Consider the following 72,089-nt stretch of genomic DNA (forward strand, 5'->3'; position numbering starts at 1 on the left):
GGTTGGAAACCTCTTCTTATGGTACATAGAGGTGATAACTTATGGTGAACAATGTCAGATTCATGATCTCTGAAGAAGAAGATATAGCTTTGGGATCAGAGACCAGGCTTGATCACTCAAGAGCTTTTGTGTAGCAGTTTTATTAAAGTATGAAATGGGACAGAGAAAGCTTCTGACATAGACATCAGAAGGGGGATGGAGAATGCCCTCCCTTGCTAGTCTTAGCAAGAGAGCTATATACTTTCTCAGTTGGTTATTACAGTAAGTCAAAAGAATGTCTCAAGTTTGTAAAGGTCTTACCAGACCCATGCCCAGAATTTACATTTCAAGATGACAGGATTAATCAGAAGGTTCTCAAGAAGGAGAAACATGTCCTCAAGCAGGATATATTGTTGTTATATTACTTTCAGTTCAGTTCAGTCGTGTCTGACTCTTTGCGACCCCATGAATTGCGGCACGCCAAGCCTCCCTGTCTGTCACCAATTCCCAGAGTTAACTCAAACTCATGTCCATCGAGTCAGTGATGCCATCCAGCCATCTCATCCTCTGTCATCCCCTTCTCCTCCTGCCCCCAATCCCTCCCAGCATCAGAGTCTTTTCCAATGAGTCAACTTTTCACATGAGGTGGTCAGAGTATTGGAGTTTCAGCTTTAGCATCATTCCTTCCAAAGAACACCCAGGACTGATCTCCTTTAGAATGGACTCGTTGGATCTCCTTGCAGTCCAAGGGACTCTCAAGAGTCTTCTGCAACACCACAGTTCAAAAACATCAATTCTTCGGCACTCAGCTTTCTTCACAGTCCAACTCTCACATCCATACATGACCACTGGAAAAACCATAGCCTTGACTAGACGGACCTTTGTTGGCAAAGTAATGTCTCTGATCAGTACAGAGTTTAAGCTGAGTTGTTTTGTTGCGTAATCATCAGCTCTGGGCTTAAAGAACAAAGGTTGTCCTTTTCTCCTCCTTGAGAATTCCCGACTGCTCTCTATCCTCCTCGAGAGCCCCAGACCCCTTTCTCCTCCTCGGGTACCCCGGACTTATCAACCTACCTAGGAATTTACTCTCTCAGATCTTTGGCCGAAGAGAAGTTTGTTTATTAAATTCCCAGAGGAAGCTTAACCTTTCCCCGAGTTCTCAGCCTGTCCTTCAACATGTATCATGTATTCTTTCACCCGCCAGTGGTGCTGCAGCTCTATCAGACACAAAGGCAAGGTTTGTATCCACAATACTCGTCATCTCCCTGCTGTGAGCTGGTTGGTCTTGAGTGTGAGGAGCATGAGGTGGGCTGCCTTACTGGGCTGCCTTGCACCCTCTTCTCGTTGTGGGCTTGGATCTATTGGCTACTCAATTCTTAGTCCACATAGATCAGAGCTGATGGCCCAAGCATCTAACCCCTGATCCGGTGCTGCTTTCATCACAGTTACCATATTTGGAAGATATAATCAGAAAATGGGAAAGTACTGGCTGCTCTTTAATTTTATCTGGCACCTCAGAACCTGTATGGAACTGTCTCAGTCCCTGTCTGCCTCTTGAGATCCCTCAGCCATTTCTGCTGTTCTCCTTGTGCTGCCATACATGTCAGGGTGTGTGGAATAGGCTGGTGGATTGAATCTTCTGTGCCTGTTACTTAGGAAAACTGTAAGGAGAGCAGTCCAACAAAGGGAAAATGTGGTCATCTTTCAGGCCCTTAGCTTGGCGTCTCTGGGTGGACCAAATAGTCCCATCTCAAGGTCTTAGGATATGAAACCCCCACATCACATAGTTTTCCGCTCTTGTACTGGTCTGTCCAGTCTGGGACTGTAGACTCTTCCTGACTTTGCTTTCTCCTTAGTTTGTATAATGTTTCCTTTTAAGTTGGATTTTGAAGTATGTGGCTCTAGGGTCTGAAGTCATGTCCAGTTTCTTTGCTGTGGTAATCTGCCTGTGTTTAAGGGGCAGCTCCTCATGGACTCTCTGTGGTGTGGGTTTACTGGGTAAGAGAAAATTTTAAGGAAGAATACTTTCCCTTATTGGTTGTAATATTTTCGTGCTGCATACAGAATTACCACTTGAAGCTACTTAGTATAGTGGTCAGCATGTTCTGTGATATGAGAAAGTATCTGAAGACCTTGACCTGTACATCTTTTTCTGGCTTTGAGTGATGTCAGAAAAGCCTGCATGAAGGGCACTGTGATAGTGTTGTTCACGTGTACTATCACCATGCCCTCTGAGCCTCAACAAGAGGTGTAGGAACTTCTCCTGACAAGGGTATTGTCCAGGTTCACACCCTCATATTTGTGAGGCTGTTGACTAAACTGTTGCTGATGCTGCATGCTTGTCACCTGGGTGCTATTGATCATTCTGCCTCCACACTTAAGTTTGTAGCAACTGAATGACAGAGCTTATGTCATGGAGTGATAACTTCAGTGATGAACCATCATTTGTTTTTTTTCAAGGCATAGCTACTTTCCTTTTTTAATATTTTTATGCATTATAAAAGATTGTCTTTTATTTTTGTCATTAAGTTTCTATTTTATGTTACTCTTTGTATTTTATTTGCAACATGTGGGATGGTTGGTTAAGAAAGCTCCCCCACCCCTTTGGTGGAATTGGTGATCAGTACTTTTTAGAGTATTTTATGTATTCTTGATGTTAAACTATTATTGAATATATGATTGGCAATATTTTTGTATTATAGTGTACATGTTTTTTTCACTGCTGAGGATGGTTTACTGCACAATATTTGATGATTAGGATGTGTACAATTTACCTCTTTTTATTTTGTTGGCGTGAGCTTTTGGTGTTGTATCTGATAAATCATTGGTGAATCCACTGTCAAGAATCATTTTTAGGTTATCTATACGAAATTATGGATGCTAGGCAAACTTATTGTGATAATCGTTTCACAGTATACTATCCGTTAATTTTTCTCTGTAGCTTAAACTTACACAATGATATTTGTCATTGTAAGAGTTGCTTATACAACCCCCTGTATGTCACTGTTTAAAGATTTGGGTTTAGAAAGGGAAATAATTAAAACACGTTGGATAAAAGAAACAATAACGCAGTTTATAATCATTTAAAGTGTCTTGCTCTTAAAAGGCTGTGGTTAATGACCCAAATGATCACATCCCTTAAGTCCTCCATCTCAGACACCCAGGTACTGATCCTGAGTTTATTGAACTCAGCACTATGCTGTTTGCTGTTTTGTAGGGTGTGAGTAGGGAATAGCCCATTTCTCCCCAGGCAGAGTTTTGTATTTGTAATATAGAGACTAGTCCCATTCTTGTTTGTTAAAACTGCCCAAGTTCCCAGATCCCTGAATTGCTTCAGCCTCACTAGCAGGATCTGAGCACAACATGCTGTGAAAAACAGCTTTTTATTGAGAATAAACGCTTTTAGTCTTAAGAGGAAGTATCTTGGCTTCCGACATAACTTGAAGCTTTTACCTGAGCAGTGTTACAGAAGGTAACTTAGTGCTCTCAAGGTAACAGGCCCCGCCCCCCTCCGCGGCCCGCCCCTCCCACGAACTCTGCGCACAGCGGGTGCTCGCCCCGCCCCTGGTCGGGAGCCGCGGCTCTAATACCAAAAGCCCTTTCACCCAGAGCCGGAAGTTGGAGAGCGCGGAGCCGAGATCCCCGAGTGGCGCCTTAGCTTCCTTCTAGAGTAAGTTTCCAGAGCTCGCCAACCCTCCAATCCCCACCTCCGCCCCCCTCACTCGTCCTCATGGTGTGGGAATTGCCAGCGACCTGAAAACCCTGGCACCCAGTACTCGGCCCCGAATAAACGCTGCCGCTGCCGTTGCGGCCCAGTTATATTTTCGTTTAGGGTTTTAAGTGTTGCTGAGGCGGTTTCGGCCCTCGGTCCGCGTAGACACCGCCTCAGGCGACATTTTCTTGCTTAAAACCCCTTTTTACCTCTGGCCTCGCCAAGTAAAGCCCTCTCTCGCGAGTTGGAGTCGCGCCCGCCGCGTCGTCTTCTCGACCGCTAGAGGCAGAGCCCAGAGAGGCCGCGCGCCCTCTCCCCGGTCCCGGGATTCCGGAGAGTCCGTCTCGCTCCTGAGCCCCGTCCCTCCCAGCCCGTCTGTCCTCGCGTCTCCTGAGGCCGGTCCTTCTGCCCCGCAGCAGCCCCCTTTCCTGTCAGCCCGTCCCCTCACCCCGCGTAGGGTAGGTGACCTGGGCCAGCCATGTGACAGCCAGTGCTGTTCCATGCCCAATTCATCTCGGTCGGAAAAGGTGATCTTCCGGTCCGGGGGCGTCTCGTTCTGTGGCCCACTCAGTAAATTCAGGAGGCAGGAGGATCCGGAGAAGCAGAGTCAGAAGGACTGAGAGAAATGACTGCAACTGAGGAGAAAAGCATCAGGGAGAACCAATAGGAAAACTGAGAATGGCTGCTGCTGCTGCTGCTCCTGCTCCTGCTCCTGCTCCTGCTCCTGCTCCTGCTCCTGCTAAGTCGCTTTAGTCCTGTCGGACCCTGTGCGACCCGGTAGACGGCAGCCCACCAGGCTCCCCCATCCCTGGGATTCTCCAGGCAAGAACACTGGGAGTGGGTTGCCATTTCCTTCTCCAATGCATGAAAGTGAAAAGGGAAAGTGAAGTCGCTCAGTCGTGTCCGACTCTTAGCGACCCCATGGACTGTGGGCTACCAGGCTCCTCTGTCCATGGGATTTTCCAGGCAAGAGTACTGAAGTGGGTTGCCATTGCGTTCTCCGTGAGAATGGCTGAGGGATTTGCAAAGGGATAGTCAAGTCAAAGAGGTTAAGCCTTGAAAATAGCCAAGTGAGTAAAATAGAGAAGTATTAATAAATTAGAAAGCCAGATCTCCAGGGATTGGAAAACAGCGTAGGGAGAACTGCCCTGTATCAGTGATGGGAGCAGGGAGGCGAAGGGCGATGAGGGACATCAGACGTGGAGAGTCCCTAACTGGGTTTTGGCCGGGTTTGAGTCCAGGCCTCTTGGGTTAGTCCCGAGTTGTGTTTTCACCCGGTTGGAGTCCCGCCTCAAGGGTTCGAGTCTCAATCTGAAGTGGCCGGTTTCATGGTGCTGGCAGAGAAAGAGGTAAGGAGCAGAGGAAGAAAGGGGCTGGAAGGAAGCATAGCCACATGGCCTGCCAGAGAGTGGGGAGGAAGGGAGAGTCACAGCGAGAGAAGAGGAGTAATCTGGAGCGCAGAGAGGGAGCCGAAATGGGGGAAGAAAGAGGCAGACATAGGTATGGATTTTTGAAAGACTCAGGAAGGTTGGGGAGAGAGAGCATTTCGAGGGCGAACGAATTGCAGCAGCCTGGAACAGGACACGTGTGAGGGAGGAAATAGGACAGGAACAACAGGAGAGCAGAGGGGGAGAAAAAGAGACACCAAGACCCAGATGAAATAGGGAGATTGGTGAACACAGGGATAAGCTCGATCCAGGTGTTTGGATACAGATGATTTTTTTAGTTATACAGAGGAGGCTGAGAATTTCAAAACTCCTGTCTATAAGGCTTGTGTCTTTTCTTATTACTTGTGGCAGAAGATGACTTTCATTTGCAAACCCTGTTGAGCCTGGGGCAGTGGCTTGATTCACTGAGTTGTGAGTGACCCCCTTCCCTTGTCCTCTCATGAGATAGAGGTCAAGGAAGAAGAGACCTGGGGCAAGAAATGACTGACTCTAGAGTGTCACTCTGTGGTAGCTTTTTTTTCTTTAATTAATTTTTTGTCTGTGTTGTCTTCGGTTCTGTGCCCTGGGCTCAGGAGTTGTGGCTCCCAGGTTCCAAAGCACAGGCTCAGTAGTTGTGCACAGGCTTAGTTGCTTGTACTTGTGGGATCTTCCTGAACCAGGAGTAGAACCCATGTCCCCTGCATTGTCAGGCAGATTCTTATCCACTGTATCATTATTGGGTAGCGTTTTTAAGGGGACACTTTTTTTTTTAAACGGATTCACATTTTCTCCTTTATGTATGGTGCTTTTTGTAGCTTGGAATAGGTCTTAATTCATTGAGTTTCTGTAATCATTTTTAACTTCAGAAATAAGCTTTTTTAGTTTCCAGTATTCTACTCGTATCATCCTTTTCTAAATATGATTATTCTCCACATTTTTTTAAACTTTGACACCAGATTTTTAGATTAAAAATAATTCACAGTTTTTTGTTTCAACTATTTTTCAGATTCATTCCTTGCCTGAGTGCTTTCTTCCCTTCATCTCATACATTTGAAATTTTCTTTGGTAAGTAGTAAATCATCTTAGACTATTTTGTGGCATACTTAGCAAAAATGTCACCTCGTTTATCAGTTCTAATGAGGTAGATGAACCTGGAGCCTATTATACAGAGTGAAATAAGTCAGAAAGAGAAAGAGAAATACTGTATATTAATGCATATATATGGAATTTAGAAAGATGGTACCAGTGACCCTACATGCAGGGCAACAAAGGGAGACACAGATGTAAAGAACAGACTTTTGGACTCAGTGGGAGAAGGTGAGGGTGGGATGATTTGAGAGAGTAGCATTGAAACATGTAAATTACCATATGTAAAATAGAATGATCAGTGCAAGTTCAATGCACGAAGCAGGGCACCCAAAGCCAGTGCTCTGGAACAACCCAGAGAGATCTGGTAAGGAGGGAGGTGGAAGAGGGTTCAGAATGGGGGGGCTGCTGCTGCTGCTATGTCGTGTCAGTCGTGTCCAACTCTGTGGGACCCCATAGACGGCAGCCCAACAGGCTCCTCTGACCCTGGGATTCTCCAGGCAAGAACACTGGAGTGCGTTGCCGTTTCGTTTTCCAATGCATGAACGTGAAAAGGGAAAGTGAAGTCGCTCAGTCGTGTCCGACTCTTAGATTCTTAGCGACCCCATGGACAGCAGCCTACCAGGCTCCACCATCCATGGGATTTTCTAGGCAAGAGTACTGGAGTGGGTGCCATTATAGTCAGTAGCAGTCTGTAAATGAAGGAAAGGAATGTTTTAAAACTCAAAATGGCACCAGGCCCCTCGTCCATAGAATGCATTTTGGGATAATCTTGGCACCAGATGATTCATCCCAGGCCATAAAATGATTAACTTGAATCTTGTAGAAGGGCAGATTACCATAAAAATAGTTTTGTGTACATAGATTAGGGGAATAGTATCTGAGTACAACATACTGGTTTGTGAAGTAGGTTCTGAGCCATTAGGCAGAACCAACTTGAAGACAGTCTGGGGTAAATGCATAGTCCATTAACATAGCTTAAGACAAACATTTCCATAAGAAAAATGCATTGGTTAACTCAAGGTTTGAGAATAGTTAACTTCAGGTGAAACCAGGTGTCATTATGGCAACACAGTATTTTAAGAGAAACCTCCTTTTAAGTTTGTATAGAGAAGGAAAAAAATACCGCTAGTTTGTTTCCTCCTGCCACTTAAGAGAGATAAAAATGTCTGACACTTGCAGCCTGTTTCCTACATTTGGAGACCCCTGGCCTTCCTGCCTGTTATCGTCTCATTGCCCCCTTTTCTTTTAGAAGAATTATGTTGCCTAGGGAAAAGGGGCATCGTTCTCATTCCATAACTGCTTTCGAGCTGACAAGGGGCATTGTCCCTAAATTGGTGAGGCAGCATATTCTCCTAACCCTCATACCAAAGATGTTTGATCCAGGGGCCCCAAATAGTAGTTGGAAGAAGCTGCAGCAGTAGCACGAGTTTGAGCAACTATTGCAGGAAGGGGGACCCCTGCCAGGGCCCGAAACTGGGCTCTTGTCTAACACTCGGAAATGAATTGTCCGAGGAGACACGTGTGCTGATAAAGCAAGAGATTTTATTGGGAAAGGGCACCCGTGTGGAGACCAGTAGGGTAAGGGAACCCAGGAGAACGGCTGTACCATGTGGCTTGCAGTCTGGGGTTTTATGGTGATGAGATTAGTTTCCGGGTGGTCTTTAGCCAATCATTCTAATTCAGAGTCTTTCCTGGTGGCGCACACATCCCTCAGCCAAGATGAATGCTAGCGAGAGGGATTCTGGGAAGTGGACAGACACTCCATGTCTCCTTTTGACCTTTCCCGAACTCTTCAGGTTGGTGGTGGCTCATTAGTTCCATATTCCTTATCAGGATCTCCTGTCATAAAACAACTCATGCAAATGGTTACTATGGTGCCTGGCCAGGGTGGGCGGTTTCAATCAGTGTGCTTCCCCTAACACAACCATTTGTCACTTAAAAGCTTTCATGCAACTAGAAACAAATCCAGTTACACAGTTACAGATGCAGGGAGCAAACAGCAAAAACAAAACAATCAGAATTATTGTAAGTCAGATAGTTTTCCACCATGGGGCACTAGTTACCATCTCCCAAAATGAGGCAATTGAGGCTTCAGGAATATCCATAGCCCCAGTCATCTTGTTCATGTGTTCAGTAAAATGAGTAACATTAGTGCTCCTATCAGGTATATATGTACAGCATTGGGTATGAATAATGGCACAAGTTCCTCCTTTTGCAGCTGTCAGAATATCTAAAGCCAATCTGTTTTGTAAAACCACCTTTCTAATTAGTGCTTATTCAGCATTAAGAGCTGAAATAGCTTTTTGAGAATCTTGTAATGCCTGTTGAGTAAAGTTAGTCAAAGCATCCACTCGTAGCATAACATCTGTAGTTCCCAAAGAGGGAACAAAGACTTCAGCCAAATAATCATACCAGTGAAATACAGACCTTGCCCACCGAGTTTTAAGGTGGTGTAAATTAGCAGGCTTTTCTGGAAGCTCTGAAAATATAAAGCTGTGAGTAAAGGCTAGACCCAGGATGCATCACCCTATCCAACCAAGGGGAAGCCATGCCCATAGGTAAGAGCCACATATCCAATAGGTCCCGTTTGGAGCAAGCCAGCTGACTGAGATATCCAGTCCCAATTAGTGCCTGGCCAGACAAAGGGAGGACCTGAATCAGGGTTGGAAAACATGGGAATGATTACGTTGCATATTTCCTGAGGCAAAAATCCCAATTGTTTCCAATCATTGTAATTGTTGGCTAACTTTTGGGGATGGCTCTTTTTGTTCCCAGCATATAGGGGCAGTAGATACTAGATGTCCTTTTTCAGGAGTTAGCCATATAACCTCATCCCATATTTGATAAACATCAGGTAAAAAAAACCATTAGATCCAGACCCATTTGTGTTATGTGTAGCACAATAGTCATTAAACCGAGACAATGTATAATCAAAATTAAAAGTCATGTTATGTCCATAGTTAAAGTACAAAGTGTTGCACCAGTCCATTTTAGGGCTGGTAGATGTCATCTGATGAAGAAGAGGCATCACATATGATTGTTGTCAAAGGTATTTGCAGACTTGGAGAAAGTCTTTTTCTTGAAGTGGAGATGTTCACCACAGGAAGCCTTTCACCGATGAAGAGGGGAGTGCTCCACAGACCCAGCAGTTAGACAAGTTGTGGAATGCAGCGTAAGGGTGAGCCCAGGACAGGAAGGCATTGTCTTGAGGATTAAACGGCACACTCAGGATTTTTGGAGTCAGCTGAAGTAGGCTCATATAGATTATCAGGCCCATCTGAAAAGTACGAAGTCAGAGCATAGAAAGTAAAGACATAAAATGAAGTCACTTAGTTCTGGTCAGGGTGCCACCTCTTAACTCAAGTGTGATGTACCCACGAATCAATTCCTGGCACTTTGACAGCTGTGGGAGAAGAAAGAATAACCTGGTAAGGGCCTTCCCAGAGGGGCTTGAGGGATGGGCCCCCAGATCCCAATGTTGTTATGAGGACCTCGGTTCCTGGCTCAAATAGAGGCTTGCTTGACTCAGAGGCTGGGTCAGGAGTTGTCTCCCAGAGTTCTGTTAATGCCTGTTGAAGAGCTGAGAGCTGAGTTACATAACTAGTTAATTCCAAGGCTTCAGGGTCTGTAACGATAACTGTGTGTAAGAAAGGCCTTCTATAATTACATTCAAAGGGGGACAGTCCCTCCTTTTGGGGGGCAGTTTGAGCCCTCATTAAAGCTATGGGTAGGACTTTAATCCAATTGTCCTGCATCTTTTGAGTTAATTTGCACAGATATGTTTTGATAATGTCATTAGGTTTTTCAACCTTTCCTGAAGATTGGGGTCTCCCAATCTTTATAAGTGTAAGTGATATTCTATTTCTAGAGCTTTAGATACTCCCTGAGTTACAACAGCTTTAAATGTGGAGGCATTGTCACTCTGAAGGCTCCGTGGCAGCCCAAACCTGGGGATAATTTCATGGATTAAAATCTTTATAACCTTCTTAGCCTGCATACTACAACAGGGAAAAGCTTCAATCCATCCAGTAAAAGTATCTACCCAAACTTGTAAGCAAGAATATCAATTAGCTTTTGGCATATCAGTAAAATCAATTTCCCAGCCCTCTCCAGGATACTTTCCACTTCGTTGTAATCCACCTATTGCTAGGTTCTCAGTCTTTGGGTTATTTTTCTGACAAACCTCACACCTTTTGATAATGTTCTTTAAAGTTTTCATTACGTTTTTACCTTCAAACAAACAAGAAGCCATTTGGTAAGTACTCTCTGCACCCAAATGAAAACTCTGGTGTAAATCCTTAAGAATTTTCCATAGAGCATTTTCAGGAATTATTAATCGTCCATCTTCCGACTGTAACCATCCATTATCTGTAATGTTAGTTCCTCTTTTCTCATGTCTTTCTAATTCTTCCTCAGTATATTGTGGTATTTCCTGTTCCACAGGACCTGTCCAGATCAAAGGCGTCTGCAGTGAAGGGGTTTCATAAAGTGCTGATTTTCTGGCTTGACAGTCAGCCAGCTGATTACCTTCAGCTGCTTTATCCCTGCTGTGCCCTTTGCAATGCATAACAGCTTCTTCTTTAGGACAATATATAGCAGTTAAAAGTCTCTCGATGTCTCTGAAATGCTTAATAGGTTCTCCTGTTGCTGTTTTAAACTGTCTTTCTTTCCATATTGCATCATGAGCATGTAAAGTCAAATAAGCATACTTAGAATCAGTGTAGATATTTATTCGCTGCCCTTTACTTAACTCTAGAACTCGGGTCAGAGCCACAAGCTCCGCTAACTGAGTACTGGTTGCCTGGGTGAGAGATTTTCTTTCTGAAACCTGTTCAGCAGTCACCATGGCGTAACCTGCTTTATGCTTTCCATCCCGAACAAAAAAACTGCCATCTGTAAATATTTCCATGTCAGGATTGTCTAATGGGTTATCCATTAGATCCTCCCAAGCTGCGTAGTTTAAAGTTGGGAATTGGGAACAATCGTGATCAGGTGTTTCATTTTCCTTCTCAGGAAGGAAAGTGGCAGGATTTAAATTTCCACAAACTTTCAGCTTAGTTACTGGTCCTTCTAACAACAATGACTGATATTTAAGAAGTCTACTGTCTGCCATCCAAATATTAACCTTAGAATTTAAGATTCCACTCACTTTATGAGAAGTCAGTACAGTAAGGTTTTGTCCATTAATTATTTTTAAAGCTTCAGGTGCTAATAAAGCCGCTGCCCCAATTACGCTTAGGCAGTGGGCCCACCCACATGAAATTACATCTAATTTTCTGCTTAGATAAGCGGTAGATTGCTCGTGAAGCCCTCAGGCTTGTGTCAAAATTCCCAAGGCCATACCTTTTCTTTCAGTGACAAATTAAATCCTGACCCTGTAGCAAGCCCAAAGCAGGAGCTTGCAGGAGGGCAGTCTGAAGAAACTTAAAAGCCTTTTGAGTATCTGGAGACCAAACCAGTTTGTCTGTTGGGGCCTGCTGAGTTTCAGCTATAAGTTTATGTAAAGGCTGGGCAAGTTCCCCATAACCCAGAATCCAAATATGACAGTAGCCTGTGATTCCCAGAAATCTTCTCAATTGTCTTAAAGTCATAGGTAGGGGATGATTTAGTATGGATTTAATTTTCTTAGGGCCTATGGTCCTAGTCCCTTCTGATATAATTAGGCCCAGATATCTAACAGATTGTTGACAAATCTGAGCCTTTTCTCTTGATGCCTTATAACTGCAGCCTGCCAGAAAGTTTAAGAAATCTTCTGAGGCTCCTGAACAAGCTTCCTCTGTCTCAGCACAGAGCAAAATATCATCTACATATTGTAACACCACCGCTTCAGAGCTATTAAAGTTTTGTAGATCCCATGACAAACTTTGTCCAAATAAGTGAGGACTGTCACGAAATCCCTGGGGCAAAACTGTCCAGGTTAACTGAGAAGCTGGGTGCATAGGGTCTTCAAAGGCAAATAGAAATTTGCTTTCTTCCGCCAAAGGCACAGAATAGAAAGCATCTTTTAAATCAATTACTGAGAAATATTTGGCTCGTTCAGGAATTTCAGACAATAGAGTATAAGGATTAGGCACCACAGGGTGTAAAGGAACTACAGCCTCGTTTATTATTTGTAAATCTTGAACTAGTCTCCATTTACCATTTGATTTCTTTATATCAAAAATAGGAGTGTTGCATGGACTGTTACATGGAACTAATAGTCCCTGCTCCTTTAAATTTTCGATGATGGGTTTTAACCCTTCCTTAACCTCAGTTTTCAGTGGATACTGCTTCTTATGTGGAAATAAGTGGGTCTTTGAGCTTGACAACTATAGGAATAGCATTTTGTGCTTGACCCACAGATTTTCCATCAGCCCGTACTCTAGGATTTATATTTTGTTCAACTAAAGGGAGAGAAAGGGAGGGCTCCATATTTATGAAAACAGAGGTGTCAACCTTGTTCAGTATATTCCTCCCCAAAAGGGGTGAGGGAGACTCTGGCACAATCAGAAACTCGTGTGAAAATAGCACAGAATCTCAGTTACAACGTAAAGAATAACTGAAATAATACCCTTTGGCTTGTCCAGACAGTCCCATTATGGAAGCGGATTGGGAAGGAAGTGGGCCAGGGGCTTCAGTAAGCACGGAGTAAGTTGCCCAGTATCTAAAAGGAAATCGACGAATTGGCCCCCAACAGTTATTAATACCCGGGGTTCCTCAGCTGTAAACAGGAGCTTGTGTGGGGACCCCTGGGCACCTTCAGTCCTGATTGTCTTGAGTGTCTGACCCCAGGTGTCATTATGACAACACAGTATTTTAAGTGAAACCTCCTTTTAAATTTGTACAGAGAAGGAAAAAAATATCGGTAGTTTGTTTCCTCCTGCTGCTTAAGAGAGTTAAAAATGTCTGACACTTGCAACCTATTTCCTCCCTTTGGAGACCCAGTTTGTTTCCTCCTGCTGCTTAAAGGAGATAAAAATGCCTGACACTTGCAGCCTATTTCCTCCATTTGGAGACCCCCTGGCCTTCCTGCCTGTTACCCTCTCAACATCGTGTAATAAAATAGACATATTTTCAACTGTGGTTTTACCAAGGACATGAATTGTGTGTATGTGTTTATGTGTGCACACACAAATGGATATTTCTGGTCTCAGCTCTTTACCAGAGAATAACAGAGGTATGACATTAGATCTTGTGAAATTAAAAGCATTTCTTTGAGAAAAGGGAAAATAAAAGAACATTTAACATGATAAAACCAACAAAATAAAATGCTTCATTCTTTCCTTTCAAAAAAAGAAAAAAAAACCTACTTTAACTGGTTAGTCCAATGGTCTGTTTTCTCCATTTTCTATGATCAGTGAAAAAAAGTGAGCTGTGTGTTGATATGAAGATGTTTCCCTCAGGTACCTTTTTAACTTTTCTGTGCAACTGAGGAAGGATGGGCTGGATTGACCTGGAACCTCCAACAGAGCCTCTCTATTCATAATGAAACAGATTGCTCAGATCATGTTTCTAAGCTGACTGCTTACACTGTTTTTTGTACCAGTGGATATATATTTGAAATTCTGTGTTTTTAAAATATTTTACTGCAGTCTTATAATAAAGAATTACCTGCTTGGTATCACTTTGACCCAATCTTGAAAGAAAAGTTTCTTTTGCTCAGATACATGACAGATGTTTCTGGTGTTAAATGGGATGGGCAATAAGGACAAACTTGGCCCTCTTGCCCTTCAGCCTCCCATTTCATTATTCAGTTATACCCGGTTCTCTTCACTCAGCTCAGACCTTCTCATAAACGGCTTCTCTCTGGGCCTGAGGGAGCCCACTTGTAACATGGAAATGAGAGACTAGACTGAAATTCTGAGTGTGAGCAACACTGACCCCTGAAATGATTAGCCAAATTGGCTGTGTGTCTGTGTGTGGCAGTTCTGGTTTGGAGGGAGTTTCTGGTGGTAATTCGAATTTTAAATAGATCCCAGTCCTCCCTGAATGAAAAATGAAAAGGAAAACTGTAGGATGGGGCAGGATCACAGGCTCAGAATTAGATGACTTCTATGAATAAGGCTAAATCTGAAGGGAGATTTTTTTTTGTTGTTTTACGTCCTGATGTTCAGACCTCCACTGGGCTTTCATTTGTTCTTGGACAAAAGCTTGACTCATCGCTGTGGCTCCACAGCCCTCTGTCAAGCTCAGGGCCCTGTCAGTGTCTCCAGCCTCATCCCCGGAGCTGACCCTTTGCTCATGGTTCAACCTGTCCTGGTCTCATTTACCTTTTTTCTATTTCCAAATACCAAAACCATTTCTGTCTGGTGTTGTAGTTCCTTTTCTCATCTTCAGGTCACCCTGGCTCAGGCCCTTTGTCACTCTTCAAGTCTAGGCTCATAGAGGTCTCCCCATCCCCTCCTAACAGTCTCTCTCATGTTACCCAGGTTTATTGCCTCTGTATCAGTTGCCATCAGCAGAAATTAATGCCCTTCTTCACGGGTTATTTTGAGTCCTTCCTGGTTCCCCTCTTTTTAGGGCTCATAGTGTTCCTCTTCTTCCCAGCGTGGCTGCAGTACCTGATACTGGAAATGTCTTTAGATGACTGGACATGGGTTGAGCTGAATACCGCAGATACCTGTGGGTGCAGGAGGATGGGAGCCTTGGGCTTGAGGGGCTGGTTCTAGCAGGTGCCCCCAGCATCCACTCCACTCCCTGGCTTTTGTTGGCTCTTTTAACAGGCAGGCACCATAGAATAATAGGGAACATCTCAGGTCATTTTTTGCATCAACTTTGGTATCATTGTGTACTTGGGGTTGCCAGTGAAGAAAGCTTCATGTGCATTTGCGAAGATGCCAAGAGAATCTGGATTGTTTCCTTGGAAGATGCTGAGGTCTCAGTGGGCCATGTGCATCATTGGAATGATCCGTCGTTTTCATAGTCTTTGGAGATTTTGATGTTTGACCTGGATCACTCACTGTAAATGAAAATATGGTGTCTTGTGTCTGTGGATCCTTGGGTGTCCTCTTTTGTATTTTGCCTCATGCATGAGTTATCAGGGCTTGGAATGCTTTGTGTTTGTATAAGAGGGTCCGAGGCTCATTGTGGGCTCTGTGGACACTCTGTTGGACACCATGAAAGTTTGTAAGTTTGTTTGAGTCCTGCCGGGAAAATAGGAGTACTAAGGTTAAGATCACAGAATGCTTGTTATAAGGTGGTCCTGCTCGATAGGGATCTCTGGGCCCAACCTGAAAAGAGTCATAAAGTCCTATGACGTAGGGGAGGATGGCTCCAAAAAATCAGAGGGCAGCGATGCCACAGTGATCTGCAGCCTGGAGGCTTATCCTCTAGAAGATGTAGCTGCAACTGTCTTGCTGCCAGGCTGTGTTCTCTGTTATCCACTCCTGTCCCTCCCCAAATAAGCACACATACAGGCACAGTACAGAAAACACGGAATCTTAACTGCACTGTTGGTGGTAATGTAAATGGTACTGCTATGTTGGAAAATGGAAGTTCCTTAACAAGTTAATATAGAACAGGCCTACAGTCTATCAAACCCATTTCTGACAGATATCCAAAGGAAAAGCAATCAGTTTTTCAGGGATATGTCCACAGTCCCATGAGTGTGACTGGATTTGCAGTAGCCAAGGCGTAGACACAGCCCAGATGTCTCTTGACAAAAGTATAGGTAACAGAAGTGTGGTATAGAAATATTTATTATATACTGTATATTCATGAACTATTTTTTCTCTATATATAAATATAAAAATCAAGGATCCTGCATTTATGCCAGAATGAATGAACCTAGAGAACATTATGCCAAGTTAAATAAGCCTGACAAAGGAGGACAGACAGTATGTGGAAACTAGAATTGTCAAACTCATAAAGCCATCGAGTAATAAGGCTGTTTCCAGGAGCTGAGTGGAAGAGGAAATTGGGCACTGGTAGTCAAAGAGTAGAGGTTTTCAGTTGTAAAATAAGTAAGTTCTGGGGATCTGAGGTACTTCATGCTGCCCTGTAGTGTTTCTGTATCCTTAAGATTCGCCCAGAGGGATATAATACAGTGTACTCATAGGTGGATGTATAACTTACTCGAGTATATTAATTATTCAGTGTATGAGTCTATCACATGATCACTTTGTACACAGTACATTTATACCATTTTTGTTAGTTACACCTTAGTAAGGCTGGTAAAGGAAAAGAGAATTGGGGGTGCTTTTCTGCTCTGAATGGTGCTCAGTCCAGGCTTCACTTGTCATTGATGATCCATTTTGCGTACACATGTCCCAGAGTCCAGCTCCAGCAGCCAGGGAATCAGCCTGAAGAGATGAGTGGTGTCGGCGGAGAATGATGCAGCCTCTGACTCAAGGTAGGGGACTGCATGTTTATTTCAAGCTTCAGGTTCTCTTTTATACTTTGACAAAAGCATTAGGCCAGAAGTTTGGCATTTTCAGTTTCCCCTCACCCAGATTTATTGTCTCCATAAAACATTGTTGCCCTTCAAACAGAGTTTCTACTTCAGCAATTCTCTCAGAATCCTGTTTAACTTGTGATTACATTGTAACTCATGCTTATGTCTGGGCTGCATACCACATTCCTCAGTTTATTTCTTACCTTTCTAAATCCTGTTTGCCCCTAGCACCCTAAGTTCACTATCTCCTGAAATGGCTTCTAGCTATTAATATCTCTGAAATTCCTAATCTCTATAAGCTATAGTAAAATATGCTAGCACTACAACATTCCTTAAATTTTTAGCTTCTAACTATTCTTAATTATTCCTAAACCCTAAATTCAGCAAACTTCCTTTGCCATAAACATTTCCCTCACGAATAGGTCTCAGATGACAATCCTTCCCATGGCCTCAAGCTGCAGCCTACGTGCTCATCCTGGAACACTCTTTGTAAAGATCCTTGAACAAATGTCAACTTTATGGATTCTTCTCTGGGCACAACTGCACAAGGCTTTGTGCCTTCTCATGCTCCTCTCAAGGACAATAAGCACCTTAACATTCTTTTCAGTCAACTCAACTGAGGAAAGGAAAAAACAAGTCAGAATCACAAGACCTAACTCCTTCATCCCGGGTCTGTGCCTGTGGGACAAGGAGAGGGGGTTGGGGCCGTGCCTCCCATTTTGTCAGTAATGCCTAACGCGGCTCCCGAAACACATGTTTTGTACCTTCTGACCAGAGATTTCCCTTCAGGTAGTTTGTGTTGATCCACAGCTCGAGAGTGTTTAAGATGCCCCAGTTGATTCCAGTATGGATCCCTCACTGAGCATCAGGACTCTGAGTCCTCCCAGTCCTGAGGGCTCAGATCTGGGCTGAGGAGGGGATGCTCTGTTCTGAGTGGGGATGGATCAGGGCCTGCTGTGTGACCTGAAGGAGATTGCCTGGTCAGCGGAGGTGCCTCCTGCTGCTGTGTACGTGAGGCCTCACCAGGAGGGGAGTGTGATCTGAGGGAAAGTGTGGGAAAGTCCCATGTTGGTCTCTCTGCGGGAGTTGACTGTCCTGAGTCCCTCCTGAGACAGTGGCCACAGGGGGCTGTCTGTTCCTCGTGGTGAGGGCTTTGCTGTGTGTGTGGTTGGGGCTCAGGAAGGGGATGTGTTGACTCTAAGCATTAAACAGTATGTTTTCAACTTTAATGATAGACCTCTGAAGACTTGTGTTGCCTGAGGAAGCCCTGAAGTTAAGAAAGAGGAAAGAAAAGGAGTGAGGCATGGCTGTTTCTCAGGTAAGGTCATATTTAGTCTGTCCTTCCTGAAATGCCCTTCTCTGGACTCACTAATCGTGTCTGACTTTGGAGTGTCCTGTGTGACTCCTGTACACGCACACTCACCTGGGGCCTTCCCTCAGGCCCTGTCGTCTCCACTTAGATCCCATCTCCCCATGACCTGGTGACCTGGCCCTTGTGAGGAGGCTCCCCTGGGCACCATCCTGGGCAGGACTTCTCTCCCACAGGTTGGAAACAGGGTCTCAGTACTCTTGGGCAGCAGGGATTGCTTAGGGCCTATCTGGATGCTCTGTCTGCTGTCAACCAGGGTAAGGAAACTGCATGTGGAAGTCACGTGTTAGTATGCACAATAGCTGGTCAAATCTGGGAATCAGATCAGTTGAGCCTGTCCTTTCCCTTTTGTGTATCTTGACATCCTTGTGAATATACTTTACATATACACAAAGAAGTATGTCTGAGTACTATGTTCTGTTCAGTGGGTTTATTTATCTGTTTTTATACCAGTACCACATCACCTTGATTACCTTGTAATAGTTGTTGAAATAGAAAGACCTCCATCTTCCTTCTTCAAGAGTTTTGCTGTTTGCTCTTTGAATAGTTCTCTGACATTCACCATGTTTTATTCTGCTTCTACAAAGATTGTCATGGCAGTTTTAATGAGTTAATTGGTTGATTGATCCTTTGGTGGTTATTAAAGAACCTTTTTTGATATAGCATGTTTCTTTTGTATTCTTTATGATTTTTACTGATGAAACTTTGTCATGTTGGAAAGAAGATAAGTTTACTTCTTTTTCAATTTGGGTACCTTTGATTTCTTTTTCTCATCTAATTGCTCTAAGGGTTTTAGTGCTTTGTTGAACTGTAGTGCAGAGTGTGCATCCTTGCCTTCTTCTTGACCTCAGAGGAAAAGCTTTTGTTCTTTCCCCATTGTTGTTCTCTTTTCATAATGGCATTTATTATGTTGATGTTGGTATAATGTATTGTTTGTAGTTTGTTGAGTGTTCCATCTTGAAAGGTTGTCAAATTTTTGTTGAATGGTTTTTCCTGCATCGAGATGATCCTGTTTTTTTTCCCCTTTAATCTGTTAATGTAGTGTGTCATATTAATTGATTTTTGTATATGGACTTCTCCTTGCCTTACATGAATAAAATCCGTTTGGTTATGGTGTCAAATCTTTTTATTTATTTATTTAAATTATTTTAATTGATGGATAATTGCTTTACAGAAGTTGTTGTTTTCTGCCAAATACCAACATGAATCAGCCATAGGTATACCTATGTCCCCTCTCTCCCATCTTCCTCCCTATCCCACCCCTGTAGGTTGTTAAAGAGCCACTATTTGAGTTCCCTGAGTCAGTCAGCAAATCACATTGGCTCTCTACTTTATATATGGTAATGTAAGTTTCCGTGTTACTCTCTCCATACATCTCAACCTCTCCTTCCTCCCCTCTCACTCCGTCTGTTCTCTGTGTCTGTTTCTCCAGATCTTTTAAATATGTGTTGAAGTTGGTTTGTAAGTATTTTAATTTTGCATCAGTATTCGTCAGGGGTATTGGTTTCTAGTTTTCCTTTCTTGTGTCTTTGGAAAATCATCAAACTATTAGAATCGTGCTTGCTGCATAGAATTAGCAGGATTAGTGGTAATTCTTTTGTAAATGTTTGGTAGAATTTGGTCCTGTATTTTTCTTAGAGGTTTCTGACTACTTTTCAAATCTCTCTAGTTATAATGGGCTTCCCTAGTGACTGAAATCATAAAGAATCTGCCTGCAGTGTGGGAGACCCAGGTTTTATCCCTGGGTCGGAAGATTGCCTGGAGAAAGGAGAGGCTCTCTAGTCCAGTATTCTTGTCTGGAGAAATTCCATGGACAGAGGAGCCTTGTGGGCTACAGTCCATGAGGTCACAAAGAGTCAGACATGACTGAGTGGCTAACACTTTCACTTTCAATGCTTCTCACTTTTTTTATTTCTTAATAAGTAAAATAGTTTGTATGTTTCTGAGAATTTGTCAATATCTCCTATATTCTGTTATTATAGGCATTATTGGTCATAGTACTTTAGAAACTTTCTTTGACCTCAGTTATAATCACTCCTGTTTCATATCTGTTTTTAGTTATTTGAATCTTTTTTTCTCATTCCCTTAGTCTAGGTGGGGGTTTTCCTATACAGTTTTTTCAAAACATCAACTCTTGGTTCGTTGATTTTTATATTTTTCTACTTTCTATTGTATCTCTGGTTTCTTATTACCTTTTTCCTTCTGCTAAACGAGTTTAGTTTGTTTTCTGTTTTCTGCTTCCTAGAGGTCTAAAAATAGATTTCAGATTTAAGATCTTTTCTCTTTTTTACTGTAAGCATTTAACAGTTCAGACTTTCCTTTTAGTACAGTGTTCTCTGTGTGTTATAAATTTTGTAATATTGTCTTTTCATTTTCATCCATGTATTTAAAAATTTCCATGTGGTTTTTTTCTTAGACCCATTTGTGGTGTAAGAGTGAGCTGTTTAATGTCCACATTTGAGAAATTGTCTTTTTTGTGTGTGTGTTTACTTTGGCCACCTCATGCAAAGAGTTGACTCATTGGAAAAGACTCTGATGCTGGGAGGGATTGGGGGCAGGAGGAGAAGGGAACGACAGAGAATGAGATGGCTGGATGGCATCACTGACTTGATGGACGTGAGTCTGAGTGAATTCCAGGAGTTGATGATGGACAGGGTGGCCTGGTGTGCTGTGATTCATGGGGTTGCAAAGAGTTGGACACGATTGAGCAACTGATCTGATCTGATTTCGTTGTTGTTAGGGAAGATACTTTTCTGGTATCAGTCTCTTAAGATAGTTAATTTTGGCCTAATATGTAGTCTCTCATAGAGAATGTTTTATGTGTCCTTGAGATACATGTGTTTTATGCTTTTGTTGGGCCATGTGGTCTGTACATGCGTGTTCAATGTTTGCTTCATTTTTCTGAGATATCTAATGTTAGATGTATATATATTTTTACTTGTTACAGCTTTTTGGTAAATTGACCATTTATCATTATACAATATTTATCTCGTTGCAGTTTTTTTTTTTTCTTCAGTTTATTTTGTCTGATATAACAGTCTCCCCTGCTCTCTTTAGGATGTTCTGTCTTTTTCCATCCTTTCACTTTTCACCTTTCCATGTCCTCACAAACGTGAGTACTACCTGTTTCACCTCTCTGACAAACTCTGTGGCTCTTGCCCTGGGATTTTCCTCTTGTTACTTCCTGTGGCCCCTGCTCATGTGCATCGTATGGTGGTGAAAGACAGGCCCCCAGGACAGCTCCTTTCATGCCACTGTAATTTCAGAAGGAATGTATTGAATGTTTCCTTCCTATCATCATGAGATAGTCTTGAGATAGTCTTGCTTAATAACTATATTTTTTTCCATATTCTTTTTTGCCATGATTTTTAATTCTCCAAGAAGTTTTTTTACTTTGCTATTGTGATACTTTTTTTTGTCATAATCTAATGACTCTTCGAATTTCAAATCACTGTTTTATTAATGGAAAAAAAAGCAAAGAAAGTCTTTGGCTTCTGTTAATGCCTTGTTATGTAAATTTAAAAGGATAAAATTGTATTTGTATCTTTGTATATGGTAATTTTATTATGAATTGAATTCAAGTATTCTTTTTTTTTTTTTAATGTTTTTACAAGTTTTCTTTTGGTAGCATAGTGTAGAATCCTGTTGACAAACTCAGCTGAGTACAAAGGATACATTTTTATCATCTGAAAGATGTTGAAATACATGTAAATAAAAGGATGATATAAAATTTTCCAAAAAATCTGTCAAAAGACCGATTCTTTCGTGTCAGTTAATTTTTTATAGATAAGCATGCATGCATGTGCAAGTCTGTGGTTTAGATAGAAGACATCATGATTTTTTTTTTCAAATGATACTTTTTTTTAAATTTAACTTTACAATATTTTATTGGTTTTGCCATATATCAAAATAAATCTGCCACAGGTATACATGTGTTCCCCATCCTGAACCCTCCTCCCTCCTCCCTCCCCATACCATCCCTCTGGGTCGTCCCAGTGCACCAGCCCCAAGCATCCAGTATCATGCATCAGACCTGGACTGGCATAATATTATACGTGTTTCCATGCCATTCTCCCAAATCATCCCACCCTCTCCCTCTCCCACAAAGTCCAAAAGACTGTTCTATACATCGGTGTCTCTTTTGCTGTCTCATATACAGGGTTATTGTTACCATTTTTCTAAATTCCATATATATGCATTAGTGTACTGTATTGGTGTTTTTCTTTATGGCTTACTTCACTCTGTATAATAGGCTCCAGTTTCATCCATCTCATTAGAACGGATTCAAATGTATTCTTTTCAATGGCTGAGTAATACTCCATTGTGTATATGTACCAAAGCTTTCTTATCCATTCATCTGCTGATGGACATCTAGGTTGCTTCCATGTCCTGGCTATTATAAACAGTGCTGCAGTGAACATTGGGTTACACGTGTCTCTTTCAATTCTGGATTCCTCAGTGTGTATGCCTGCCGGGGACCAGCCCCGGCTGATCCAGGGTATTCGAAGGAGAGACGGCGTAGGTGAAGATCAGGAAACAACTGCTTAATTAAATGTTAATTAAAGATATAAAGAGTAATAGAATGAGGATAGCTCAGTAAAATTCAGTGAAGAAAAGAGGCTGAAATAAGGATAGCTCAGTGAGGAAATTCAGTGGAGAAAAGAGGCTGAATAATTCAGCCAGAAGGTAAGAGAAAGAACGACATGGTGAGACCAAGTTTCGGTGAACAAGGCCCGCACTTTATTTTTCAAAGTAGTTTTTATACCTTAAGTTATGCATAGAGGATAAGGGGGGAAGGGGTAGAGTCAGGCAGCAAGCCAGGCTTTCTTCCTGCAAACTTATCATATGCAAAAGCTTAGGTGATTTGCATCATCTTCTGGCCCGGAGGCCTCTTAACATTTTAAGACCCTTTCTTCAGAAAACTTATTTTTCTCTAAAGGTGATTGGTCAGGAGCCACCCTCCAAAAGCATTAGATAAAGTTGCATTTCTACAGAGCAAAGGTGTGGTGGGCTACAACAAGAAAAAGAATTAACTCAAGGGTCCCAGGTTACAAACATTAAAGCTACTACTTACACCAATTATATTAATCAATACACTGCCAGGGACACAGCAGGTAAGGGATATGGAAACTTAGCAGCAAACATTGGCCCAACAAGTGAAAATCCCTTCACCAATACAATTTCTAATCAATCTTTTAACTACTCAAAAGAATCTGTGTTTAGACAGTTTAGAACATCTCCTGCCTCTCACAGTTGGGAGGCTCTGAACAATCACATGTGGCCGGAAAAACCTATTCAGGCAGGCTAGAGGATTTCCAAAGGAGTTTGTAAGTTAAACACTGTCACACCCAGGAATTATTAACTGGAGCTGTAAGCTAACTTTTTTCAGAGAGGTAGTGGGGGACAGCCCCCCGTAAAGTCAGAGGTGTAGGTGAAAGCACAAAGCAGAAAGTAGGCAGACTCTGGTTTTGGGTGTAAATGCTCGAGAATTTCCAGGGAGACTCCTGAGGCTTGATCCCGCCTTTGCGTATGTCAAGCCTCCTTCCTCATGACCTTTGCCACGGGCAGAGCTCGCTCCCCACATATGCCCAGCAGTGGGATTGCTGGGTCATAAGGCAGTTCTATTTCCAGTTTTTTAAGGAATCTCCACACTGTTCTCCATAGTGGCTGTACTGGTTTGCATTCCCACCAACAGTGTAAGAGGGTTCCCTTTTCTCCACACCCTTTTCAGCATTTATTACTTGTAGACTTTTGGATCACAGCCATTCTGACTGGTGTGAAATGGTACCTCATAGTGGTTTTGATTTGCATTTCTCTGATAATGAGTGATGTTGAACATCTTTTCATGTGTTTGTTAGCCATCTGTATGTCTTCTTTGGAGAAATGTCTGTTTAGTTCTTTGGCCCATTTTTTGATTGGGTCATTTATTTTTCTGGAATTGAGCTGTAGGAGTTGCTTGTATATTTTTGAGATTAGTTGTTTGTCAGTTGCTTCATTTGCTATTATTTTCTCCCACTCTGAAGGCTGTCTTTTCACCTTGCTTATAGTTTCCTTTGATGTGCAGAAGCTTTTAAGTTTAATTAGGTCCCATTTGTTTATTTTTGGTTTTATTTCCAATATTCTGGGAGGTGGGTCATAGAGGATCCTGCTGTGATGTATGTCAGAGAGTGTTTTGCCTATGTTCTCCTCTAGGAGTTTTATAGTTTCTGGTCTTATGTTTAGATCTTTAATCCATTTTGAGTTTATTTTTGTGTATGGTGTTAGAAAGTGTTCTAGTTTCATTCTTTTACAAGTGGTTGACCAGTTTTCCCAGCACCACTTGTTAAAGAGATTGTCTTTAATCCATTGTATATTCTTGCCTCCTTTGTCAAAGATAAGGTGTCCATATGTGCGTGGATTTATCTCTGGGCTTTCTATTTTGTTCCATTGATCGATATTTCTGTCTTTGTGCCAGTACCACACTGTCTTGATGACTGTGGCTTTGTAGTAGAGCCTGAAGTCAGGCAGGTTGATTCCTCCAGTTCCATTCTTCTTTCTCAAGATTGCTTTGGCTATTCGAGGTTTTTTGTATTTCCATACAAATTGTGAAATTATTTGTTCTAGCTCTGTGAAGAATACCGTTGGTAGCTTGATAGGGATTGCATTGAATCTATAAATTGCTTTGGGTAGTATACTCATTTTCACTATATTGATTCTTCCAATCCATGAACATGGTATATTTCTCCATCTATTAGTGTCCTCTTTGATTTCTTTCACCAGTGTTTTATAGTTTTCTATATATAGGTCTTTAGTTTCCTTAGGTAGATACATTCCTAAATATTTTATTCTTTTTGTTGCAATGGTGAATGGGATTGTTTCCTTAATTTCTCTTTCTATTTTCTCATTATTAGTGTATAGGAAGTCAAGGGATTTCTGTGTGTTGATTTTATATCCTGCAACTTTACTATATTCATTGATTAGTTCTAGTAATTTTCTGATGGAATCTTTAGGGTTTTCTATGTAGAGGATCATGTCATCTGCAAACAGTGAGAGTTTTACTTCTTTTCCAATTTGGTTTCCTTTTATTTCTTTTTCTGCTCTGATTCCTGTGGCCAAAACTTCCAAAACTATGTTGAATAGTAATGGTGAAAGTGGACACCCTTGTCTTGTTCCTAACTTTAGAGGAAATGCTTTCAATTTTTCACCATTGAGGGTAATGTTTGCTGTGGGTTTGTCATGTATAGCTTTTATTATGTTGAGGTATGTTCCTTCTATTCCTGCTTTCTGGAGAGTTTTTATCATAAAAGGATGTTGAATTTTGTCAAAGGCTTTCTCTGCATCTATTGAGATAATCATATGGTTTTTGTTTTTCAATTTGTTAATGTGTTGTATTACATTGATTGATTTGCGGATATTGAAGAATCCTTGCATCCCTGGGATAAAGCCCACTTGGTCATGGTGTATGATCTTTTTAATGTGTTGTTGGATTCTGATTGCTAGAATTTTGTTAAGGATTTTTGCATCTATGTTCATCAGTGACATTGGCCTGTAGTTTTCTTTTTTTGTGGCATCTTTGTCAGGTTTTGGTATTAGGGTGATGGTGGCCTCATAGAATGAGTTTGGAAGTTTACCTTCCTCTGCAATTTTCTGGAAGAGTTTGAGTAGGATAGGTGTTATCTCTTCTCTAAATTTTTGGTAGAATTCAGCTGTGAAGCCATCTGGACCTGGGCTTTTGTTTGCTGGAAGATTTCTGATTCCAGTTTCAATTTCCGAGCTTGTGATGGGTCTGTTAAGATTTTCTATTTCTTCCTGGTCGAGTTTTGGAAAGTTGTACTTTTCTAAGAATTTGTCCATTTCTTCCACGTTGTCTATTTTATTGGCATATAATTGCTGGTAGTAGTCTCTTGTGATCGTTTGTATTTCTGTATTGTTTGTTGTGGTCTCTCCATTTTCATTTCTAAGTTTATTGATTTGATTTTTCTCCCTTTGTTTCTTGATGAGTCTGGCTAATGGTTTGTCAATTTTATTTATCCTCTCAAAGAGCCAGCTTTTGGCTTTGTTGATTTTTGCTATGGTATCTTTTGTTTATTTTGCATTTATTTCTGCCCTAATTTTTAACATTTCTTTCCTTCTACTAACCCTGGGGTTCTTCATTTCTTCCTTTTCTAGTTGCTTTAAGTGTAGAGTTAAAAGAATTAAAACGAATTAAAAGAAATGAGGACAATCTCAGATACCTCCAGGACAATATTAAATGCTACAGCATTCGAATCATAGGAGTCCCGGAAGAAGAAGACAAAAGAAAGACCATGAGAAAATACTTGAGGAGATAATAGTTGAAAACTTCCCTAAAATGGGGAAGGAAATAATCACTCAAGTCCAAGAAACCCAGAGAGTCCCAGACAGGATAAACCCAAGGTGAAACACCCCAAGACACATATTAATCAAATTAACAAAGATCAAACACAAAGAACAAATATTAAAAGCAGCAAGGGAAAAACAACAAATAACACACAAGGGAATTCCCATAAGGATAACAGCTGATCTTTCATAGAAACTCTTCAAGCCAGGAGGGAATGGCAAGACATACTTAAAGTGATGAAAGAAAATAACCTACAGCCCAGATTATTGTACCAGCAAGGATCTCATTCAAATATGAAGGAGAAATCAAAAGCTTTACAGACAAGCAAAAGCTGAGAGAATTCAGCACCACTAAACCAGGTCTCCAACAAATACTAAAGGATATTCTCTAGACAGGAAACACAAAAAGGGTGTATAAATTCGAACCCAAAACAATAAAGTAAATGGCAACGGGATCATACTTATCAATAATTACCTTAAACGTAAATGGGTTGAATGCCCCAACCAAAAGACAAAGACTGGCTGAATGGATATAAAAACAAGACCCCTACATATGTTGTCTACAAGAGACCCACCTCAAAACAGGGGACACATACAGACTGAAAGTGAAGAGCTGGAAAAAGATTTTCTGTGCAAATAGGGACCAAAAGAAAGCAGGAGTAGCAATACTCATATCAGATAAAATAGACTTTAAAACAAAGGCTGTGAAAAGAGACAAAGATGGTCACTACATAATGATCAAAGGATCAATCCAAGAAGAAGATATAACAATTATAAATATATATGCATCCAACATAGGAGCACTGCAATATGCAAGACAAATGCTAACAAGTATGAAAGGAGAAATTAACAATAACACAATAATAGTGGGAGACTTTAATACCCCACTCACACCTATGGATAGATCAACTAAACAGAAAATTAACAAGGAAACACAAACTTTAAACGATACAATAGACCAGTTAGACCTAATTGATATCTATAGGACATTTCATCCCAAAACAATGAATTTCACCTTTTTCTCAAGCGCACACGGAACCTTCTCTGGGATAGATCACATCCTGGGCCATAAATCTAGCCTTGTAAATTCAAAAAAATTGAAATCATTCCATGCATCTTTTCTGACCACAGTGGAGTAAGATTAGATCTCAATTACAGGAGAAAAACTATTAAGAATTCCAACATATGGAGGCTGAACAACACGCTACTGAATAGCCAACAAATCACAGAAGAAATCAAAAAAGAAATCAAAATTTGCATAGAAACGAATGAAAATGAAAACACAACAACCCAAAACCTGTGGGACACTATAAAAGCAGTCCTAAGGGGAAAGTTCATAGCAATACAGGCATAACTCAAGAAACAAGAAAAAAGTCAAATAAATAACCTGACATCATGATTTTAAAACTACATATCACCTTTTTTTTTTTTTTTCAGTTGAAATTATGTTATCAGTATAATCTGTGGCCTTGGAATTTTCTAAACGATCCTGTTAGTTTTTTAAGTAGTAAATTACTAACAGTTGTTTCTGTATCCACGTCTATAATGACCTTTCATGCCATTCCAAATTGTTCACTGTGGACTTTTTTTTTTTCATATTAATACAATATTTATTTGTTTTCCTTCTGCCAAACCCTGAGCCCACCACTTTCCCCAGGCTGCCTGAGGAGTTACAGGAAAGGGAACATACAGGGCAGACAAAGGAGAAAGAACTATGGGAGGTGGAAACAGCTCCTTCGTATTGTGAAGAAGATGAGCTAGACCACCATCAGGCAAAAGAGCGCCATGGCCTTTGAGGGCCAAGCCCATGGCATAGAAGAGCTATTGTTTGAGAGAAGGGTTCCTGGCATAACAGTGATGAAGCTCCCGAACACAGTCCCACTTCCAGGCCTGGAGCCAGCCACCCTTGCTGTGGCAGCTCCAGCTCCAGGGAACTTGGCTGCTGTGTCAAAGTCCTTTGAAATGGCACTGGTTTGGAAGCTGAGGCTAGGAATAAGTGAGATGGCTGGGGGGACCTGGGGCTGCCAAGCTGCTGTGGCTCTCATGGGTCAGTGTCTCCAGTCCTTCACCACCACTGTGGACAGTGATCACTCAACAGGGAGGAGCTTCTCCTGATCAGGGAGGGGGTAGAGACTAATTTGGCACAGGTGTCCATTTTCAAGGGATGAAGGCCCAAGGCCTGAGAGCTGCTCCCCTTGCAGAGAAGACAGAGGGGCAGGGAGGAGGCTCACCTTGGACTTCTTTCAAGTTTTCTTTAGAAGCCCTCTGTCAAAGGACTTTTAATGTTCTCTGTATTACTTAACTGTTAGATGCTTAAGCTTCAGTTGCTGAGCCCAAGCTTCTGAGTTCAGGTGCTTCATGTAACATTTCTTAACCTTCTTGATCTGAGTCGAGTTTCTCAGAGTGTCTGTGACACAGGTTTTCTTCTGTAAGGTGGGAACAGATCATTCTTTAATGAGCTATTACATTGATGACAGGTTCTTGCCTGTAAAGTACTTATTTAATGTTTAGAGTAGTATTACAGTAATTTAGAGCAACAGGAAGCCTTCAGACACTTTTGATCCTTGCTGCTGTTATCAACATCATAACTGAAAATTTTGACCTTTCCATTAAAAGTGCTGTGGATTTCGTCATCTCTGAAGACACCACTCATACTGTACCTCATCTAGATAATGAATTGCATTCACTGGGTAGAACATAATATCTGACACTTCTATATAGCCAAAACAGTGTTGAGCTTTATGTTTATATACTTCATGGATTTTGAACAATGATGAAAAATCCATATTAATTGGAGGATCTCATAAGGTCTTAGGGAAAAGCATAAGAAATTAAAATTAGAGATCCATAATTTCTCCAGATACCCTTGCATGGATCTGTTAGAACACATACTTGAACCAAGTCAATCCTTAGCCCTTACTACCCTTTCTCTTTTGCATGAAAATGAGAACTTTTCATGGCCATTTTGGTGACATGTGGTTTCATTTCAGGAACTGCTGACCTGTGAGGATGTGGCCATCGAATTCACTCAAGAGGAGTGGGAATTCCTGGACCCTGCTCAGAGGGCCTTGTACAGGGAAGTGATGCTGGAGACCTACAGGAACCTGCTATCTGTGGGTGAGGATGACTTCCTTCCCGAGCTGCCCTTGGGTATCTGCATTTTCCCTGCGTGCCCCCTTGGGAGGCCCTGATGTCTTTCATCTGAGAATTCTGGTGACTGGGGTATGACACAGCTTCACAAGGTTAAACTGACCCTCTTCAGATGCTGTGTCTGTTTCATGTCATATCTGAGGTTGTCCCAGAGCTTAATTATGTACAAAGCTCACTGGCAAATGTTAAAAAATATCCAAAACCCGATTTCCTATTTTCTACCTTTTGACTTTTGGCTCAGTCAAAAAATCCACAGCACTTTAGATCTCTTTCTTCTGATAACGCTGAATACCTATTTGTTTGTTTTTGCTTGCTTGTTTACTTTTTTTTGGCTGCACCATTCTGCATGTGGAATCTCAGTTCCCTGCTGCTGCTAAGTGGTTTCAGTCGTGTCCGACTCTGTGCGACCCCATAGACAGCAGCCCATCAGGCTCTGCCATCCCTGGGATTCTCCAGGCAAGAACACTGGAGTAGGTTGCCATTTCCTTCTCCATTATGTGAAAGTGAAAAGTGAAAGTGAAGTGGCTCAGTTGCATCCGACTGGTAGCAACCCCATGGACTGAAGCCTACCAGGCTCCTCCACCCATGGGATTTTCTAGGCAAGAGTACTGGAGTGGCTTGCCATTGCCTTCTCCATTAGTTCCCTGACTAAGGATCAAACCTGCACCCCCTGCATTGGAAATGCAGAGTCTAAACCACTGGATCACCAGGGGAGTCCCAGAATTTCTGTTTCTGATCTAAATAGTATCTCCACATTGGAGCATGAGAAAAAGCTCTGGACAGTGGGGAGTGATGTAAAAATAGCCAAAAATACAATGTATAAAGAAAAACGAGTATCTCAAAAGGGCTGTTTTTTTCTGTTTAGGAGTGGGACAAGTTGGTGGATTGGATCCTCTGTGGTTGTTACTTAGGAAAATGTAAGGAGAGTTTTGATCCTAGATCCTACAAGGGGAGCATATGTGAATCTCGCAGGCTCTTAGCTGGCCATCTGTAGGTCGAGCGCATGGTCCCATCTGAAGATGCTGTGATGTCTGACCTTCATGTTGTATTAATTTTACTCTTGTGCTGCCCTACCCAGTCTGGGAATGTCAACTGTTCCTGATGTTACATTCTCCTTACTTTGTATCCTTTTACCTCTTAAATCTCTTTGAAATATATTCCTGAGGGTCTGAAATTTTATCTGGTTTCCTTGCTGTGATAATCCACCTATGTTTAATTGGCAGCCTCTGGTGAGTCTCTGTGGAGTGGATTTACTAGGTAACAGAAAACTGTGATGGAGACACTATTCCTAATGTTATTTTCTTGCTCTGCACAAAGTCACCACTTGAAGCTATCCAGTAGAGTGGTCAGCATGTTCTAGGATTATGAGAGAGAAAGTATCACGAGAGCCCGATACATCTTTCCAGGTTATTTTCTGGCTTTGAAGACTCTGTCAAGGGCACCGTGACAGTGTTGTTCATGTGTAACAAGGACCATATATTTTAGCCTCTGTCAATGCTATGGGAATTTATCCCAGGACAACTTTGTCCAAGTTCACATTCTCATATCTATGAGGCTATTGGCTGCACTGTTGTTCTGTGCATTGTAGGCATTTTTTATTTTATCCTTGAGTTCAAATTTCTGTGTTACTCTTAGTGTTTCTGTTTTGTATTTGCAATGCGTTGGATGGTTGATTGGGGAATAGTCCCTATGGTGGAACTGGTGATTGGTCCCTCTTAAAATTCTTTATATATTCTTTGTACTCATTTACTATCAGGTGTATGACTTCCACATATTTTCTCTTTTACTGTTGATTGTCTTTTCAAACTCACTGCACTTTAATGCACAGTAGTTTATAATTTTGATGTAGTTCAATTTTGATATCTGGTTTTATTTTGTGGCCTGTGCTTTTGGTGTTATATCTGGTAAATCATTTGTGGGTCCAGTTTCCAGAAACATTTCCTGCACGTTTACTTCTAGTTTTATACATTTGGGACTTAGGGTTAGGTCTTTGAACCATTTTGAGTTCATTTTTGTCTATAGTGTAAGATAATGTTCCAAGTAAATTCTTTTGCTGGTGGATATTCAGTTTTGTCAATATGTCTTGTTTCATAGACTGCTCCCCCCATTTAGTAGTTTTTACACCCTTATGAAACATCTTTTGAACATCTCCGCAAGAGATGTTTTTGTTTTTGTTTTTACCATTCTTTTTAGGTATGCTGCTGCTGCTAAGTCACATCAGTCGTGTGTGACTCTGTGCGACCGCACAGAGGGCAGCCCACCAGGCTCCTCTGTCCCTGGGATTCTCCAGGCAAAAACACTGGCATGGGTTTCCATTTCCTTCTCCAATGCATGCATGCATGCCAAGTCGCTTCAGCTGTATCCAACTCTGTGAGACCCCATATACAGCAGCCCACCAGGCTCCTTTGTCCCTGGGATTCTCCAGGCAAGAATACTGGAGTGGGCTGCCATTTCCTTCTCCACTTTTTAGGTATAGTTAATTTACAATGTTGTGTTTCAGGTATACAGCAGTTTACAAGATACTCAGTATAGTTCCCTGAGCTATATCGTAGGTTCTTGTTGTTTATCTGTTTTGTATAAATATTAGTTTGTATATATTTAGACTCCTAATTTATCTCTCCCTTTTCTGCCCCCATCATCATCCTGTACTATCCCCTTTGGTAACTATAAGTTTGTTTTTTATGCTGGTGAGTTTATTTTGTGAATAAATTCATTTGTATCATTTATTTCAGTTCAACATAAAATATCCTATGATATTTGTCTTTTTCTGTCTGATTTCACTTAGAATAATCCCTAAGTCTGTCTATATTGCTGCAAAAGGCATTACTTCGTTGTGTTTTATGCTGTGGAGGTGGCAACCCACTCCAGTGTTGTTGCCTCGAGAATTTCATGGACAGGGGAGTCTGGCAGGCTGCAGGCCATGGGGTCTTAAAGAGTTGGACACGGCTGAGCTACTTTCACTTCACAATATTCCCTTGTATATATGTACCACATATTCTTTATCCCTTTGTCAGTGAACATTTAGGTTGCTGCCATGTTTTGCCTGGTATAAATAGTGCTGCTAAAACATTGGGGTGCGTGTATCATTTTGAATTAGTTTTCATCCTTTCTGGATATATGCCCAGGATTGGAATTGCTAGTTCATGTGATAGCTCTATTTTTAGTTCTTTATGGAACCTCCGTGCTATTCTCCAAAGTGGCAGTACCAATTTATGTTCCTTCCAACAGTGTAGGAGGGTTCTCTTTTCTTCACACCCTCTCAAGCATTTATTGTTTGTAGACTTTTTGATGGTGGTCATTCTGACCAGTGTGAGGTGATACATTTTTGTGGTTTTGATTTGCATTTCTCTCATAAGTAGAGATGTCAAACATCTTTTCAGGTGACTGTTGGCCATCTGTTTGTCTCCTTTGGAGAAATATCTGTTTTGATCTTCTGCCCAGTTTTTGATTGGGTTGTTTGTTTGTTTTGATATTAAGCTGTGTGAACTGTTTGTATATTTTGGAAATAAATCCCCTATAGGTATCATCATTTGCATATATAGTCTCCTAATCCAAAAGTTGAATTTTTGTTCTTTTTTTGGTTTCCTTTGCTTTGCAAAAAGGTTTTAAATTTAATTAGGTCTCATTTGTTTGATTTTGCTTTTATTACCATGACTGTAAGAGATAGATCCAAAAAAAATTTGCTGACATTTATATCAGTGTTTTGGATTTGTTTTCCACTATGAATTTTATAGTATCTGGCCTTGCATTTAGATGTTTAACACAGTTTGAGTTTATTTTTGTATGTGGTGTTAGAGAATGTTGTAATTTCATTCTTTTTCATATAACTATCCATTTATGCCAGCATCACTTATTGAAGAGATTTCTTCATTCTGTATTCTTTCCTCCTTTGTTATACAATAATTGACTCTAAGTAAACTGGTTTATTTCTGGGTTTTCTCTCCTGTTCTACCAATCTGTGTTTCTGTTTTGTGCCATCTTCATACGACTTCCCTGGTGGCTCTGACGGTAAAGCCATCTGCCTACAATGCAGGAGACCCAGGTCCAGGTTCAGTCCCTGGGTGAGGAAGATCTGCTGGAGAAGGAAATGGCAACCCACTTCAGTATTCTTACCTGGAGAATCCCATGGACAGAGGTACCTGGTAGGCTACAGTCGATGGGGTCACAAAGAATTGGACACGACTGAGCAACTTCACTTTCACTTTGTTGACTCTCAGTTTGTAGTGTAGTCTGAACTCAGGGAACATGATTCCTCCAGCTCTGTTCTTTGTCAAGATCATTTTAGATATCAAAGTCTTTTGTATTTTGGTACAAATTAAGTTTTTCTTTGTTTTATGAAATATGTCATTGTTAATTTGATAAGGGTTGCATTGAATATGTCGATTGCCTTGGATAGTATGGTCATTTTGACAGTGTTACTTCTTATGTATATGTTTGTGCCATCTGTTTGTGTCATCTTTGGTATCAGTCATCAGCATCTTATAGTTTTATGAGTACAGTTCTTTTGACTTCTTAGGTAGGTTTATTCCTTAGAATTTTATTCTTTTCTATGAGATGGTGAATGGGATTGTTTCATTAATTTCACTTTGTGATATATCATTATTAGTGTATAGAAATGCAGCAGTTTTCTATATATTTTGTATCCAGTAAGTTGACTCTGTTCATTGATGAGGTCTAGTAGTCATCTGGTGGCATCTTCGGGATTTTCTGTCTGTAGCATCATAGTGACAGTTTTACTTCTTTTTAATTTTTTTTAACTTGAATTCCTTTTGTTTCTTTTTCCTTTCTGATTGTTGTGGCTAGGACTTCCAAAAATATATTCAATAGAAGTGGCAATAGTGAACATTCTTGTCTTATTCATGTTGTTAAGGGGAATGCTTTCAGTGTTTCCCTGTTGAGTATGATGTTAGCTGTGTATTTGACATATACAGTCTTAATTATGTTGAGGTAGGGTCCATCTGTGCTGACTTTCTGAAGGGTTTTTATCATAAATGGCACTTGAATTTTGTCAGAACCTTTTCTGCATCTATTGATGATCATATGGTTTTTAGTCTTCAACTGTTAATGTGGTTGTATCATAGTGATTAACTTGTGGATATTGAGAAATCTTGCATCCCTGCAATAAATCCCACTTGATCATGGTATGATCCTTTTATGTCCTTTTATGTATTAGTAACTGTTTGAATCTGCTCTTTTGAACTCAGGGAAGGTCTAGGAGAATAAAGCCTTTTTTCTACAAAAAAGAGTTGGATGCCTCAGAAAGGCTTTTGTAACTGGGAAGGTCTTCCAGAGTCAGTTTCAATCCCTCCTTTTCTTTGATACTCCTCGATCTTGAGATGAACATGTGTGGAAGAAGAAATGAAATAAATGTCCAATAGAGAGGTTAATCATACTTGACAGAGGAACCCAGGTTTAGATAGCCTTTTCCTGGATTTTCCTTCTGATTTCTGCTGATAAGATTCTTACACAATATCCTGGAATATTGTGTATGTTTTTCTTGAATATAAGCATTCCATTGTAACTTACAAAATTCACAGTTCGATACATTACATTGTAAATAGTATAACAGGTATTATCCTGCTTTCTCCATATATCACAGTCACTTTTAAAATCTCTCTTGTTTCTGTCCCATACCCATAGTATAATGCCCATAAGCTTACTGAACCAGTTCTTTTCTTTTAATGTCAGTATATTAGTTTGTGCTCTCAGTTATTTTCACAAAGACATGCAGTCACAAGCTGATATCTGATATAAACCTGTGTACCCTATGCTCCATGCAGGCCCTTTCTTCATCCTGACCATTCCTCACATAGTACCTTGATATGGATGGAAACATTGTTCGTACCTATCACATCCCTCCACGTTCTACATACTCTCACTGTAAAGATAATGTCTGGTCATCTATTGAACAAGTTTCTCAGGACATGACCTAAATCACTCTGTGCATCCATGATGACTCACAACCCATTTCAAGATGGGATGGTTGAATAATAGTTAAACAGACTACTTCTGACTTGTATCTTCCTTGACATTTTCTTTCTAAGTTCCTTGTATTTTTTTTTCTTTTTTTCTTTTTTTAATATTTTCTAGTCTATTCATTTGGTGGGTGGTCATGTTTACAAATAAGTTTTCTCAGTCTGTAGGTTCAGATTCATATCCTGGTTCTCTTACCACTTTGTGCACCAATTGGATGTGTCTCCTGCTCTGATTAGAGAAAAGCATGTTAATTTACCTCAAGCCTTTTAAAGCAAATTAGTGCTGTGAGTAGTACATGTTTTATAGTAAATACTCAAAATGTATTTTTGTTTAAAAAAGGTGATATCTATATTCTGTCATGTTTTTTATGATACGACTTTATCTACATTTTATCTTTTTAAATTTTTATTTATATTTTAATTGAAGGATAATGGCTTTACAGAATTTTGTTTTCTGTCAAACCTCAACTACATTATATCTTGTATGCTTTTCACTTGCAACATTTTTCAGCAATATTGTGTCTGACCCTAGTCAATAAATACACAAAGAGCGCTCTTTATTTATTTTATTTTGGTGCCATTAAACTAGGTAATTAAGAATAGTACATGGGTAGAGATTAGCCTTCCTTGATGGCTCGGTGGTAAAGAATTCACCTGCTAATGCAGAAGATGCAGGTTTGATCCCTGAGTCAGGAAGATCCCATGGAGAAGGAAATGGCAACATACTCCACTATTCTTGCTTGGGAAATCCCATGGACAGAGGAGTCCGGTGAGCTACAGTCCACGGGTCGCAAAGAGTCAAACACGACTGAGCGACTGAACAACAACAACATAGGTAGGGATTGCTTTGTTTATTGGCTGTAAGAAAACTGGTGAATATTTTACGTCTCAATTTATGTATCATTTACAGATGATGGTCTTTTAGCATGTATTCTGCAATACAGCTGACACATACTACTTGTTAACGTTGTAAAATGCCTTTTCTTTTTGGGTACGTAGTTCTATAGCAGATTTAGAAAACTACGTTGTTTCCAAAAGATTGTTTTAGTCATATTCTTCACTTTCTCATTTGTTTTCAATTGTAAACAACCAATTATGAATAGTTATTAACTGGGTAAGTTTGGTTTTGGATTATTTACTGTTACAATATACAATATTTTGTTTAGAATTTATTTATGTATAGTAAGTATGCAGAATACAGTGATAGTGTAATATTTTTCTTTTCAATTTGAGACAACTGTTGATTGATACCTTCCTAAGGGTCCTGATAGAAAAATATTCTGTTTTTGAGAGTTGGCGTAAGATTGTCCAATGTGAGTGTGTTTGGCATATGGTTTTTAAAACTAGGCTACCTTAACGGTGAATTTATGTTATGCTTTCTTAAGTTAAGAATTCTATTCCTTTAGTGTTTCTAAAAACTTAAGGTCATCATTGTGGTGTTTCATAACTTGGCATAAGTATTACTTTTGGTATAACATATATTCAACATGAAACATTTATTTTTGAATTATTGTGAGCAGGATACCTATGATTCTTTTTATTTTGTAGATATTTCTCCTACACATGTGATCAAGCATTTACAACTGGAAGTGAACAGTGATAAACTAGAAACATTCCAAACATTGATGCTGGGAAGACCTGAAAGCTGTGAAATCAAACATTTTCATCTTTGGGAAAGTGAGGAAAATATGTGTGACTTTGAGTGTCAGGGGAGAGATGACAAAAAAAATTACAAAGGAACACCTGTAAGCCTTAATGGAAATGTGCCTAATGGAAGAGGTTCGCGTGAGATAAAGGATGCAGGAATCAAGCCCTTTGGAAATAGGTTTGGATTTAACTTTCAGGATAAACTGCAGATATTTCAAACTGGCAGGATAATTTCTGAATATTATGAAGTTGAAAGGTCTGTCAACAACAGTTTCTCATTTTCACCACTTCAAAGAATTCCTCCTTGTGTCCAAACCAGTGTTTCTAATATATATGGGAATGGTTATATGAATCCTTCAGTAATAATGCAAGAACTCAAAATACACAAGAAAAAACTTTACAAATGTGATGGGTGTGACAAGGCCTTTCGTGGAAAGTCAATCCTTTTAAGTCATCAGACAGTTCATACTGGAGAGAAACTTTACAAATGTGATGAGTGTGGCAAGGCCTTTACTCACAGTTCACAACTCAGGAGACATAAGAAAATTCATACAGGAAAGAAATTATTTAAATGTGATATATGTGAGAAAGTCTTCAAGCGAAATGCAAAGTTTGCTGGTCATCAGAGGGTTCATACTGGAGAGAAACCTTACAAATGTGATGAGTGTGGCAAGGCCTTTCGTGTAAAGTCATACCTTTTAAATCATCAGACAGTTCATATTGGAGAGAAACCTTACAAATGTGATAAGTGTGGCAAGGCCTTTACTCACAGCTCAGACCTCAGGAGACATAAGAAAATTCATACAGGAAAGAAATTATTTAAATGTGATATATGTGACAAAGTCTTTGGCAGAAATTCAAACTTTGCTGGTCATCAGATAGTTCATACTGGAGAGAAGCCTTACAAATGTGATGAGTGTGGCAAGGCCTTTTGTGTAAAGTCAAAGCTTTTAAGTCATCAGACACTTCATACTGGCGAGAAACCTTACAAATGTCATGAGTGTGGTGAGGCCTTTCGTGTAAAGTCAACCCTTTTAAGTCATCAGACAGTTCATACTGGAGAGAAACTTTACAAATGTGATGAGTGTCACGAGGCCTTTCGTGTAAAGTCAACACTTGTAAGGCATCAGACAGTTCATACTGGAGAGAAATTTTACAAATGTGAGTGTGGCAAGGCCTTTCATGTAAAATCAACCCTTTTAAGTCATCAGACACTTCATACTGGAGAGAAACCTTACAAATGTGATGAGTGTGGCAAGTCCTTTCGTGTAAAGTCAACACTTTTAAGGCATCAGACAGTTCATACTGGAGAGAAACCTTACAAATGTGATGAGTGTGGCAAGTCCTTTCGTGTAAAGTCAACACTTTTAAGTCATCAGACAGTTCATACTGGAGAGAAACCTTACGAATGTGATGAGTGTGGCAAGGCCTTTCGTGTAAAATCAAAGCTTTTAAGTCATCAAACAGTTCATACTGGTGAGAAACCTTACAAATGTGATGAGTGTGGCAAGGCGTTTTCTGTAAAGTCAAACCTTTTAAATCATCAGACAGTTCATACTGGAGAGAAACCTTACAAATGTGATGAGTGTGGCAAGGCCTTTCCTGTAAAGTCAACCCTTTTAAGGCATCAGACAATTCATACTGGAGAGAAACCTTACAAATGTGATGAGTGTGGCAAGGCCTTTCGTTTAAAGTCATACCTTTTAAATCATCAGACAGTTCATACTGGAGAGAAACCTTACAAATGTGATGAGTGTGGCAAGGCCTTTCGTGTAAAGTCAATCCTTTTAAAGCATCAGACAATTCATACTGGAGAGAAACCTTACAAATGTGATGAGTGTGGCAAGGCCTTTCGTGTCAAGTCAACCCTTTTAAGTCATCAGACAATTCATAGTGGTGAGAAACCTTACAAATGTGATGAGTGTGGCAAGGCCTTTCGTGTAAAGTCAATCCTTTTAAAGCATCAGACAATTCATACTGGTGAGAACCGTTACAAATGTGATGCATGTGGAAAAGTCTTCCGTAAAAAACCACATCTTCTACTTCACTGGAGAATTCATACTGGAGAGAGACCTTTCAGATGTAATGAGTGTGGCAAGTTCTTCAGTCGAAATTCACACCTTAAAAGACATCGGAGAATACATATAGAGAAACCTTTCAAATGTTTCGAGTGTGGAAAATCCTTTACTCACGTCTCAGCGCTCACTAAACATCAGAAAATCCATACATAAGAGAAACTTATGTGAATGTGGTATATGGTAGAAGTCTTCAAAATTCAAAGTTCAAAATTCACACCCTACTGTTGGTCAGATAATTCATACTACTGAGAAACCATACAAATATCGTGAGTGTGGCAACATCTTAGGTTTCATGAGAAAATTCATACTGGGTAGAAGTCAGATACATATGTATTTATTAGTCAGGTGTTTAGAACATGAATTCATTCTATAAAGATTCCTCACCAATTTCACAAATGTTAAAAAAAAAGAAAAGAAAACCCTATCCTCACATCTCACATCTCACCAGTAATATCAAAGTATTTATCCTGGAGAAAACACAAAGCAGTGTAATGTGTGTGGCAAGGATCTTACCCAAAAGTCACAAGATAAGAACATAGTGGAGCCATACTTACCAGACTCAGTGGTTGTGGCAAATCCTTTACGTTTTTCACTCTATGTATTCTCTGATGACTTTAGTTCAGGTTCTCAGCAGCTGCAGTAAGTCCGTATTTGAAGAGAAGCTATAGAGGTCTTTTCGTGTGAAAGAAACCTGAATTCTAACTCAGCAAAGATGATTCTTTGGGACAGTAGTCCACCATTTTTTGGTCTCCTAGCTTTCTGAATAAAGTCAATATTCCTTGCCCAACAAGTAGTCTCTCAGTTTATTGGCCTGTTGTGTGGTGAGCTCTAAGAGCTTGGCTCTGGTAATACATTGATCAAATGCATTTCCTACATGTGTTTCATGATGGTGTCTGGGAAGGAATCAATGAGATGAAGGGGCTGACTTCATTAGATACAATTCATTCACATCCATGTTTCATGGAAAAACACACAGCCTGAATTACAAAATTTAATAGTGTGTGTGATTTCGCAATAGGGAGGGCAGAAAATAATGTAAAACTAGGACATGACTCATCATGGTCAGTAGGATCCGGAAGCCCTTCTGTACATAGTCCAGCCTGTTATAAAACATAATGTTCTACCAACTGACGTTGAACAGAGTAGGCAAGATGTTAAAAGGACTGGGCTTTTTGTAGGAGAGGGACAGTTACCAGGGACTGATGGTGTGCTAGGAACAATGCATAGGAAAAGGGTCATGTTCTCCATTGGGTAGAAATAACTCTTGTATGTATGATTAAAGAAGAGTTACTCTTATTTGTGGAAATTGAAGACAGAGCTGTCACGATCTTTGTAGACTGGGACCTGGGCACTGGAGTCGACGAGAAGAAGGAAGCAGGGGACCCAAGTCTCGAGTGAAACAAGGGTGCTTTATTTGCAGAAACGCATGTTTATGTATCTTTATACAAGGCAGCTTCAGGCAGTAAAAAAATTGAGCAAAAACAAAGCCGAGTGAAGTAAGCCAGAAGGAAAAACACCAATACAGTATAATAATGCCTATATATGGAATTTAGAAAGATGATAACAATAACCCTGTGTACAAGACAGCAAAAGAGACACTGATGTATGGAACAGTCTTATGGACTCTATGGGAGAGGAAGAGGGTGGGGAGATTTGGGAGAATGGCATTGAAACATGTAAAATATCATGTATGAAACGAGATGCCAGTCCAGGTTTGATGCACGATACTGGATGCTTGGGGCTAGTGCACTGGGACGACCCAGAAGGATGGTATGGGGAGGGAGGAGGGAGGAGGGTTCAGGATGGGGAACACATGTATGCCTGTGGCGGATTCATTTTGATATTTGGCAAAACTAATACAATTATGTAAAGTTAAAAAAAAAAAAAAAAAGCCAAGCAAATAATAATCTTGAAAGGGCCAGAGAGCATTCCATATCCTGAAGAAGAGGGGCATAACTGAATAGATTACCTTTAAGTAAAAGATCACTGAAGGGAATCCAAGCAGATGCTCTTTCTCATGACCTCAATCCTGAGAACTGTGTGCAGCTCTGCTCGTTCCTGTTCTCTAGGAACTGGTAAGGAATAGAGTCCTTGAGAAATGGCACACAAAAGAAGAAAATATCATGTTGGATCCTTTAAAGTTGAATGTCCCCTGACAGTTCCCACTTTTTTATTTTTTCATAATTGGGGATGACTGTATGACGGCACACAGAGCGCCGGCGGCTGCAATAGCGCACAGAGTGCGGCCAAGATGAGCTACCCCATGTCCTGAGATCAAGGGCAGAGGCCGGGAGGACCCCATGCCCAAGGGGCGGCAGCCAAGAGGAGTTACCCCATGTCCGAGGTCAGGGGCAGTGGCCAAGAGTGCCAGGCTGCGACAGCACAGGAATGGCCGAGAGGACCTACCCCACAACCAAGGTCAGGGGCGGCGGCCAGGAGGAGCTACCCCACATTCGAGGTCAGGGTAGGAAGCCGAGAGGACCTACCCTGCATTCGAGGTCAGAGGCAGCGGCCGGGAGGACAAACCCCATGTCCAAGGAGCGGTGGGTGCGTGGTCGCAGGAGGGCCTAAGGAGCTTTTCCACGTTCAAGGTCAGAAGGGGCGGTGGTGAGGAGATACCCCTCGTCTGAGGTAAGGAGCAGCAGCTGCGTTTTGCTGGAGCAGCCGTAAAGAGATACCCCACGCCCAAGGTAAGACAAACCCAAGTGAGACGATAGGTGTTGCAAGAGGGCATCGGAGGGCAGACACACTGAAACCATAATCACAGAAAACTAGTTAGTCTAATCACGCTAGGACCATAGCCTTGTCTAACTCAGTGAAACTAAGCCATACCCGTGGGGCCACCCAAGACAGGCGGGTCATTGTGGAGAGGTCTGACAGAATGTGGTCCACTGGAGAAGGAAATGGCAAACCACTTCAGTATTCTTGCCTTGAAAACCCCAAGAACAGTATGAAATGGCAAAATGATAGGATACTGAAAGAGGAACTCCCCAGGTCAGTAGGTGGCCAAAATGCTACTGGAGATCAGTGGAGAAATAACTCCAGAAAGAATGAAGGGATGTAGCCAAAGTAAAAACACTATCCAGTTATGGATGTGACTGGTGATAGAAGCAAGGTCCGATGCTGTAAAGAGCAATATTGCATAGGAACCTGGAATGTCAGGTGCATGAATCAAGGCAAATTGGAAGTGGTCAAACAGGAGATGGCAAGAGTGAACGTCAACATTCTAGGAATCAGCGAACTAAAATGGACTGGAATGGGTGAATTTAACTCAGATGACCATTATATCTACTACTGCGGGCAGGAATCCCTTAGAAGAAATGGAGTAGCCATCATGGTCAACAAAAGAGTCTGAAATGCAGTACTTGGATGCAATCTCAAAAACGGCAGAATGATCTCTCTTTGTTTCCAAGGCAAAACATTCAATATGAAAGTAAATCAAGTCTATGCCCCAACCAGTAACACTGAAGAAGCTGAATTTGAGTGTTTCTATGAAGACCTACAATACCTTTTAGAACTAACACCCAAAAAGATATCCTTTTCATTATAGGGGACTGGAATGCAAAACTAGGAAGTTAAGAAACACCTGGGGTAACAGGCAAATTTGGCCTTGGAATACGGAATGAAGCAGGGCAAAGGCTAATAGAGTTTTGCCAAGAGAACGCACTGGTCATAGCAAACACCCTCTTCCAACAAGAAGAGAAGACTCTACACATGGACATCACCAGATGGTCAACACAGAAATCAGATTGATTATATTCTTTACAGCTAAAGATGGAAAAGCTCCTTACAGTCAACAAAAACAACACCAGGAGCTGTCTCTGGCCCAGATCATGAACTCCTCATTGCCAAATTCAGACTTAAATTGAAGAAAGTAGGGAAAACCACTAGACCATTCAGGTATGACCTAAATCAAATCCCTTATGATAATACAGTGGAAGTGGGAAATACATTGAAGGGACTAGATCTGATAGATAGAGTGCCTGATGAATTATGGACAGAGGTTCATGATATTGTACAGGAGACAGGGATCAGGACCATACCCATGGAAAAGAAATGCAAAAAAGCAAAATGACTGTCTGAGGAGGCCTTACAAATAGCTGTGAAAAGGAGAGGAGAAAAGGAAAGATACAAGCATCTGAATGCAGAATTCCAAAGAATAGCAAGAAGAAATAAGAAAGCCTTCCTCAGGGATCAATGCAAAGAAATAGAGGCAAAGAACAGAATGGGAAAGACTAGAGATCTCTTCAAGAAAATTAGAGATACCAAGGGAACATTTCATGCAAAGATGGGCTCGATAAAGGACAGAAATGGTATGGACCTAACAGAAGCAGAAGATATTAAGAAGAGGTGGCAAGAATACACAGAAGAACTGTACAAAAAAGACCTACACGACCCAGGTAATCATGATGGTGTGATCACTCACCTAGAGCCAGACATCGTGGAATGTGAAGTCAAGTGGGCCTTAGAAAGCATCACTACAAACAAAGCTAGTGGAGGTGATGGAATTCCAGTTGAGCTGTTTCAAATCCTGAAAGATGATGCTGTGAAAGTGCTGCACTCAATATGCCAGCAAATTTGGAAAACTCAGCAGTGGCCACAGGACTGGAAAAGGTCAGTTTTCATTCCAATCCCAAAGAAAGGCAATGCCAAAGAATGCTCAAACTACCGCACAATTGCACTCATCTCACATGCTAGTAAAGTAATGCTCAAAATTCTCCAAGCCAGGCTTCAGCAATACATGAACCGGGAACTTCCAAATGTTCAAGCTGGTTTTAGAAAAGGCAGAGGAACCAGAGATGAAATTGCCAACATCTGCTGGATCATGGAAAAAGCAAGATTCCAGAAAAACATCTATTTCTGCTTTATTGACTATGCCAAAGCCTTTGACTTTGTGGATCACAATAAACTGTGGAAAATTCTAAAGGAAATTGCAATACCAGACCACCTGACCTGCCTCTTGAGAACCTGTATGCAGGTCAGGAGGCAGCAGTTAGAACTGGACATAGAACAACAGACTGATTCCTTATAGGAAAAAGAGTAAGTCAAGGCTGTATATTGTCACCCTGCTTATTTAACTTCTATGCAGAGTACATCAGGAGAAACACTGGGCTGGAAGAAGCACAAGCTTTAATCAAGACTGCTGGGAGAAATATCAATAACCTCAGATATGCAGATGACACCACCCTTATGGCAGAAAGTGAAGAGGAACTCAAAAGCCTCTTGATGAAAGTGAAAGTGGAGAATGAAAAAGTTGGCTTAAAGCTCAACTTTCAGAAAACAAAGATCATGGCATGTGGTCCCATCACTCCATGGGAAATAGATGGGGAAACAGTGGCAACAGTGTCAGACTTTATTTTGGGGGTTCCAAAATCACTGCAGATGGTGACTGCAGCCATGAAATTAAAAGACGCTTACCCCTTGGAAGAGAAGTTATGACCAACATAGATAGCATATTGAAAAGCAGAGACATTAGTTTGCCAACTAAGGTCCGTCTAGTCAAGGCTACGGTTTTTCCAGTGGTCATGTATGGATGTGAGAGTTAGACTGTGAATAAAGCTGAGCACTGAAGAATTGATGCTTTTGAACTGTGGTGTTGGAGAAGACTCTGAGAGTCCCTTGGACTGTAAGGAGATCCAACGAGTCCATTCTGAAGGAGATCAGCCCTGGGTGTTCTTTGGAAGGACTGAATGCGAAAGCTGAAACGCCAGTACTTTGGCCACCTCATGCGAAGAGTTAACTCATTGGAAAAGACTCTGATGCTGGGAGGGATTGGGGGCAGGAGGAGAAGGGGACGACAGAGGATGAGATGGCTGAATGGCGTCACTGACTCGATGGACGTGAGTCTGAGTGAACTCTGGGTGTTGGTGATGGACAGGGAGGCCTGGAGTGCTGCGATTCATGGAGTCCAAAGTCTCGGACATGACTAACTGAACTGAACTGTAGATACTTTTGTGAAAAAGGCCCTGACAAAGTGAGTTTGTTTAGTTTGAACAATTTTAGTTGTAAAGCATTGGTATTTTGCAAGTATAATCACTAGGATAATTATCAGCGTTATAGTTCCAGATCCAATACTATGTGTAATGCCTTGAAACCATCTTCGAGGGTCTAGCCCAGATAATTGATCAGCCTGCTGTTCAGGTAAGGTTTCCAAATTGTTGGAAGAGGGTAGACTCCTTTAGAAGGTTTCAAAGGTTTCCTTTTGCAACAATTAATTGTACATTTAAGGAAACATTATTATGCATATCTTGCAAATGAAATTTTTTTCCCCAATTGTAAGCACTACGGTTGAACCAAAGAGGAGTGATACAAAATTGAGTAGAATTCCAATCACAATTTAGTAATACTTGTTTTTGTAAATCTATTAATTGTTCGCAAACCCATTGGATGGCTGTTTTTAATTCCTGAATTTTATCTTGAACTTTTTCATCTTTCTGAACCTGAGTGACCCATAGAGTATGAGCATCTTTAGTCCAATTTTGAATAGTTTTGTGTTTGAATTCAAGTTTGTAAAGCAGTGTCTGCGATAGCAGCAGTGGTGCAAATGGCTGTTAACCCCAAAATACCAAGAATCAACCATCTAATTAATCACTTAGATCGTCAGAGTAATTTAGTGAGTAACTGGGAGGTCAGTCCTGCCATGGGACCCTCTTTCCAGGGTCGTTGGAGATCTACTGGCAACCACAGACTATGTTGAGATTGAAGAATCAAAGGATTCGTTTTTTTAGAGAAATAGAGGAATTAAGACATGTATACAATTTGCAGTCTATACAAGTCACAGAATGTAAAGTCTTATTAAATTGTAAGTTTCCTATGGTGATAACCAAAGGAAGGGGAATGCAAGCTTGTATAAAATATGAATGAGTGTAATGGAAGGAATAGTTACTATGACTATGACTGGTCCCTGTGAAATATCCAGTCCAAGTTCCAAGTTTTTCAGTATTTGGAGCAAGTTTCCAGATGTATTACTGTTCAGGCCCAATTTGTTTATTGAGGACAATTTGAGGGTGAGGAGGTGCCATTCAACCATCAAGCCAGCCAAGGAGTCCTTTGTCATGGAAGTGTTCCATTGAACTGTTTGTAATCTTCCATGTTACTTGAGTAACATAATCCCACATAGTACTGTTAATATCATCTGAGCAGTTAGATAACCACATACCATAGGGTCCCCAATCAACAAGGTTGTAATTGGCCACAAACATTAATTTCCATGATTTAGCTGGACATCTATCTCAATAAACAGGAGTATATTTAAAACCCTTATAAGTAAACCCCTTACATTCCATTTTTTGTCCTTTTCCTAGAGTTTTGGTAGTATTGACATCGTTCTCATGAAAGGACAGGGCAGTAAACAGTCTAAACAATGTGTGGAAGTTCTTTTTTGGAGGCAGGATGAAAGCCCACATTTGTCGACCAACATTAATACATAATTCTGCTGGGCCCATGCATAAAGGAAGGATTTTATAGCCTAGAGGAATGTTAACTAATCTTCCTTCTTCCTCAGGATGAGAAGTCCCCTCCAAGCTCCAAGGAGCAGGCATATGTACTGAACCATTAGTGGATACAACCGGTCCTATATGTGTCCATTCTACAACCTGCAATAAAGGGGGGTTAGGTATATAAGGCTAATAAGTGTGATTAATCAAGCCAGCCTGAGCGGGGGAAGCAAAAGCAAGCAAAGCAAGCATAGCAACAAAAATATTTTCAGGATTCCAAGGCATCCTCTGTTGAGAAACCAGATTTTCAGCTTGATTAGTAAGGGTTTTTATCTGTCCCCAAGTGGGGAGATCATAAGGTTGATGACCTTGAGTGCGGCGTTTCTTGGAAAGTTTTAAAGTCGCCATGGCTTCTACTGGAAACTCCTCCTCCTGGGGATTTTGCCATTTCTTCTCTATCTTGAATGCCAGTGGCTCCCCTGGGGTGGATCTTCCGAAGAGGGAGCCACCTGATTTCGTTTGGTCCATCTGGAGAAATACAAGCATACCCCTTTTCCTGTAATATTAATTTTCCAGATTTCCATTGTTTAGTCAACCCATCTTGATACCAAATGGGCAGAGGAAGAGAAATATCCTTCAATGCCTCAAAATGTTTTTCTGCTTTGTCAATATATCCTCTTGTGGCAAGTTTAAAATTTTTAAACAAATAAAGCTGTATTAACAATAGTTATAGGATTATAAGAATATATTGCGTTGAAATCTGTTGGGGTCCTTTAATGGACCGGAACCTGTCGGTCTGGAGTCGATGATAAGAAAGTGAAAGAGAGAGAGAGAAAGAAAGACACGGGGACTCAAGCTCTGATGGAGCAAATGTGCTTTAATGATCTTTCTGTGAGTATACATAGGCTGTTGTACAAGAAATTTCTTTTGATAATGATAAAGATCAGAAAACCAAACGTGCAGCAACCGTTACCAAGGGAACAAGGGATTAATAATGGTCACAAGGTCAGGAGACAATCCGTATCTCAAGAAAGAGGATTGAGACTAAGCAGTTTTGTTGTAAGGAGAATGTTTACTGAAGGCTTTCAAGCCTGTCTCATCCTATGACCTCAGTCCTGGGAGTGGTGTGCTGTTCCACTGGTTTCTGACAACAGAAACTGATAAGGAACAGAGGATTTATGAGGAACAGCACGTTGGAATCCTCCTGTTAAACCTTCCCTGACAATTCCCCCTTATTTATATTATTTGTAAAAAGGGTTCTGACCATTTGAGTTTGTTTAGTTTTAACAATTTTTTGCATGAAGGCAATGGTGAACGACAAATATAATTGTCAAGACAATCACCAAAATTACAGTTCCAGACCCAGGGCTTTGAGTAATGCTTTGAAACCATCCACGTGGGTCTAACTCAGATAATTGATCAGCTAGTTGTTCATCTAAAGTTTCCAAATTCGTGAAAGGGGCCAATTTTTAGAAAAGGTTTCAAAGATTTCTTTTTGTAATAATTGTACATTCAGAGAGGCATTATCATGTGTGTTTTGTAAATGAAATTTGATTTGTTCCCAGTTGTAGGTACTATTATTGAATGGAACAGGTGTAACACAAAATTGAGTAGAATTCCAATCCCATTTTAGCATCACCTGTTTTTGTACATCTATTAATTGATCTCCAACCCATTTGATGACTGTTTTTAGTTCCTGTATTTCATCTTGAATATCCTCATCTATCTGAGCCTGAGTGGCCCACATAGTATGAGCATCTTTAGTCCAATTTTGGATAAAATTATGTGTTTGAATTGAGGTTTGTAAAGCAATGCCAGTGATGGCAGCAGTGGTGCAAATAGCTATTAATCCCAAAATGCCAAGAACCAGCCATCCAATGAATCGTTTAGATCACTGGAGCACTTTAGTAAGTAACTGGGAAGCAAGTCCAGCCATGGGGCTTTCTTCCCAGGGCCGCTGGAGATTTATTGGTAGCCACAGACTACATCGAGATCGAAGAATCAAAAGGGATTCATTTCTTAAGGAAACAGAAGAGTTAAGACAAGTATACAATTTGCAATTTATACAAGTTACAGAACGTAAAGTCTTATTGAATTGTAAACTTCCTATAGCTAGAACAAAAGGAAGGGGAACACAAGCTTGTATGAAATATGATTGATTATAACGAAAGAAATAGTTTCTATGACTACGATTGGTCCCTGTGAAATGTCCAGTCCAAGTCCCAAGTTCTTCCGTGCTCGCAGCAAGTTTCCAGGTGTCCCATTGTTCAGGCCCAATCTGTTTATCGAGGAAGATTGGAGGATGAGGGGGGTGCCATTCCACCGTCAAGCCACCCTAGAAGTCCTTTGTCATGGTAATGTTCCATTGTAGTGTTACTAACCTGTGCTTCTTGAGTAGCATAATCACACATAGTGCTGTTAATATCATCTGAGCAGTTAGATAACCACATACCTTGGGGTCCCCAGTCGGCAATTGTATGATTAGCCACAAACATTAATTTTCCTGATTTGGCCTGACGTTTGTCCCAACGAGCCAGAGTGTATTTAAAGTTCTTATTAGTAAACCCTTTGCATAGTGTTCTTTGTTCTTTCCCTAACGTTTCAGTAGTATAAAACATGGTTCACGGACAAAGAAAGGGCAGTAAATGCTCTAAGGAACGTCCGAAAGTCCTCTTTTGGAGGCAGGGCAAAAGCCCAAGTTTGTCTGTTAATGTTTATGCATAATTTTGCTGGGCCCATACACAAAGGAAGGACTTCATAACCTAGAGAGCTATTAATTAATTTCCCTTCTTCTTCAGGGTGTGAGGGCCCTTTAAGGGCCTTAAGAAGGCATATGTATGAAGTCATTGGTTAATACGATTGGTCCTTTCTCCGTCCATTCTACAACCTGAAGTAAAGGGGGATTGGGTATGTAAGCCTGGTAAATGTGATTGATTAGTTCAGCTTGAGCGGGGAGGGGTGGGGTGGGGGGGAGGTGGGGGGAGGTGGCGGGAGGCGCAAGCAAGCAAAGCAAGCAGGGCAAGAAAAATATTTTCAGGACTCCGAGGCGTTCTCTATTGAGAAACCTGATTTTCAGCTTGATTAGTAAGGGTTTTAATTTGTCCCCAAGAGGGGAGATCATAAGGTTGATGCCACCGAGGGTGGTGCTTTCTGGAGATCATTAGAGCCGCCATAGCCTGTATTGGAATTTCTTCCTCCTGGGATTTTTGTTGTCTCGCCTCTATGTTGAGGCCGGGGGGGCCCTCTTGGGTCGGATTTTCCAAAGAGAAGCCCTGTGAGTTCGTTGGATCCATCTGGGGAAACACAGGCCTACCCCTTTCCCTATAAGATTAATTTCCGAGATTTCCATGGTTTATTCAACCTGTCTTGGTACCAAGTAGGCAGAGGAAGAGAAGAGTCCTTCAATTCCTCAAAATGTTTTTCTGCTCATGTCAAGATATCTCCTTGCAGTAAGTTTTAAAAAATTAAAGCAATATTAAAAATAGTTATAAGCTTAAAGAATGTATTGCGTTAGAATCTAGTAAAGTCTGCTCTGGATAAGGAAGGTAAAAGTGTTCCTGTGTATTCCCCCTTATTTAATTATTTATTTGTAGTTTCAGTCGGTAATGTGTTTGGTTAACTATGTCCTGTGCTTGTGGTTTATAAGAAATATCTGTAATCTGTTTAATAGAGAATGAATGTAAAAATTGTTTGAACTGCTTAGAAATATAGGCAGGGCCATTGTCTGTTTTTATAGAATTAGGTGCTCTCATTATTGCAAAGTAAGCTAACAGGTGGGTTATAACATGTCATGTAGTTTCATCTCGAAGAGGTGTGGCCCATATAAAAGAATTTGTATCGATCAAGACATGTAAAAAGAAAGAGGGAGAAGGTTCAGAGCAATGAGTTACATCCATTTGCCATAAAATTCTCTTTCATTTGTCAGAAACCTTTTTTATATGTTTGTGTTCATCATTTTGGAGTTCCCTGGTGGCTCAGGTGGTAAATCGTCTGTCTACAATGCGGGAGACCCGGATTCGATCCCTGGGTCCGGAAGATCCTCTGGAGAAGGAAATGGCAATCCACTCCAGTACTATTGCCTGGAAAATCCATGGGCAGAGGAGCCTGGTAGGCTACAGTCCATGGGGTCGCAAAGAGTCGGACACAACTGAGCGACTTCACTTCACTTTGGTGGAAAACTATCTTGACTGTAATAACTGTAGTCATCTGGTTCTTGCTGTTTGCTTTTATATCTGTAACTATATAATGAACTTTGTATCTAAGTGGCTTAGGCATTTAAGTTACAAGTGATTGTTCATGCTCCTGCAGTTTCCACTGCCTCCTCTAGCTATTACTCAGGACCCCTGGATCAGAGACCCTCAATATGAGGATAAGGAGAATATGTTGCCTCAACAATTTAGGGTCTATGCCCCTTCCCAGCGGGAAGAAGTTACAGAACGGTTTCTCCACCCCTTTCCCTGGCAACAATATTCTCCTAAAAGCAGGAGGAAATGAAAGAGTTAAAGCTTAGGCAGGCAGTCCAAGGCCCTGTAAGGAGGAGACAAACATTCTCATTCATGCTTTCCTTAAACCTTGTGCAACAATGTATCTTGCCAGAGAACTGATCTTTCTTTAGGTCCAGAACTAATGATCACACAGCAGAATGTCTTAGTCATGGAAATGCTTTTCTTAGGCTCTATCATAATGATTATAATTGCAACAAATCTTGCCTGGGAAGCTATATCTCAAGACTTGTACCCCTGCTTACACAGCAACAGTATATCTTGCATAGAGACATTGTCTGGAACCTGTTCTCCCTGGCTAATCTTGTACCAAAGTTATCTCAGCATGTATGTCTTGAGAAAGGGCCTAATAGACTTCTTACAACGTTGAGGTATTATTTTTATCTGTTCTCAGCACAAGTTGAGAGGTATATAAGGTCCCACTTAAACTAATGAGGTGGATACTCTTTCTACCCCCATAAACCTTCTGCCTTTTACTTGACTGATCTAGTTTGACTTCTAAAGGAATTACTGTTCACCCTGTGAAGAAAGCTGAATGCCGAAGAATTGATGCTTTTGAACTGTGGTGTTGGAGAAGACTCTTGAGAGTCCCTTGGACTGCAAGGAGATCCAACCAGTCCATTCTGAAGGAGATCAGCCCTGGGACTGCTTTGAAGGGAATGATGCTGAAGATGAAACTCCAGTACTTTGACCACCTCATGTGAAGAGTTGACTCACTGGAAAAGACTCCGATGCTGGGAGGGATTGGGGGCAGGAGGAGAAGGGGACGACAGAGGATGAGACGGCTGGATGGCATCACTGACTCGATGGACTTGAGTCTGAGTGAACTGCAGGAGTTGGTGATGGACAGGGAGGCCTGGCGTGCTGCGATTCATGGGGTCACAAAGAGTCGGACACGACTGAGCGACTGAACTGATTTGTTCTCCAGATGCACTTATATTTTCTCTCTTGCTCCCTCTGACTGTTCTTCCCCTTCATTCCGTATTCCAAGGCCAAAATTTCCAAGGCCAAATTTTGGCCTTGGAATACAGAATGAAGCAGGGCAAAGACTCGTAGAGTTTTGCCAAAAAAAATGGACTGGTCATAACAAACACCCTCTTCCAACAACACAAGTGAAGACTCTATACATGGACATCACCAGATGGTCAACACCCTAATCAGATTGATTATGTTCTTTGCAGCCAAAGATGGAGAAGCTCTATACAGGCAGCAAAAACAAGACCAGGAGCTGACTGTGGCTCAGACCATGAACTCCTTATTGCCAAATTCAGACTTAAATTGAAGAAAGTAGGGACAACCACTAGACCATTCAGGTATGACCTAAATCAAATCCCTTATGATTATACAGTGGAAGTGAGAAATAGATTTAAGGGCCTAGATCTGATAGAGTGCCTGATGAACTATGGAATGAGGTTCGTGACATTGTACAGGAGACAGGGATCAAGACCATCCCCATGGAAAAGAAATGCAAAAAGGCAAAATGGCTGTCTGGGGAGGCCTTATGAATAGCTGTGAAAAGAAGAGAAGCAAAAAGCAAAGGAAAAAAGGGAAGATATAAACATCTGAATGCAGAGTTCCAAAGAATAACAAGAAGAGATAAGAAAGCCTTCTTCAGTGATCAATGCAAAGAAATAGAGGCAAACAACAGAATGGGAAAGACTAGAGATCTCTTCAAGAAAATCAGAGATACCAAAGGAATATTTCATGCAAAGATGGACTTGATAAAGGACAGAAGTGGTATGGACCTAACAGCAGAAGATATTAAGAAAAGAATACAAAGAAGAACTGTACAAAAAAGATGTTCACGACTCAGATAATCATGATGCTGTGATCACTGATCTAGAGCCAGACATCCTGGAATGTGAAGTCAAGTGGGCCTTAGAAAGCATCACTACGAACAAAGCTAGTGGAGCTGATAGAATTCCAGTTGAGCTATTCCAAATCCTGAAAGATGATGCTTTGAAAGTGCTGCACTCAATATGCCAGAAAACTTGGAAAACTCAGCAGTGGCCACAGGACTGGAAAAGGTCAGCTTTCATTCCAATCCCAAAGAAAGGCAATGCCAAAGAATGCTCAAACTACCGCACAATTGCACTCATCTCACACGCTAGTAAAGTAATGCTCAAAATTCTCCAAGCCAGGCTTCAGCAATATGTGAACCGTGAACTTCCTGATGTTCAAGCTGGTTTTAGAAAAGGCAGAGAAACAAACCAGAGATCAAATTGTCAACATCTGCTGGATCATGGAAAAAGCAAGAGAGTTCCAGAAAAATATCTATTTCTGCTTTATCAACTATGCCAAAGCCTTTGACTGTGTGGATCACAATAAACTGTGGAAAATTCTGAAAGAGATGGGAATACCAGACCACCTTATCTGCCTCTTGAGAAATTTGTATGCAGGTCAGGAAGCAACAGTTAGAACTGGACATGGAACAACAGACTGGTTCCAAATAGGAAAAGGAGTATTTCAAGGCTGTATGTTGTTACCCTGTTTATTTAACTTATATGCAGAGAACATCATGAGAAACACTGGACTGGAAGATACCAAGCTGGAATCAAGATTGCCGGGAGAAATATCAATAACCTCAGATATGCAGGTGACACCACCCATATGGCAGAAAGTGAAGAGGAACTCAAAAGCCTCTTGATGAAAGTGAAAGTGGAAAGTGAAAAAGTTGGCTTAAAGCTCAACATTCAGAAAACTAAGATCATGGCATCTAGTCCCATCACTTCATGGGAAATAGATGGGGAAACAGTGGAAACAGTGTCAGACTTTATTTTTCTGGGCTCCAAAATCACTACAGATGGTGACTGCAGCCATGAAATTAAAAGACGCTTACTCCTTGGAAGGAAAGTTATGACAACCTAGACAGCATATTCAAAAGCAGAGACATTACTTTGCCAACAAAGGTCCGTCTAGTCAAGGCTATGGTTTTTCCAGTGGTCATGTATGGATGTGAGAGTTGGCCTGTGAAGAAGGCTGAGCACTGAAGAATTGATGCTTTTGAACTATGGTCTTGGAGAAGACTCTTGAGAGTCCCTTGGACTGCAAGGAGATCCAACCAGTCCATTCTGAAGGAGATCAGCCCTGGGATTTCTTTGGAAGGAATGATGCTAAAGCTGAAACTCCAGTACTTTGGCCACCTCATGTGAAGTGTTGACTCATTGGAAAAGACTCTGATGCTGGGAGAGATTGGGGCAAAAGGAGAAGGGGACGACAGAGGATGAGATGGCTGGATGGCATCACTGACTCGATAGACATGAGTCTGAGTGAACTCCGGGGGTTGGTGATGGACAGGGAGGCCTGGCGTGCTGTGATTCATGGGGTCACAAAGAGTCGGACATGACTGAGCGACTGATCTGATCTCTTCCTCTGCCCATTTGGTATCAAGAAAGGCTAACTAAGCAATGGAAATCTGGGAAATTAATCTTACAGGTAAAGGGGTATGCTTGTATTTCTCCAGATGGATCCAACGAACTCAGTTGGCTTCCTCCTTGGAAGATCCGCCCCAGGGGAGTGTCCAGTGTTCAAAATAAAGACCAAAAAACAAAACCGCGGGAGGAAAATATTCCAATACAGGTCATGGCAGCTCTAAAAATCTTCAAGAAGCACTGCCCTCGATGTCATCGACCTCATGATCTCCCTACTTGGGGACAAATAAAAACCCTTACTAATCAAGCTGAAAATCTGGTTTCTTAACAGGGAATGCCTTGGAATCCAGAAAATATTTTTGTTGCTATGCTTGCTTTGCTTGCTTTTGCTTCCCCTGCTCAAGCTGAATTAATTAACCATACTTACTGGGCCTATATACCCAACCCCCCTTTACTGCAGGTTATAGAATTGACAGATAAAGGACCAATCGTATCCACCAATGACTCAGTACATATGCCTCCTCGTTGGAGCTTGGAGGGGCCTTTTCATCCTGAGGAAGAAGGGAGAATAATTAATATTTCTCTAGGGTATGAAGTCCTTCCTCTCTGCATGGGTCCAGCAGAATTATGCATTAACATTAGCTGACAAACATGGGCTTTCATTCTGCCTCCAAAAGAAGAACTTTCAGACATTGCTTGGACTGTTTACTGCCCTTTCCTTCTATGAGAACCATGTCAACACTACTGAAACTCTAAGAAAAGGACAAAAATCATTATGCAAAGGGTTTACATATAAGAACTTTAAATATACTGTTGTTCATATATATATATATATATATATATATATATATATATGAATATACAGATGTCAAGCTAAATCAGGGAAATTAATGTTTGTGGCCAATTACACTATTGTTGATTAGGGACCCTATGGTATGTGGCTGTCTAACTGTTCAGATGATATTAATAGCACTGTATGTGATTATGCCACTCAAGTAGCATAGAAGGTTAATAATACTATGATGGAACATTACCATGACAAAGGACTTCTTGGCTGGCTTGATGGTGAAATGGCACCCCTTCACCCTCGAATCATGCTCAATAAACGGATTGGGCCTGAACAATGGGACATCTGGAAAGTTGCCACAAGTACCGAAGAACTTGGAACTTGGACTGGATATTTCATGGAGACCAGCTGTGGTCATAGTAACTATTCCTTTCATTATAATCATTCATATTTTATACAAGCTTCTGTTCCCCTTCCTTTTGTTATAGCTATAGGGAACTTGCAGTTTAATAAGACTTATGTTCTGTGACACGTATAGATTGCAAATTGTATACTTGTCGTAATTCCTATATTTCTTTGAAAAACGAATCCCTTTTGATTCTTCAATCTCGATGTAATCTATGGTTGCCAGTAGATCTCCAACGACCCTGGGAAGAGGGTCCCAATGCAGGACTTGCCTCCCAGTTACTTACTAAATTACTTTGATGATCCAAACGATTCACTGGATGGTTAATTCTTGGAATTTGGAGATTAATAGCCATTTGCACTACTGCCGCTGTCGGAGGCATTGCTTTACAAACCTCAATTCAAACACACAACTTTATGCAAAATGGGACCAAAGATGCTCATACTATGTGGATCACTCAGGCTCAGATAAATGAGGAAGTTCAAGATGAAATACAGGAAATAAAAACAGCCATCCAATGGGTCGGCGATCAATTAATAGATTTACAAAAACAAGTTGTACTAAAATGTGACTGGAATTCTACTCAATTTTTTATTACCCCTGTTTAGTTCAACTATAGTGCCTACTACTGGGAAAAAATCAAATTTCACTTGCAAGACATACATGATAATGCTTCCTTAAATGTACAAATATTACAAAAGGAAATCTTTGAAACCTTCTCTAAGAGTCTACCCTCTTCCAACAATTTGGAAACCTTAGTGGAACAGCTAGCTGATCAATTATCTGGGCTAGACCCTCAGGATGGTTTCAAAGAATTACACATACTATTGGATCTGGAGCTATAATGCTGATAATTATCCTGGTGATTATATTTGTTGTATACTGATGCTTTTCAACTAAAATTGTTCAAACTAAACAAACTCAATTGGTCAGGGCCTTTTTCACAAAAAAGTATCTACAGTCACCCCCGATTATGAAAAAATAAAAAAGTGGGAATTGTCAGGGGGCACTCAACTTTAAGGGATCCAATATATTGCATTTTCTTCCTTTGTGTCCCGTTTCTCAAGACTCTCTGTTCCTTATCAGTTTCTGGAAAACATTGGAAAAGTCCCTGATTAGCTTTATTCAATGATTGATGCATTGGGCAGAATTCAACCTGGTAAATGGGTGCGCCAATGAGCCTGATACAGTGGACAGAATTAGGATGTTGAGGGTATTTTCATGTGCATTTTGATTGTGTATTACAGATTTTTGGCTTATCCTTACTATGAAGTTTTTATTTAGATATGGGCTCCTGGTGTTTCTTGGGCTTGGGTAAGTGTTTCCTTTCAAGGATTAGAGTGATTTCAGCTGTTTTCTCCTCCTAAGATCTTTTCTGTCTTCTTCTGAGACCCTACAGGGCAAATATTAGTGGCTTGTTGTCCCAGAGGCCTCGTAAAATGTCCTCCTTTTATTCTTTTTTATCCTGTTCAGTAGTGGTGATTTTCAGTGCTCTTTCTTCTGCTCACTGATGTGTTTTCTGCCTCATTTAGCCTGTTCTGATTCATTTTACTTTCTGGTTTTGTTTTGTTTTTCATTTCATTTACTATGTTCTTCAGTTCTGTTTGGTTGGTTGTTATATTTTCCAAGTCTTCATTAAATCCTTCTCATTTCTCAGGTCATGCATTCTTCTCCCAAGTTCTTTGATCATGTTTACTATCATTACTTTGAACTCTTTCAGGTAGATTGTCTATCTCCACGTTACTTATTTCTTCTAGGGTTTTGTCTTGTTCCTCCCTCTGAAACATATTCCTCTGTCACCTCGTTTTGTGTAAATTTCTATTTGTACTTTAATCTATCTGGTAGCGTAGTTACGTTTCTTGACCTTGGAGAAGTGGCCCTCTGCAGAAGATATCCCAAGCATCCTTCTCCTAATCCAAGAGCCATAGGACATCTGATCCCAGGGTGGTGTCCCACGTGTATTTGTGGACTTGGTTTGCAAGCTGTGGGGCTCGACTTTTCTTGCTTTTTGTATATGCCCCCTGATGTGAAGAGCCAACTCATTGGAAAAGACCCTGATGCTGGGAAAGATTGAGAACAGGAGGAGAAAGGGGCAACAGAGGACTAGAGGGTTGGATGACATCACTGATTCAATGGATATGAGTTTGAGCAAACTCCAGGAGATGGTGAAGGACAAGGAAGCCTGGCATGTGAGGTCACAAAGAGTTGGATACGACTGATCGGCTGACCAACAACCCTGCTGTGTGAGGCTGGTCCGGAGGCTTATGCCTGCACAGTGGTGGTTAAAACTGGGTCTTGACCCTTTTGTGGATAGAGTTACATCAAAAGGCATGTGTACAGGAAGCCTTTGGACAGCCTGTCTGCTGATGGTTAGGGCTACATCCTGGCCCTTTCATCCTTTGGCCTTAGGGGCCCCATTGCTGTAGCCTACAGGTTCTGAGTGGAGCCAGTGTCAGGCCAAGATGGAGATCTCACGCAGATGAGTGCTCTCTGATAGTTCTGCCCTCAGGATCTGTGTCCCCTCAGTGAGCCACAGCCCACCCCCTACCCCCCAGAGATCCTTCAAGATCAGCAGGCAGGTCCCACCATCCAGGATCCTAGACAACGATTGTGTTTTGCCCTTCATCTCAGCTTCGTCTCAGTGTGCATGAGGCTTCGTCTGCACCTGTTAAGAGTTAAGTCTCTGTTTTCCCCATTCCTGTGGGTCTGCTGTAGTCAGGGCCCACTGGTCTTCAAAAGTAAATATTAAAGATCTCTATGGCCTTATTCATTGATTCATGGGTTGGTCAGCATCCCACCTGGTAAATAAACATGTGCTCCCAGAAGCTGTCTGTCCTCTTTACACCAAGGTATATATGAATCAGTGGGTTGTTTTCAAGCTTTTGTAACCTGAATATGCTCATAAATGCCATGATGTGTACAAAGTAGGTGCAGCATAAACACGAAGAAGCTGAGTTTCTTTAGGGATGGGGTTCACTTCCATGAAAAAACTGAAATGGCAAAATGGTGAAATGAAATGTTTAATTTGGGAGTTGGCTGTGATCAGGTGCTTGAAAGTCAAGTGAGTAGAGTTGCACAAGCACACAGTGAAGGGAATGACTATGGATTCCAACTGTATTTTGTGACAGGAAACTAGTCTCCAGTGCCAAATGCCTGCAAGCCATCCTGCCATTTCTCACTGCTGTGTTCACATTTAGAGCGTGAAGATATTGCAGAGAAAGTGAGATGTGTTCTTTGTTCCCAACCGAAAATACTTTCCTTGATAACTGATGTTAAATTGGACTCAAATTCACTTTTATATCATAGTTTGAGAATCCCTGTCTTAATGCTTTATGCATGCTATCTTTTTTAATTTGAACTCCAAAATAAGTACTGATGTTGTTTCTCGTTTCCTATATGAAGGAACTTGAATGGAACAAAAGCACCCCATCCCAGGAAGTGACTAAATCGGACCTTGAATCCACGTTATCTCACCTCAGATCTCTTCACCATGTTGCTACACTGAGGCCTAGGTTGTTGGCATGGCTACAGTAATTCTTGTTGCAGTTGACAGGGCTGAGGTGCAGGCAGGCACAAAGCGTGGGACAAGTCACCTTGTCCCAGTTGTATTTCTGGGGAAACTGCTAAGGGGAGGCTCCCTGAGGTGGCACCTCAGGCAGCAGACCAAGTGCAGGTGCGCTCTGCATATAGGAATTCTGAGAGTAGGGCCATCCAGCAGCTCTGTGCCCACAAAAATCAAATGCTGCTGGTCAGTTAGGATGATCTCAGTGTATTTACAAAGATCTGTTGGAAGAACTTAACAGAAAAACCTGAACAAAACTGTTTGGCCAATCCAATAAATATCTGTGTCCAGTGGGCCACCTCCGAGAAGAAAAAGACAAGGAATAAACATTTCATTGATGTATTTAGATTGTTTTTTTAAGACCTAATTCTTTTGCATAGTTTAGTCTGTAGAATAGTGAAAATGTAACTTTTTTTTTAGTTTTTTTTTTAATTTAATTTTATTTTTAAACTTTACAATATTGTATTAGTTTTGCCAAATATCAAAACGAATCTGCCATAGGTATACCCGCGTTCCCCATCCTGAACCCTCCTCCCTCCTTCCTCCCCTATCCTCCCTCTGGGTCGTCCCAGTGCACCAGCCCCAAGCATCCAGTACCGTGCATCGAACCTGGACTGGCGACTCGTTTCATACATGATATTATACATGTTTCAATGCTATTCTCCCAAATCTCCCCACCCTCTCCCTCTCCCACAGAGTCCATAAGACTGATCTATACATCGGTGTCTCTTGTGCAGTCTCGTACACAGGGTTATTGTTACCATCTTTCTAAATTCCATATATATGCGTTAGTATACTGTATTGGTGTTTTTCTTTCTGGCTTACTTCACTCTGTATAATAGGTTCCAGTTTCATCCATCTCATTAGAACTGATCCAAATGTATTCTTTTTAATGGCTGAGTAATACTCCATTGTGTATATGTACCACAGCTTTCAAGCAATAAATGCTGGAGAGGGTGTGGAGAAAAGGGAACTCTCTTACACTGTTGGTGGGAATGCAAACTAGTACAGCCACTATGGAGAACAGTGTGGAGATTCCTTAAAAAACTGGAAATAGAACTGCCTTATGATCCAGCAATCCCACTGCTGGGCATACACACTGAGGAAACCAGAAGGGAAAGAGACACGTGTACCCCAATGTTCATCGCAGCACTGTTTATAATAGCCAGGACATGGAAGCAACCTAGATGCCCATCAGCAGATGAATGGATAAGAAAATGTAACTTTTATATGCACCATGTGTGTGTGCTAAGGCGCTTTAGTCATGCCTGACTCTTTGTGACCCTATGGACTGTAGCCCCCCAGCCTCCTCTGTCCATGGGATTCTCCAGGCAAAAATACTGGAGTGGATTGCCATGCTCTCCTCCAGGGTATGTTGCTGACCTAGGGATCAAACTCTTCTTTACCACTAGTGCCACCATGACCCAGTGATAAGTGCCTTGTTGTGGTAGTCCGGAAACAAACCCACAATATCTCCAGACCATGTCTTTAGTTACATTTCATCAGTCAGTGTTGCCAATGAATGTTTAAATAAAATGTAGGTACACTGATTACCGTATAATCCTAGAAGAGAGATTATCCAAGGTGACGTCGTATTTGTTTAGGCAAGAGTGGTTCATTCTAATTGATATAGGAGACACATTTCCTTTTAGCCAAGAACAAGTGTAAATTGGTGCCAACTACTGAAATAATTGGACAAGATTGTGGTTGCTGATGTTTAGAAGAGAATCATGAGGAAGAGATAAAACCCTTTAGAGTAACAATAATTTATTATCTGTTAGAAATCATATCATAATTAATGGAGGACTAAAAGAGAAACTCTTGGCAGAGCTCTATTAGCTTTTGCCCTGCTTCATTCTGTACTCCAAGGCCAAATTTGCCTGTTACTCCAGGTGTTTCTTGACTTCCTACTTTTGCATTCCAGTTCCCTATAATGAAAAGGACATCTTTTTTGGGTGTTAGTTCTAGAAGGTCTTGTGGGTCTTCATAGAACTGTTCGACTTCAGCTTCTTCAGTGTTACTGGTTGGGGCATAGGCTTGGATTACTGTGATATTGAATAGTTTGCCTTGGAAATGAAGAGAGATCATTCTGTCGTTTTTGAGATTGCATCCAAGTACTGCATTTTGGACTCTTTTGTTGACTATGATGGCTACTCCATTTCTTCTAAGGGATTCCTGCCCACAGTAGTAGATATAATGGTCAAAGTTAAATTCACCCATTCCGGTCCATCTTAGTTCGCTGATTCCTAAAATGTCGATGTTCACTCTTGCCATCTCCTGTTTGACCACTTTCAATTTGCCTTGATTCATGGACCTAACATTCCAGGTTCCTGTGCAATATTGCTCTTTACAGCATTGAACTTTGCTTCTATCACCAGTCCCATTCCACAACTGGGTGTTGTTTTTTCTTTGGCTCAATCCCTTCATTCTTTCTGGAGTTATTTCTCCACTAATCTCCAGTGGCATATTGGGTACCTACCGACTTGGGGAGTTCATCTTTCAGTGTCCTATCTTTTTGCTTTTTCATACTGTTCATGGGGTTCTCAAGGCAAGAATACTGGAGTGGTTTGCCATTCCCTTCTCCAGTGGGCCACATTCTGTCTGACCTCTCCACCATGACCCATCCATCTTGGGTGGCCCCACACAGTATGGCTTAGTTTCACTGAGATAGACAAGGCTGTTGTCTGTGTGATCAGACTGGTTAGCTGTCTGTGATTGTTCAGTCTGTCCATCCTCTGATACCCTCTCTCAGTGCCTACCATCTTAATTGTGTTTCTCCTACCTTGGACATGGGGTATCTCTTCATGGCTGCTACAGCAAAGCGCAGCCGCTTCTCCTTACCTTGGACATGGGGTAGATCCTCTCGGCTACCACCCCTGACCTTGGACATGGGGTAGCTCCTCTCCGCCGCTGCCCCTGACCTTGGATGTTGGGTAGGTCCTCTCAGCTGCTGCCCCTGGCCTTGGACGAGGGGCAACTCCTCTTGGTCATGCTTGTTAAAGGCCACAAATAAACAAGCTGAATTCTCAGTTAGTGGTACACCGGTGTGGCGCATTTTCAGATCCAGTAAGTGATAAAACTGTTTAGCTTGTGAAATCAACCAGAGAGTTCCAGAAACACATCTATTTCTGCTTTATTGACTATGCCAAAGCCTTTGACTGTATGGATCACAATAAACTGTGGAAAATTCTGAAAGACATGGGAATACCAGACCACCTTATCTGCCTCTTGAGAAATCTGTATGCAGGTCAGGAAGCAACAGTTAGATCTGGACATGGAACAACAGACTGGATCCAAATAGGAAAAGGAGTATTTCAAGGCTGTATATTGTCACCCTGCTTATTTAACTTCTAAGCAGAGTACATCATGAGAAACGCTGGGCTGGAAGCAGCACAAGCTGGAATTAAGATTGCTGGGAGAAATATCAATAACCTCAGATATGCAGATGACACCGCCCTTATGGCAGAAAGTGAAGAGGAACTAAAGAGCCTCTTGATGAAAGTGAAAGAGGAGAGTGAAAGTTGGCTTAAAGCTCAACATTCAGAAAACGAAGATCATGGCATCCGGTCCCATCACTTCATGGCAAAGAGATGGGGAAACTGTGGAAACAGTGGCTGACTTTATTTTTCTGGGCTCCAAAATCACTGCAGACGGTGATTGCACCCATGAAATTAAAAAACGCTTACTCCCTGAAAGGAAAGTTATCGCCATCCTGGACAGAATATTAAGAAACTGAGACATTACTTTGTCAACAAAGGGCAGTCTAGTCAAGGCTATGGTTTTTCCAGTGGTCACGTATGGATGTGAGGGTTGTTCTGTGAAGAAAGCTGAGCATGGAAGAATTGATGCTTTTGAACTGTGGTGTTGGAGAAGACTCTTGAGAGTCCCTTGGACTGCAAGGAGATCCAACCAGTCCATCCTAAAGGAGATCAGTCCTGAGTGTTCATTTGAAGGACTGATGTTGAAGCTGAAAGTCTAATACTTTGGCCACCTGATGCAAAGGGTTGACTCATTGGAAAAGACCCTGATGCTGGGAAAGATTGAGGGCAGGGGAGAAGGGGACTGCAGAGGATGAGATGGTTGGATGGCATCACTGTCTCAATCGACATGGGTTTTGGTGGACTCCGGGAGTTGGTGATGGACAGGGAGGTGGTCATGGGGTCGCACAGAGTCAGACATAACTGAGCGACTGAACTGAACTGAACACCTAATTGATATGTAACATAATCTATCTACCATGTTCTCATTCCACATTTTCTATGTCCTTCATTTAATCCCGAAAGAGGAATACTCAAGACATCTGGCTCCTCCCATGGCTGGAATTCCTCAGGGAAGTGTGACCTTTTTGCTAAACATGAATGCCTGGCTTTGACATATTACCTTTTAATCTTTCTCCAGGCATTGCTTTCCCTGCAAAGTTTAACTACTAGTATAATGAAAGTCACAGCAGACTCCTGATAGGGGAGCACCTGTAAGAAATCTTTCTCTTACCCCCAATGTGAAATATATAATTTATACACCACACCCACCTAGATAAAATTGCACAACAAGTAAATTAGCTTCCATAAGTACATGATCTGATTTGTCAAGGAATAAAGTTTATATTTGAGATGCTCAGTATGAGGTTTGTAGTCCTTATCAAACTCTGTACGTGTTCTGTGTCTGGTATCCTTTAACCCATGGCCCTTCAATCTAAGAGTCATGCCATCCTGGCAGCTGACCAGCCATAAGGCGATTTCTCAAAAGCCAAACAATACATGACTTTTGTGATTTGTCAGTAACAGGGAAGAATTTCTGTCATCACATGGTGTTCTTAAAAATGCTCATTACATATTATTGCACTTAGAACATTATAGTCTCGGTAAATTGAAGCGAAACCATATCAAGAATCTTCTCTGACTGCTATGAAAGGGAGAATCAAACTACAAGGGGGAAAAGTGCAAAGACAAGATATATAAATTTTTAAAGCTACCTAGACAAAAATGAAAGGAAAACACAGTTCACATGTGGGAAACTGATACCTACCACCTACCTCAGGAAATAAGGAAAATCTCAAAGAATTTTTGTACCTAGAAAAAGAAGAAAACCCAAAGAGAGCAGAACAGACATAAATGAAATTTTAAAAGATAATAAAAAAGATCGATGAAGTCCAGAAAAAAGAGGGCCAAAATCAATAAAATGAAAAAGAAATTACAATCAACACCACAAAATACATAAGAATAAAAAAACTCTGGCCAATAAAATGGACAAATATGAACCACAAAGAAAATACCGGATCGGCTTACAGGATAATCTCTAAATCAGACTTCACTGATTCTTCTGAAGCTACTCCAAAAAATTAGAGAGAAGGATGCTTCCAAGACTTATTCAACAAGGCCTCCACCAAACGCCCTGGTATAAGAAATGGTTAAAATGAATCAGCACCATGATCAAGTGGATCTCCCATGGGCACAAGGAGACATTCAATAATTGTAAATTCATCCATATGATACCAGATCATATTAACATTTTGATTGTGGGATTTTTGCAGAAACTAAGTAACACCTGTGGCATTCATAAGAAAAGACTCCAGTCAAGTAAATGTTAGATGCAAAAAAAGACCTTTTCATAAAATTCACATGTTACATCACAGTTGAGAGTGAAAAGCTGAAAACATTCTAAGATCAAAAACTAAGGCAAAGATGCCAAATACTGCTTGTATTCAAGTGAAACTGTCACTGTTTGGGGACATTATAAATATATATCACCAAAACAAAAATTATAGCCCACATCAGTGAACTTGATAAAAGTTGCAGGATATTAAACATACAGAAATCTGTTGCATTTTCTATATGCTAAGGGTCAGAAAGAGAAATTAAGGCATGGCAGGCAAATGGGAGTTTTCCTTAACTCCCAGTCTGCCATATCAGAAAGAATAGATACTGCAGGGCCAAAGTCCCTGTTCTTCACTGAGCACACTACATGTGAGCTCAGTTTAAGGCTGGTTTCTAATAATATTCTCTCTGCCTAATTCCGCTTCCTTCATTTCCGTGCCAGATATGATTATCAATTACCCAGTTAAAACCCCAGGCATGCAAATCTGAGTTTCACCACCCACTGTGGCACCTCACACCAATTCCTTGATCCTGAAACTACCCATAAACTAGCCTCAGGCTTCCAATCAGACCTGAGACGTCCAGCAGTTCCACACACTGCTTGATCCCACAATCACCTGTGGTGCACACCATTCACTGGGTTCCTCTAGAGCTCCACACTTTCCTCCCTCCAGGCACTGGTGTCACAACAGGAATGCACACAAGCTGCAAATCCAAGGACACTGGTTGTTCACTTGAACTTTGCAGAACAAAGATGGAACCATCCAGACCTGCACTGATCCCTTGGTCTTTCCTAAGGATTACTCAATCTCAACCCCTACACACATCCCTACACACATCCCCAAAGTGACATGTTGCAGGCATTCAGGGAAGAAAATAAACATTGTGTGCCCATCAATGAAGAGAAAAGAAGGAAAACTCAATCAAAGGAGATGGGCAGTTCTGATGTGTTTGTTGATAGGTTGTTGATAGGGAGGCCATAAAACCATGGTAAAAGTACATGAGGGACGGGAAGATATCTTTGAGCCTAGACCTGAAGATCTGAGAGACAAAGGAGAGGCACAGGAACCTCAACTTTGAAAAAGAAAAGGTGAAAGTGACCAGAGCAGAGTGAACCATGAGAAAACGGTCCATGCCTAGGGTGGGGTTGTGACTACATATCCAGAGGACAGACAACTAGAAGCCCATGGAGCACATAATTTTTCATGTTTATCCTAATGCAGAGAGACATATGACTCCACCAGCCTGCACTCTGGCATTTTTTGTTTTTCATTCTGAAAGGACTGGCATTCCACATGACTTGTGCATCTTAGTTCCTCAAGTCCCCGCCGGAGACAGTGAAAATACTGAGTCCTAACCACTGGACCGCCAGAGAATTTGTTGGGAACCATTCAAAATTTGAATTACAAGTAGGCACTACCCACGTGAACACACAGACGCACACCCAACTGAGCCAATCACTTCAGGGTTCTCTCAATCTCCCTCAAGCCCACCAGGGAGACATTTCTGAAATTGTCTTGAGTTGAGTGAAAGAACCAGGTATAACTGAATTCTGGAGAGGTCACATGATAGGCTAGTCAGTGGGCAATTTGTCCTTAGTGTTCATCCCACTTTAAAACACTGGGACCATCTTCTGTGTCCATGAGCACAAAGGAAAGCTCTCTTTCAAGATCTGGTCACACTGGTGGTGATTTAGTTGCTCAGTGTCCAACTTTGCAACCCCATGGACTATATAGCCTGCCAGGCTCCTCTGTGCATGGAATTCTCCAGGCAAGAACACTGGAGTGGGTTGCCATTTCCTTCTCTAGAGGATCTTTCCACACCTCCTGCATGGCAGGTGGAATCTTTACCACTGAGCAAACAAGGAATCCCTAGTCACACAGATAACAACCATGTAATTCCTCTTTGCCAGAAAAATCTAAATAAAATAATTTTAAAAAAATACTGAGTTGCAAAAACATAGCTACTCCTCAGGAAAACACTGAAATGGAGTTAGGTTAGAAATATGCTGAACAGACATGTCTATTTATCTCATCATGAATAGACAGATTCTCATTTACAGAGAACGGACTTAGGTGAATGTCTATTTAGTACCTCACAGCTCACTGTTTTACATTATAAAAAAGGGAAGAAAAGAGACTGTTAAATGATCATCAACTTTCTTTACTGGGCTTTCCTGGTGGCTCAGATGGTAAAGAGTCTGTCTGCAATTCAAAGACCCCAGTTCTATCGCTGGGTCCAGAAGATCCTCTGGAGGAGGGCATGGCAACCCACTCCAGTATTCTTGCTTGGGAAATCCCATGGATGGAGGAGCCTGGCAGACTACAGTCCAAGTACTTGGTAATACTTGGTAATACTTCTTACCAAGTACTCATCAAAACTGTAAAATTATTGAGTTATTACCAACGAAATTTTTCAACATGTAACATAAAGAGGAGAAAGCATACAAGTCCTGATCTAAACTTGAATGAAAAAAAAAAAAAACTATAAAGCTTTTTTAATTAAAAAACAATCTGGTGTCGAGGTCTTTCTACCCTAGTGGTCCTGTGGCTAAGATCCCACATGGTACAACTAAGGCCCAGCATAGCTAAATATTTTAAAAGCTTTTAGAATATAGCATAAGAATATGAGTGGATTATAGGAAGCCAGCAAAATACATTTCAGAATAATTCTTTATAGAAAACAATTCAATGTAAAGCAAAAAGCAAAACCATCACCAGAAGGAATAAAAGCACCTTTAACATTCCTTCAGAGAGGTACTGCATGGTGACAGATGTCATTTCTGGCTCCATCAGTCTCCCGGTCCTCTACTCCACACCAGGAAACAGAAGAGGTGACCCACAGCTGTCTGAGTCAAGTCACTGTCCCCTGGGCTGAACAGGATGGCAAATGGAAGCTCTATTATGATGCAAATAATTAGAAGATGCACACATACAGACAGGAAATTTTCAATTCTCATCCTTATCAGAATAATTTTAAAAGGCATTTTTTGGAGTCCAAAGCTACGAATCAAATACATCACAACTTAATCATGCATAAGCAAACAGCTCAGCACTCATCTGGGTCCAGATCTCCACCCCCTCACTTCCACGTGTTTCCCTTTCATTTGGTTTGTCTCTCTGTTCCCCTCTGTTGTCCTGCCTCTGCACGTTGTTTCCCCTCAACCTTTCTGACCTGTTTCCTTGTGTCCCTCTATTTCAGTCCTCCAGGTTACCACCATTGAATCCGTTACATGCCCTTCATCCTCACTCTGCCCCGCCTCTGGTGGCCGAACTACCTTTCCATCCTCTCTTCCTCTGCTCACTTTGTCCCCACTCCAGCCCTTCTCTCCCAGCATCAAGTCTCTCCCTAGGTCATGTCTTCCACCCTTTTATACCCTCACTATACTGATCAGCCCTGGAGCAGGAAATGGCAACCCACTCCAGTATTCTCGCCTGGAGAATTCCATGGACAGAGGAGCCTAGTGGACTACAGTCCATGGGAATCACAAAACGTCAGACACGACTAAGTGACTAACCTTCCCTTTTCATACTGATCAGGGGCTCCTCTCCTATTCTGTCTTTACTCCTTCATGTCCCAAGAGATCCCAACTTTCTTTCACTTTGTTTTTTACCATCTGCTACTTTCACTGTTTATTCTTTCATTCTTACCATCTCTTTGCAAAACACTCATCCTCCACACTGTCCTCTGATCTCACCCACTCTTCTGTTCTCCTCACGTTTCTATTTCTCTCAGTCACTCTGTCTCCTGACCCCTCTTGCCCACACATTCAGAGTAGGTGGGATGAAGTAAGATGTCTGCCTCGTGAGACAGCACTGATGAAATCAAAACTCAACAGTTTAAGGCAAGACAGGAAAATTAAATGCAAACTTTCCCTCTGCCCATTTTGGCCCCCTCCCTCCTCTCCCATGAGCCCTCTGTTACCCAGACCTCGATGGAAGAACCTACTCAAACATAAAGATCAATTTTTCTTCCTCTGGCACCAAGCCACATCACTCCTTAGAAGACAACATTCTAAAGGATCACAATGAGACAAAAGGAAGGGGGCAGGGCACAACCATTCAAAGAAGTGGGGTGGGGGGAGGGGATGACACAGTCATTGAGAAAAAAAGGATATGACAAAAAGTAGAACCGCAACGAGGCCCAAGATGGCGGAAGAGTCTACTTCCAGTTGACCTTAAGCCTCATTACACTCTCACTCTACCACATCACCTAAACGACACACCCACAGGCACAATGATAGTTCACAGGATAACCATAAAAGATCAAAAAGCAGGCAGAGGCCCAATTCCCAGAAACCCTGCCCCTTCCTTAAATAGAATATTCCTCCCATCTACTTCTGCTTCATTGAATAGTCTTTGACTGTGTGGATCACAACAGACTATGAAAAATTCTTCAAGAGACAGGAATACCAGACCACCTGACATGCCTCTTGAGAAATCTATATGTAGGTCAGGAAACAACAGTTAGAACTGGACATGGAACAACAGCCTGGTTCCAAATAGGAAAAGGAGTACATCAAGGCTGTATATTGTCACTCTGCTTATCTAACTTATATGCAGAGTACATCATTCGAAATGCTGGGCTGGATGAAACACAAGCTGGAATCAAGATTGCCAGGAGAAATATCAATAACCTCAGATATGCAGATGACACCACCCTTATGGCATAAAGTGAAGAACTAAAGAGCCTCTTGTTGAAAGTGAAAGAGGAGAGTGAAAAAGCTGGCTTAAAACTCAACATTCAGAAAACTAAGATCACGGCATTCTGTCCCATCACTTCATGGCAAATAGTTGGGGAAACAATGGAAACAGTGAGACACTATTTTGGGGGCTCCAAAATCACTGAAGATTGTGACTGCAGCCATGAAATTAAAAGAGACTTTCTCCTTGAAAGATAAGCTATGAGCAACCTAGACAACATATTAAAAAGCAGAGACATTACTTTGCCAACAAAGGTCCATCTAGTCAAGGCTATGGTTGTTCCAGTAGTCATGTATGGGTGTAAGAGTTGGACTATAAAGAAAGCTGAGTACTGAAGAATTGATGCTTTTGAACTGTGATTTTGGAGATAACTCTTGAGAGTTCCTTGGGATGCAAGGAGATCCAACCAGTCCATCTTAAAGGAAATCAGTCCTGGGTGTTCATTGGAAGGACTAATGCTGAAGCTGAAACTCCAATACTTTGGCCACCTGAGGCAAAGAACCGACTCATTGGAAAAGACCCTGATGCTGGGAAAGATTGAAGGCGAGAGGAGAAGGGGATGACAGAGGATGAGATGGTTGGATGGCATCACTGACTCAATGAGCATGAGTTTATGTAAGCTCCTGGAGTTGGTGATGGACTGGGAAGCCTGGCATGCTGCAGTGCATGGGGTCACAGACATTCAGACATGACTGAGTGACTGAACTGAACTGAGAGCATTACAGTAAGTGTATCTTAGCAGGTCTTTGACAAGGAGTACCCAGGCAAAAGAGCTTAGATAAATTCAAGAGATACACCAAAAACCCAATGAGGATCCATCAGAGTTTCTAGAAAGAGTTTATCATACTTATAGGCACTACTCTGATGCAAACCCTGAGGCCTCTAAAAATAATGAGAATGGTAAACATAACCTTTATTGGACAAAGCTCCCCAGACATAAGAAACTCACAAAAGTCAGATGGTCCATTTGGAATGACCCCTTCTCAACTGGCAGATGTTGCTTTAAAAGTGTTCAACAACAGGGAACAGCAAAAGAAGCAAGAAGATGCAGGACTGAAAGCCACATTACCTGGTGGCAGCAGTGGACTCCCAGGGCACGAGTAACCTGAGGAGAGGTGAGCCACCGCGGGGGAGGGAACAACACGCTTAGTGTAAGGAGGGCACTGGAAAACAGACTGTCCTTGGCTAAGGAGTGAGAAGGAAAACAGTAACAGTCAGGAGCCTGTCATTGCAGTAGAAAGAGATGAACACTCTAATGATGCCCCAGGAGCCCCGGGTACCTGTGACAGTGGGGACAAGCTGACTGACCTTCTGATAGCTACAGTACCGCATACTCTGGTAGATACCAAGATGGCGCAGAGAATGACTCAGTCCATCCTCGTCACAGGAGTTTCTGGAGAAGTGCAAAGCTGTTCTTTCTTACAACCTTTGCAATGCCGATTAGGGGACCTCAGACTGAAACACAGTTTCTTATATATGCCAACATGTCCAATGCCTCTTTTGTAAATTAAATGCACAAATAATTTTTTCACCAGAACAGCTTGACCTCAGCATCCTGTCAGGGCACCCGGTAAGCAGGCAGATGACATTTGTGGACACTCTGGAGAAGGAGACTGATTCCCCCTCCACAAGTACTCAAAAAGGTAAGGCAGGAAGTGTGGGCTGACAGCACCCCAGGGAAGGCCGACCAACACATGGCCAATACAAATACTGTTACTAGGGACACTGGAGGGATTCCCTGGTGGTTCATTGGTTACAAGTTGGCACTTTTGCTGCAGTGGCCCTCACCAATTCCTGGTGAGGGAACTTAGGATCCTGCAAACTGTGCAGGACAGTAAAAAAAAATAAAATAAAATAAAGGACACTAGGACACCTAATTTAAAACAGTACCTTCTGAGGCAAGAGACCCAAAGATAATTCAGACAATTCTTGAAAAGTTGGCTTAACTGGGACTAATTAAACCTTGTAGATTCCTATATAAACTCCTATCCTCCCAAAGAGCCAAACTCAGCAGTGTACAAATCATTGTCGAAGACGTGAGGGCCATTAGTGAGACAGCCCAAGATTTGCAGCCTGTAACAGTAATCCATATATGTTCTGCGCACAACTACTGTGGGACAATACTGCTGGTTCTCAGTTCTGGGCTTGAAGGACACTTTCCCCTGCATTCCTACTGCAGAAGAACCACTGCAGCTGTCTGCTTTCTGGCGGCAGGACCCAGAAGCACAGGGAGTCCAACCGTACTGCTGGACAGTGTTGCCTCAAGGACTGAAGATTTCCCCTACCTTGTTTGGGGAAATGTTGGCTCGGGCTCTTACTCCAATGTGTGTGGATGACTTACTCACAACAAGCAAAGTGTCTAAAAAATACCATCAGATCAGATGAGATCAGATCAGTCACTCAGTCGTGTCTGACTCTTTGCGACCCCATGAATCGAAGCACGCCAGGCCTCCCTGTCCATCACCAACTCCCGGAGTTCACTCAGACTCATGTCCATCAGAGTCAGTGATGCCATCCAGCCGTCTCATCCTCTGTCGTCCCCTTCTCCTCCTGCCCCCAATCCCTCCCAGCATCAGAGTCTTTTCCAATGAGT

General features: G+C 41.4%; 1 protein-coding gene across 4 annotated transcripts; it reads left to right on the plus strand.

The window, feature by feature from the left end:
- The first annotated feature begins 3,549 nt into the window (after nt 1-3,549).
- On the plus strand, nt 3,550-39,925 carry LOC133229658 (zinc finger protein 665-like). Of its 4 annotated transcripts, none has more exons than XM_061386264.1 (6): nt 3,550-3,649; nt 6,125-6,190; nt 16,459-16,537; nt 17,815-17,897; nt 29,276-29,402; nt 36,959-39,925. In XM_061386264.1, the coding sequence occupies exons 4-6, from the start codon at nt 17,883-17,885 to the stop codon at nt 39,286-39,288; spliced, it is 2,472 nt and encodes an 823-aa protein (XP_061242248.1). In that variant the 5' UTR covers nt 3,550-3,649; nt 6,125-6,190; nt 16,459-16,537; nt 17,815-17,882; the 3' UTR covers nt 39,289-39,925. The 4 variants fall into 4 exon arrangements, with proteins under 4 accessions (XP_061242248.1, XP_061242247.1, XP_061242249.1 ...); XM_061386263.1 differs by having other exon boundaries at nt 6,125-6,183; nt 16,466-16,537; XM_061386265.1 differs by lacking the exons at nt 6,125-6,190; nt 16,459-16,537 and having other exon boundaries at nt 3,567-3,649.
- Nucleotides 39,926-72,089: the final 32,164 nt, after the last annotated feature.

This window comes from Bos javanicus, chromosome 18, assembly GCF_032452875.1.
Source record: "Bos javanicus breed banteng chromosome 18, ARS-OSU_banteng_1.0, whole genome shotgun sequence".
NCBI classification, from domain to species: domain Eukaryota; kingdom Metazoa; phylum Chordata; class Mammalia; order Artiodactyla; family Bovidae; genus Bos; species Bos javanicus.

Coding starts and splice junctions, on each gene's coding strand:
- LOC133229658 (XM_061386264.1), top strand. Junction 29,403..36,958: donor CAGGAACCTGCTATCTGTGG/GTGAGGATGACT, acceptor TTTATTTTGTAG/ATATTTCTCCTACACATGTG.